Source organism: Mobula hypostoma, chromosome 4 (assembly GCF_963921235.1).
Source record: "Mobula hypostoma chromosome 4, sMobHyp1.1, whole genome shotgun sequence".
Lineage (NCBI taxonomy): Eukaryota > Metazoa > Chordata > Chondrichthyes > Myliobatiformes > Myliobatidae > Mobula > Mobula hypostoma.
The window spans coordinates 79,208,590-79,280,678 of NC_086100.1; positions in this window are offsets into that span (position 1 = coordinate 79,208,590).

Genomic DNA, 72,089 nt, shown 5'->3' on the forward strand with positions numbered 1-72,089 from the left:
CCAGCGTGGATAATGTCACTCATTTCAATGCCAAGCTGATTCCATAACCCGTGGATTCACTTTCAAGGACTCTACAGCTCATATTCTAAGTATTATTTATTTACTATTTATTTATTTATTTGTATATTTTGTATTTGCACAATATGTCTTCTTTTGCACATTAGTTGTCTGTTAGTCTTTATGTGTAGTTTGTTTATTGTTTCCATTTTATGTCTTCAACTGTGAATGCCTACAAGAAAATTAATCTTGGGCCAGTGTATGGTGACATGTAATGATTTAGATAATAAATTTACTGTGCACTGTGTACCTTCTCTTCATCTTCATCCTGTATGGTCTAACTGTTATTCTGTGACTGATCCCTTATTTTTTCTTTCTGTATCTCTATTACATCCATCACTTCCCTTCTCCATTTCACTTTTGGAGAATAATCTGGCATTTAATTAGATTAGATTTGTTTATTGTCATGCTCACCAAGGTGCAATGAAATGCCTTGTTCTTATAAAGCTTGCAGAGAAAACAATAAATGCAACAATAAATGTAACAGATTTAAAAGCAAAACAACAGTGGACAATCTGAAGTAGTGGAAGCAAAGACTAAATTGACAATAACAGATTGACCAAAAGATGCGTGAAGACTGGGTGGAGGTTGTTCTTAATGTGTAAATGTCTGGGCTTTCAAGCTCCTGTATCTTCTCCCAGAAGATAGAAGAGAGGACAGGGAAAGGTCAAGGTGGCAGCATCCCTGAAACGAAACATTCTAAACTAGCATGACTCCAGTATATTAAAAATTCTTCTGTCTACTTAAAAGGACTCAGAATTGCTTGAACACTTCCTGCTTCATCCTGTTCCTCTGTTCTATCTGTCAAAAGCAAAATTTCCCAGTGGCCAAATATTTTAATTCCCATTCCCTTTCTGACATGTCAGTCCATGGGCTCCTCTTGTGTCACAATGTGGCCACTCTCAGTGTGGAGGAGCAACACCTTATATTCTGTCTGAGTAGCCTTCAACCTGATGGCATGAATATTGATTTCTCCTTTCAGTTAAGAAAAAGTTTCCCACTCCTTCCCTTTTTCTTCTATTCCCCATTTTGTCCTCTTACCTCTTCTTACCTGTCCATCAGCTTCCCCAGTGCCCCTCCTCCTTCCCTTTCTCCTATGTTCAAATCTCCTTTCCTTCTTCTCCAGCCCGTTACCTTTCCCACCCACTTGGCTTCACCTTCTAGCTATCCTCCTTCCTTCCCTCCCCACCAACTTGTTTTTCTGGGATCTCCCCCCTTATTTTCCAGTTCTGAAGAAGACTCTCAGCCTGAAACATCTGCTTATTAGTCTCCATAGACGCTGCCTGACTTGTTGAGTTCCTCCAGCATTTTGTGTGTGCTGCTTTGGATTTCCAGCATCTGCAGACTTTAGCGTGTTTATCACTTCTTTCAGTTTCTCATTCCCCTGTGGAAGGCACTCTTTTACATTTCTAATCACTGTAATTTCCAGCCCATAAGGCCAAGTGTAAGTATAATTAATGACTTGTGCTATTTGTTTGCAGCAATACTCAGGCTATTGACTCTTGGCACAATCTTCTGTAAAATTTGTTGGCTAATGTGGGTCGATTTTTGAATGAAAGTGTTGGACGAAAACTAGTACATATTCACAGTTCATTAGTTATCTGTCTCTATAAAATGAATGACTAGAGAGTGTGTATGGTTAAGGAACAATGAATGAATAAGAATTGCTAATAATACCTAGGTTTTTCACATTGCTTTTCATTAGTGCCAACAGCTTCCCATTTCTTTCCCACACTTTCCCTAATATGTTTTTTCCATATTATTTAATATTACAAAACTAATCCTTTTCCAATTAATGCTCAAAAACAGTTCTATTTCTATCTTTAATATCTTTATTTTTCCCTTTCAGGGTTCTTTGGAAGGCCCTGACCTGGAGTTACACGCTGACTACGGTTCATTGCGGGAATGAGAACTGCTCTCAGGGTTTCATAACCGGCCATTGCTATTCGGCACACCAAGCACTCAGCCTAAGAGTTCGGCTCGGATTTGGAAGCCTAGGATCTCGGGCCTCTGGAGACGGGTGGATCGAGGGTTGGAGACGTGGCAGGAGACCCGTGTGTCATCGGGGGAGTCGTAATATCTGCTGTGTGCCCGAAGACCCGAGATCTTTGAGATCTTCTGGCACAGAACTCGAAAAAAGCAACTTAACGGACTTGTAACTTCATAAACCCGAGTTTTTTTGTTATATCTCCCTGCTCACTGGGAAAACAGAGACACCTTCTTCTCCCTTATTGGGGAGATGGAGAACCTGTGGTATGTTGTATACCGGGTGAAATGCGAAGTCTGCAAGTCTGTGTCTTTGCTATTGCTTTGCACACGGTTGAGTGCTCGGTGAAGTGTGCTGTGGCTTTTTTTTTGCCAATGGGGAGAGGGGAGTTCTTGCTTGCTGCCACTAACGCGTTGGAGGGAAGGGAGTTGGGGCGAATTTGGGGTTCTAACATTTAACTGTCATTCATTCTTTGGGGCACTTCTCTGTTTTCGTGGAAGGTTGCGAAGAAAAAGGTTGATATTAAATTGGGTTTGAACCTTTGAAAAAAACAGACCGAAGGAACTTCACACCTTTTAAAATTGTTAATATGTATGAAGAAAACAGGTAGTGTCCTCTAAAAATAACTGACTGATTTTTATATCTCATCATGATTATTGCTACATTAAACATAGTATTGCAAAATCAGATGCAACTTTCTCAAAGTTCAAAGTAAATCTATTATCAAAGTGCATGTATGTTACCATATGCTACCTTGAGATGCATTTTCTTGCAAGCATTTGTCAAAGTCGAAGTAAAATTTATTATCTGACTACATACATGTCACCACATACAACCCTGAGATTCTTTTTCTGCGAGCATATTTAGCAAATCTATAGAACAGCAACTAAACAGGGATCAATGGACAACAAACTGTGCAAATAAATAAATAGCAATAAATAACGAGCATGAAATAACAAGATAAAAGAGTCCTTAAATGAGTGTAGTTATCCCCTTTTGTTCAAGAGCCTGACAGTTGAGGAGTAGTAACTGTTCTTGAACTTGGTGGTGCAAATCCTGAGGTATTTGTACCTACTACTGATGGCAGCAGCTAGAAAAGAGCATGACCTGGGTGGTGAGCATCTTTGATAATGTATGCTGCTTACCTATGGCAGTATTTCATGTAGATGTGCTCAATGGTTGGGAGGATTTTACCTGTGATGGACTGAGCCAAATCCACTACCTTTTAAAGGAATTGCCACTCTAAGGAATTGATGTTCCCATACCAGGCCATAATGCAAGCAGTCAGTACACTTTCCACCACACACGTATAGAAGTTTGCCAAGGTTCTTGATGACATGTCGAGTCTCTGCAGGCTCCTGAAGAAGTAAAGGCACTTTACTTTGTGCCCTCTTAGCAATTATATTTCTTTGATGGGTCCAGGACATTTTTTCTGAGATAGTGATAACTAGGAATTTAAAGTTGCTGACCCGCTCCACCTCTGATCCTCCGATGATGAACCTCTGGTTTCCCTCTCCTGAAGACTACAATCAGTTCCTTGGTCAGGAAATGATGAAGAAATACAATAGAATTTTTGTAAAACTGTTCATGAACAAAGACTGTCAGTGTGCAGAAGAAACCAGACTGTGCAAAAATAATAAAAAAATAATACCAAGAACAAATGTTGCTAAGAGTCTTTGTAAGTGAATCTGTAGGTTGTAAAATCTTTTTAGAGTATTGGTGATTGAAGGTATCCATTCTAGTCCAGGCTCATTGTAGGATAACAACTATTCTTGAACCCAGTGCTGTGAAACTTTAGGCTTTAGTACCACCTGCCAGATGGCAGTATTGAAAAGGGAGCATGGCCTGGATGATAAGAAACGTGCACAAAGTGCGGGAGGAACTCAGCAGGCCAGGCAGCATCTGTGGAAAAGAGTACAATCAACTTTTCAGGCACAGACTCTTTGGCAGACCGGAGAAATAATTCTGAGGAGTAGATTTAAAAGGTGGGTGGAGGGGAGAGAGAAACACAAGGTGATAGGTGAAACCTGAAGGGGGAGGGATGAAGTAAAGAGCTGAGAAGTTCATTGGTGAAAGAGATACGGGACTGGAGAAAGGGGAGTCTGATAGAAGAGGGCAAAAGGCCATGGATAAAAGAAAAGGGTGGAGCAGCACCAGAGGGAGGTGATGGGCAGGCAAAGAGATAAAATGAGAGGGGGAGAAGGGGACGAGGAATGGTGAAGGGTGGGTGCGGTAGGCATTACCAGAAGTTAGAGAAGTCAATATTCGTGCCATCAGGTTGGAGGCTACCCAGATGGAATATAAGGTGTTGTTCCTCCAGCCTAAATGTGGCCTCATCACGACAGTGGAGGAGGCCATGGAGAGACATATTGCATTGGGAATGGGAAGTGGGATTAAAATGCGTGGCCACTGGGAGATCCTGTTTTTTCTGGCGATGGAGCATCAAAAATTTCATTTAACTGGTCTTCCTTGTTTGTGTTAGGACTGGCCGGTTCTGATGTATCTCTTGTATTCTTCAGTGTTTCAGCTGATGTGTTCTGATTCGCACAGTGTCAGTAAGTTTTTTCCTTGCAATATTTCCATTCATCTCCTGATATTTATATTCCTCCATCCAGGCATTCTTCACTCCCTTGTAGATGGCATTGATGCACGTGAACAAGCTTGGTTCCTTCCCTATCTTACATGTTCCTTTTATTCCCTTCAACCTCTTTTTCAATGTAACATAAAATCTGCCTTTTTTTAATCACATTTCCAGTTCTGATGAAAAGACAGCAATCTGAAATACTAACCCTGTTTCTCTCCGATACGTATATGCCACCTGACTTCCCTTGTTTTTCTGTTTTTACTACTGTCATTTAACTCTACAAAGGGATACGAATGGAGGAAAATTAAAAACAGAACTGCAGTGGCTTGAAATCCGAAATGAACACAGAAGTTGCTAGAAACACTCAGCAGGTCAAGTAAAGTCCCTAAAAAGAGACAGTTAATATTTCAAGTCTGGACCTCTCAATTATTCCAATGAAGGTCCCAGACTTTAAGCATTAACTTGGTTTCACTTTCTGAAGATGCTGCCTGACTCGTCTTGTGTTTCAAAGAACCCAGAGCAGTACAGCACAAGAACAGGCCATTTGTCTGACAATGTTGTACTGAACTAGCTAAAAAGTAAATCATAAACATACAAACACTAATCCCTACAACCTACATGATGTCCATACCCCTCCACCTTCCTTACATCCTTGTGCCTATCTAAACGTCTCTTAAACGCCTCTAATGTATTTGCCTCTACCACCATGTCAGGCAGCACATTCCAGGCATCCACTACGCTATGAATAAAAACCATCCCCCTTGAACTTGCCACCCCCCGCCCCACCTTCAATGCATACCTCCTGGTATTAGACATTTCGACCCTGGGAAACAGACACTCCCTGTTTACTCTGTCTATGCCCCTCACAAACGTGTAAAACTTTATCGGATCTCCCCTCTCCGTCTCCTGCTCTAGAGAAAATAACCCAAGTTTATCCAACCTTTCATGACAGTACATACCCTCTAAACCGGGCAGCATCCTGGTAAACCTCTTCTGCACCCTCTCAAAGCCTCAACATCCTTCCTATAGTGGGGCAATCAAAACTGTATGCAATGCTCCAGATGTGACCTAACCAGACTTTTATAATGTTTCAACATAACCTCTTGAGTTTTGAAGTCAGTGCCCCGACAAATAAAAGCAAGGATTCCATGAGCTTTTTTAACCACCGTATCGACCTGTGTAGCCACTTTCAATGAGCTATGAGCCGGGATCCCAAGATCACTTTGCTCAGCAACACTGTTAAGGATCTTGCCCTTAACAGTGTACTCGCTCTTCGTATTTTCCCTACCGAGGTGCAACACTCTTATCACGATTAAGCTCTAACTGCTATTTCTCTGCACATATCTGCACTGATCTATATCATGTTGTATTCTTTGCCAGTCACATCTCCATCAATCTTGGTATCATTTGCAAACTTACTAACCCACTCATCTGCATTTTCACACAGGTCATTTATATACATCACAAACATCAGAGTTCCCTGCAGAACACCACTAACTACAGAGCTCCAGCTTGAATAACTCCCTTCAACCACTACCCACTGTCTCTTATGTGCAAACCTGTTCTGCATCCAAACTGCATTACTAAAATCCATGTATACACAACCACCGCCTAACTCTCATCAATCTCTTTCGACACTGTCAAAAAATGCAATCGAATTGTTAAAGCACGATCTGCCAGGCACAAAGCCATGCTGGCTATCCTTAATTAGGCCATGATTTTCCAAATGCTCATATACCCTGTCCAATTTCCCTACAACTGATATGAGACTCATGGTCAATACTTCCCAGGATATTTCTGTGTTCCCATCTGAGGTAGAGATGAAACATTCACCACTCACCAGTCCCCCCAGGACCTCCCCTGTGGCTAAAGAGGACGCAAAGATACTGGTTAAGGACTCAGCAATCTTGTATCCTGCATCCTTCAATAACCTGGTTAAATCCTAACAGGTCCTGGGGACTTATCCACCTTAATACTCATGAGGAGGTCTAACACTTCCTCCTCTTTGACCTCTAAACACCCTAACATACACTCAGCATTGATCTCCTGGTCCTCCATATCCTTGATAAATACTGAAGCAAAGTTCTTATTAAGTACCTCACTCACATTCTCTGCATCCAAGCTAATGTTCCCCCTTTATCCTTGAGTGATCCCACTCTCTCTCTAGTTTTCCTCTTGCTCTTGATTTTTGTATAGAATGCCCTGAGATTCATCTTAATCCTACTTGCCACGGACTTTTCATGGCACCTCCTGTCTTTCCTAATTTCCTTCTTTAGTTATTTTCTGGCTTCTTTATACTCCTCATGTGCTTCATTTGATCCCATCTTCCAAAGCTTTATATACTTTTTCTTTTTCTTCTTGGCTAAATTCATCATCTCTGGACATCCAAGGTTCTCTTATATTTTCATCCCCATCCTTGCTTCTAACAGGAGCATACCTTTCCTGCACTCTGTGAAATTGATCTTTAAGCACCCTCTACAGTATATGTCTGTTGTGGACTTACAGAAAAGGTGTTCCCCCATTAACCCTACTCAGTTGCTGCCTAATTCCCTCATGATTTGCCCTACTCCAATTCAAAACTCTTCCACCGTACCTACCCTATCCTGACAGTTATGGAGTTGTGGTCCCTGCTTCCTAATTGTTCACCCACAGAAATGTCAGTCACCTAGCCAGGCTCATTACCCAACACCAGGTCCAGTATAGACCCTCCTCTTGTTGAGTTGTTCACATATTGATTTAAGAAACTTTCCTGGATACACTTAACAAATTCTTCCCCATCTAAACCTCTTTGCACTAAGATGGTGGTCCCAGTTTATAACAGGGAAATTGAAATACCCCATGATAACAAGCCTATTATTTTTACACATTTCCTCAATCTGATTTACATATCTGTTCCTCAGTGTTCCGGTGACTATTAGGGGGTCTGTAGAATAATCCCATCTGTGTGATTGCACCCTTCCTATTCCTGAGGTCTACCCACACGGACTCAGTGTCTGACCCCTCCATTTTGTCTCCTCAGAGTGCAGCTGTGCTGTTGTTTCTGATTAGTAGTGCAACTTCACCCCTCCCATTTACCTCCTCCTCTTTCTTTTCTAAAACTTCAAAAACCTGGTACATTAATCACCCATTCCTGTCCCTCGCTCAACCAAGTTTCAGTAATGGCTACAACAATGTAGTTCTGTGTACTGATCCATGCTGAAGTTCATCATCTTTGCTCATTATACTCCTCGGATTAAAATATATACACTTTGAACTATCCAACCCATCATACCCATTATTTTGATTTTAGTTTTCAATACATTCCGGTCCAATCCTTAACTTAATGACCTAGTGCTCTGGTTCCCAGCCCCCTGCAGAGTTGGTTTAAACTCTCTGGAGTAACCTCTACAAATCTGGTCAGGATATTGGCTCTCCTCCACTTCAGGTACAACGTGCACAGGTTCCCACTTCCCCAGGAAGGTTTCCAATGATCCAAAAGCTTGCAATCCTGACCCTAGCACAGTCTCCTCAGCCAGTCATTCATCTGTGCTATCACCCCATTCCTACCCGCATTAGCCATGGCATTTTGAGAAATCCAAAAATTACTACCTTGGAGGTTCTTCTGTTCAGTCTCTTTCCTAACTCTATATACTCACTGTGTAGGACCTCTTTCCCTTTTCTGCCGATGTCATTGGTGCTAATGTGCACCATGACCTCTGGCTGTTCACTCTTCACCTTGAGAATATCCTGCAGCTGCTCCAATACATCAAGGACTCTAGCACCCAGGAGGCAACAGAGCATCCTGGTGTCTCTTTTGCGGCCCCAGAATCTCCTTTCTGTCCCCGTAAGTATCGTCCCCTATATTTACCACAATGCCTGACTTTAGCCTTCCCTGTCAAGCCTCAGAGTTGGCCACAGTGCCACCAGCCTGGCTGCCGCTGTTGTGCCCTGATGGGTCATCCCGTCCAGCGGTATCCAAAGATGTGTACTTATTGCTCAGGGGAATGGACACAGGGAAACCCTGCACTGACCTCCTAATCACTTTACCTCTCCTGGTGGTCACTAACTTACTGTTCGAAGCCTGTGCTCTGGGTGTGACTACCTGTTTAAAAGTTTTGTTTATAATATCTTCAGCTACCTGAATAATCCTGAGTACATCCAACCCCAGTTCCAACTCATTGACCCAGTCAGTCAGGCACTGAAGTTGGTGCACTCTCGAAAATGTACTCATCAGGAAAACAGTCAGCTCTCCTGAATTCCCACATCTGGTGGGAAGAACATTGCATCCTGACTACTCAGTATTGAGAAAAAAGACTTATCCCTTCTTAAGTGTGCCTCCGCCTGTTCATGCCAAAGCCTTCCCACTCTATCAATGGCACAAACAATGGCTGCTCCAATGATGGCCACTCTGCTTGAGCCTACCTTCCTTTTACTTGCAGCTGAGTTTAAGGCTCCAACGCCAACACTTACCATGTCTGTGCAACCCAAAAAAGACTCTCCTTGCCCAAATCTGCACCTGTTATACCCTCTCTCCCAAATTCCGTGGGGCTCTGACACTGACACTCACATGCCCCATGCCTGAGCGCTGAAAAAAAAACGGATTTATCTGAGTCTGCTCTTTTTATAGTCGCACTCCAAACTTCAGTAAGCCTCTGAAGCCTACACTTATTACGCCTGCGTAGCCAAAACAGAAACGCACACACGTGGAAAATGGGAGAAATGGGAGACAATGAAGACTGGCCAACCTTGGGTGACTTCAACAAACATACTTACACCTGCATGAAGACGTGGGTTTCTTTCATCCTGATAAAAGTACTTAAGAAAATATTCAGTGTTACACCATTCTGTTATTCTAACTACCATGCATTTTTATTTCTTGCTCAGTTCCTTCAGATGACTGGGTGTGTGATGAGAGGGAAGTGAACAGATAACAAATCATGAAGGGCTTTTCAGGGCTGAACTGTTGGTCAATTCTGTTCCTTCAATTATCTGATTCCTTCTGCCATTCTACAAATGTAGAAGAGCAAGCATCTTTAATTATAAAGATAATCACAATTATTTACTTCACACATGTTGGTGATATAACATATTTAAAGTTTAGAAACTACCTTTAATTACTATTCCTTACATATCTGTGGATGACAACATAAGCTAATAAAAACATTGTTTTATACAGAGACAGATGCTTGAATGTATTGTCATGTGACCAGCAACAATGAATATAGAATTGAGTCAAGTTTTAAAAAACAAACATAAACATTTATTAAACTCTGCTCAACAATAGCGAAAAGTATTCAGATGACTAACTTAACCGGAAGTTAACTCCTATATGGCAACTCTGGAACAGTTCTTAAACTGGTAAATTCGAAAGCAGTCTTAAAGGGGTAAATTTGAAAACAGTCTTAAACTGGTAATTTCGAAAGTCCAAGTGATTTACACAGTCAATAAGGAGAGACTTCTCTGGAAACAGATTTCTTTGAAGATGAGACGTTACTGTGGATTCTGTCCAAAGGATTCACGACGAAGGAAATAAAACAGCTTACAGGAACTGACCTTTTCTTGGCGAAGGATCACTGCAAAAACCTTCCTGATCTTACAGGGGTTACCTCAGATGCAGGTCATTATTTCTGAATGAAGATTCAATCAGGTCGATCCTTTATGAAACCGCCGAACGACACCAACTTTACTCGATCCTTCGGGTTCCGTACTTTAGTAAGGTCTTCACTCTCCAATACTAGACTGTAATGATAAATCAAAAATACCACAAACAAACTGGCAGGGATTGGTGAAACAGCTGGCACAATGACTTTACCTTACAATAGAAAGTAAAACTCCACTTTAAAACGAAACTGCGTCATGAGACGAATACACAGCATAACAGAGTAACTGATGAATTAAACAACAAACTAACCTGCGTAGCAACAGGGGTTTCCCATTATATCCCTGTTGAGAACTTGTCATCATGTGACCTCACACTGGCGGGACAATCACATTACCCCACTATCACAAGATCATTACATCATGCTCACAAGATACTCAATAACATCATGGTCATAAGACAGTCACAAGTTACCCACAAGGTATGTAACACCTCCCTCCAAAAAGGAAAATTTTGGTCTTTTATGAGTATAATTTTAACAGCCAACTATTTACAAAAAAAATACAAATGTATAAAATCTACAACATACACAATATACACAGTATTATCATACAGGACCTTGCAAACTAATACACAGTAGGAGTGTTACAAATGTTAAAAACCACTCCAAAACAAAAATTACATTGTACATTCAACATCTAGATAGACAAACAGCAATCACATTATCTTTACCTTTAATATGAGTTATCAACATATTATACTCCTGTAGCATCAAACTTTGTTGCTGAATTGGAGTTTTACATATTTCCTTAACCAAGCTTGGACCTACAACATAACCAAGGTAAGTCACAGTGGCATGACCAATTTCACTTTTAGCTAAGTTAATAGTTAAGTTAGCTTTTGAAAGCCTTTCAAATAGTTTCTCCACCGCAGTAATATGTGCTTCCCAAGTATCATTTCCTGTAACTAAATCATCAATATAGGCATCTGTGTCTTTTAACCCATGAATCACAGAATTAATCATCTGCTAGAAAGAACCTGGTGCATTCTTCATCCCAAAGGGAAGAACATTATATTCATATAACCCAGATGGGGTTACAAATGCAGAGATCTCTCTACCTCTATTCATCAATGGAACACACCAATAACCTTTTAACAAATCAATCCTTATAAGGAACTTCGCTTTTCCCACTTTATCCACACAATCATTCACTCAAGGGATTGGATACCCATCAGTTTTTGTCACAGCATTCACCTTCCTGAAATCAGTACAAAATGGGATACTACTGTTTGGCTTAGGCACCATACGCATGGTGAACTCCAATTCGAATTACAAGATCTAATAATATTATTCCCTAACATATACTTAATTTCTTGTTCAACAAGTTTACATTTTTCCATGTTCATCTGATATGGATGTTGCTTTATGGGTTTGGCATCTCCAACAGCTACATCATGTGAAGCTACTGTGGTTCATTTAGGAACATCTAGAAATAAAGTCTCTATATTTAAAAATTAACTGATTCATCTGTTGCCTCTGCTCTGGCTGTAAATGAGATAATTTCTCATCAATATTTTCCAGAATTGTTGAGTTTGGTAACCTGGCAGAAATAATGTTGGGTTTAAAATAAGTTTCAGATGAATCATCCATTAAGTTCCTAGTGGGATCAGACTCATTATTATTGACGACAACAGTCATAGTAGCAGACTGTTTCTCATAATATAGTTTTATTATATCTACATGACAAAGCTATGCTGGCCTTCTTCGATCTGGTGTTTTTATCACATAATCCACATCATTAATTTTAGATATATCCTCATAAGGACCATAAAGTTTAGCTTGTAAAGGGTTTGTTTGCACTGGGAAAAGAACCAACACCTTATCTCCATGCTTAAATGACCTCATTCTGGCTTCCTTATCATACCAAGTTTTCGTTTTCTCCTGAGCCAATTTTAAATTTTCCCTACCTAAGCTACAAGATTTATGTAATCTTTCTTTAAAATTTAAAACATAATCCAGCAAATTAGTATGTACCTCTTTATTAATCCACTGTTCTTTTAACGAGGCCAAAGGTCCTGTAACTCTATGCCCAAACACAAGTTCAAAAGGACTAAAACCTAGGGATTCCAGCACTGACTCCCGTATTGCAAATAGAAGTAAATGTATGCCCTCATTCCAATCATTTTCATTTTCCACACAATATGTCCTAATCATAGTTTTGAGGGTAGACTGGAACCTCTCCAAGGCTCCTTGTGATTCTGGATGGTATGCAGATGAGGTAATCTGTTTTGCTCCCAGTTTATAAACTATCTGCTGGAACAATCCAGACATAAAATTACTACCTTGATCAGATTGTATTTCTTTAGGGAACCTAAAGTAAGTAAAGAACTTTATAAGAGCCTTTATTACAGTTTTAGCCATTGTATTCCTAAGTTGTATTGCCTCTGGAAACCTAGAAGCTGTGCACATGTTGGTCAGCAAATATTGATGGCCAGTTTTAGTTTTTAGCAATGGGCCTACATAATCTGTAATAATTTTGGAAAACAGTTCACCAAATGCGGGAATAGGTTGCAGTGGGGCCACTGGAGTAACTTGATTAGGTTTATCCACAATTTGGCAAGTAGGACACATTCTGCAAAATGTTGCCACATCTTTTCTTAAACTAGGCCAGTTAAAATGTTTTAAAATCTTCACACCTTGCTGGCCACCCAAGGGCATACTATGAGCCATAGTTAAAATCTCATTCTGATAAACTTTACTGGCTTTGTTGTAACCTTCATAATTCCTTTAAGGTTCAACCTTCTAGCAATCTCGGATTCATCACCCTTTTCCACCTTCGCTAATAACTCCGGGTCAGGTGATGCCACAAACTCATCAATATTCATTGCGGCCGAATATCACCCACAGACCAATTAAACAAAAGAATGGGGTATTTTCCTTTTCCAAATCAGGTTGGTAATTAAACAAGCACTTAAGCTCAAAATCGGAACGATCCCGGACGAGCCCCTAATTTTGTCACGTGACCAGCAACAATGAATATAGAATTGAATCAAGTTTTAAAAAAACAAACAGGAACATTTATTAAACTCTGCTTAACAATAGCAAAAAGTATTCACACAACTAACTTAACCAGAAGTTAACTGCTACACGGCAACTCTGGAACAGTTCCTAAAGTGGTAAATTCGAAAACAGTCTTAAGTGGGTAAATTTGAACACGGTCCTAAAACGGTAAATTTGAAAGTCCAAGTGATTTACACAATCAATAAGGAGAGACTTCGCTGGAAACAAATTTCTTCAAAGACGTGGCGTTACTGTGGATTTTGTCCAAAGGATTCACGGTGAAGGAAATAAAACAGCTTAAAGGAACTGACCTTTTCTTGGCGAATGATCACTGCAAAAACCTTCCTGATCTTACAGGGGTTACCTCAGATGCAGGTCACTATTTCTGAATGAAGATTCAATAAGGTCGATCCTGTATTAAACTGCCAAACGACACCAACTTTACTCGATCCTTTGGGTTCCCGTACTTTAGTAAGGTCTTCACTTTCCAATACTAGACTGTAAAGATAAATCAAAAATACCCCAAACAAACTGGCAGCGATTGGTGAAATTGCCAGCGCAATGACTTTACCTTACAATAGAAAGTAAAACTCCACTTTAAAATGAAACTGCATCATGAGATGAATACGCAGCATAACAGAGTAACTGACAAATTAAACAATGAACTAAACTGCGTAACAACAGGGGTTTTCCCGTTATGTACCTGTTGAGAACATGTCATCATGTGACCTCACACTGGCGGGAAAATCACATCACCCCACCATCACAAGATCATTACATCATGCTCACAAGATACTCAAAAACATCATAGTCATAAGACAGTCACAAGATACCCATGAGGTATGGAACAGTATACAAGCTCTAAGCATTCAATATACTTGACTGTGTTTTATTTGCTGACCTCTCTTCAGGGAATTAATTTTAAAAAGTAGCCTCAGGATTTCCAACTTTGAGCATGGTCAGGCATTTCACGTATTATCACCCTATACAATCTGTATGCAGATGTTGTGTGAATGCATGACAAAAGATGCCTTTTGCACTCATGCAATGTAGCCAACCACTGAAGCTCAGGCAAGTGTAATGAGTACACAGAGTAACTTGCAGTATGCCAGAGGTCTGTGAATGTCAGCGAGTGAGCGCCATTGCTATTACAAAGGAAAAAGTGCTGGACGGATTCAAAGGTGGATAAGTCACTTAGACCGGATGGCCCAAATCCCAGAGTCCTGAGAGAGGTGGCTGAAGAGATAGCAAATGCATTGGTCATGATCTTTCAAGAATCACTTGATTCTGGCATGGTCCCAGAGGACTGGAAAATTGCAAGTGTCACTCCACTCTTTAAAAAGGAGGAAAGCAAAAGAAATGAAATTATTGGTTTGTTATCCTGACCTCAGTGGTTGGGAAAGTGTTGGAGTGTATTATTAAGGATGAGGTTTCAGGGTACTTGGAGACTAATGATAAAATAAGTCAAAATCAGCATGGTTTCTGAAAAGGGAAATCTTGCTTCACAAATCTGTTGAAGAAGTAACAAGCAAGGTGAACAAAGGAGATGTAATGGATGTCATTTACTTAGATTTTCGGAAACCATTTGATAAGGTGCCACACATGAGGCTGCTTTACAAGATAAACTCCAATGACATTACAGGACAGATACTGGCACTGGTAGAGGAATGACTGACAGGCAAGAGGCAGTGAAGGGGAATGAAGGGGGCCTTTTCTGGTTAGCTGCCAGTGACTAATGGTGTTCCTCAGGGGTCATTATTAGGACCGTTACTTTTCCCATTGTTTGTCAGTGATTTAGATAATGGAGTTGATGCCTTTGCAGCAAAGTTTGCAGATGATTTAGAGATAGGTGGAAAAGTAGGTAGCGCTGAGGAAGCAATGCGAATGCAGCAGGACTTAGACAGATTGGGAGAATGGGCAAAGAAGTGGCAGATGGAATATAGTGTTGGAAAATGTATGATAATGCATTTTGGTAAAAAGAACAATAGTGCAGACTATTATCTAAATAGGGAGAAGGTTGAAACATCAGAGGTGCAGAGGGACTTAGGAGTCCTCATGCAAGACTCCCAGAAGATTAATTTACTGCTTGACTCTGTGGTAAAGAAGGCAAATGCAATGTTGGCATTTATTTCAAGGGAATAGAATACAAAAGCACAGAGATAATTCTGAAGCTTTATAAGACACAAGTGAGGCCACACTTGGAGTACTGTGAACAGATTTGGGCCCAATATCTCAGAAAGGATGCGTTCTCATTAGGAAGAGTCCAGAGGAAGTTCCGGAGGATGATTCCAGGAATGAAGAGGTTAACATATAAGGCGTGTTTGGCAGCTTTGGGTCTGTACTCACTGGAATTTGGAAGAATCCGGGGCATTTCATTGAAACCTACCGAATGTTGAAAGGACTAGATGAGGTGGATGTTGAGAGTATGTTTCCTGTAACCATATAACAATTACAGCACGGAAACAGGCCATCTCAGCCCTTCTAGTCCATGCTGAACACTTACTCTCACCTAGTCCCACCAACCTGCACTCAACTCATAACCCTCCATTCCTTTCCTGTCCATATAGCTATCAAATTTAACCTTAAATGACAACATCGAACCTACCTCAACCACTTCTGCTGGAAGCTCGTTCCACACAGCTACCACTCTCTGAGTAAAGAAGTTCCCCCTCATGTTACCCCTAAACTTTTGCCCTTTAACTCTCAACTCATGTCCTCTTATTTGAATCTCCCCCAATCTCAATGGAAAATGCCTATCCACGTCAACTCTATCTATCCCCCTGATAATTTTAAATACCTTTATCAAGTCCCCCCTCAACCTTCTACGCTCCAAAGACTAAAGACCCAACTTGTTCAACCTTTCTCTATAGCTAAGGAGATGAAACCCAGGTAACATTCTAGTAAATCTTCTCCGTACTCTCTCAATTTTGTTGACATCTTTCCTATAATTCGGTGACCAGAACTGTACACAATACTCCAAATTTGGCCTTACCAATGCCTTGTACAATTTCAACATTACATCCCAACTCCTATACTCAATGCTCTGATTTATAAAGGCCAGCATACCAAAAGCTTTCTTCACCACCCTATCCACATGAGATTCCATCTCCAGGAAACTATGCACCATTATTCCTAGATCCCACTGTTCTACTGCATTCTTCAATGTCCTACCATTTACCATGTATGTCCTATTTTGATTAGTCTTACCAAAATGTAGCGTCTCATATATCAGCATTAAACTCCATCTGCCATCTTTCAGCCCACTCTTCTAACTGGCCTAAATCTCTCTAAAAGCTTTGAAAACCTATTTCATTATCTACAACACCACCTATCTTAGTATTATCTGCATACTTACTAATCCAATTTACCACCCCATCATCCAGATCAGTAATATATATGACAAACAACATTGGACCCAGTACAGATCCCTGTGGCACACTACTAATCACCGGCCTCCAATGTGACAAGCAGTTATCCACCACTACTCTCTGGCATCTCCCATCCAGCCGCTGCTGAATCCATTTTACTACTTCAATATTAATACCTAACGATTGAACCTTCCTAACTAACCTTCCATGTGGAACCTTGTCAAAGGCCTTACTGAAGTCCATATAGACAACATCCACCGCTTTACCCTCGTCAACGTTCCTAGTAACCTCTTCCAAAAATTCAACAAGATTTGTCGAACATGACTTTCCACGCACAAATCCATGTTGACTGTTCCTAATCAGACCCTGTCTGTCCAGATAATTATATATACCATCTCTAAGAATACTTTCCATCAATTTACCCACCACTGACTTCAAACTCACAGGCCGATAATTGTTAGGTTTACTGTTAGAACCCTTTTTAAACAATGGAACCACATGAGTAATACACCAGTCCTCTGGCACCATCCCCGTTTCCAATGACATTTGAAATATTTCTGTCAGAGCCCCTGTTTTTTCTACACTAACTTCCTTCAAGGTCCTAGGGAATATCCTGTCAGGACCCGGAGACTTATCCATGGTGGGGGTATCCAGAACTAGAGTGCACAGCCTCAAAATTGAGGGGTGACCTTTTAAAACAGAGGTAAGGAGGATATTTTTGCCAGAGTGTAGTGAATCTGTGGAATGCTCTTCCACACACTGCGTTGGAGGTTGAGTCCATAGTTAGATTTAAAACTGAAAATGATAGTTTCTTGATCAATCAGGGCATCAAAGGATATGGTGAGAAGACAGGTGTATGAGGTTGACTGGGATCCTGGAACAGTCATGATGGAATGGCGGAGCAAACTCAATGGGATGAATGGTTTAATTCTGCTCCTATGTCTTATGGTCTTATGGTCTAACTACTGGAACACTGTCAGAAGACTGAAAACTATTCGGCTGGTGATGTTCAGAATGTCCAGTGCTAATGGGATAGTGCAGCCACTTCAAAGGAATGCCTCTCAGTTTGGTAGCAGATATAACAATGAAATCTCTGATATGAATATATACATATAAAATCTGCCACTGGTTGTTGCATTTAAATCCAAATTCACAACTAATTAATTATTCAGAAGAAATCCCTCAGTAGAGTAGAAATGAACTCCCTTTTACAGTGCTTGTATGTTTTTCCAAATTATAGTTTGATTGAATAAGCCACTTCTATTGTTAATCTTGCAACTGCAATGAGCTAAGTCCTAAGGATATACCCCCAAGACAATCTTGTAATTATTTGATTGGAAATGGATGCTCTTGGATTGGGCGTGTAGGATGAAGATAAAGGTTTGTCCAGGAATGCTGTGCAGGACTCACTGTTTCACTCTTAATACTAATGCTCCCTTTGAAAGACTTTTCAGTATGTTAAAAAAAATAGAACACATAGTGCATTGGTAATTGTATGTTCCTCGTCTGATTGTTTTTGTATAAAGTGGATGTTTTGTAGCCTTCAAATGCAAATTTAGCTACAGTACAAATTCTGGTTGATCTTCTGTCCCCCACCCTCTGCATGCTGTCAGCTCCCATTATGTTATGCAGGACTTAAACAGTTCCTTAACCCCGTTTCTGTTGGTTGACAGATATATGAAAGACCTTGCAAAGAATCTGGAATCAATAACAGTTAAAAACTGAAGTTTGGCAATAAAGAGTCATAACAATAGTTGTGACTTGAATTTTTTTGGACAGCTGTCCTTAAATTAGTGGTTCAATTGTCTTTAAAAATGAAGAATGCATTGTGCATACTAAAACTTCAGCCAATTCAGCATGTTCTCTGGGTCTTTTATTAGGTATGACATATGGTCAAGCTAGTGTAAATGCCAGAGGGAGAAACAAAAAGGCCAGTTTTATTTTTAGGAACATCAGATCAATTTTGCTTAAGAGAACATCAAACTTAGAGCATTAAAGCACATTACAGGCCTTTCAGCCTTTGATATTGTGCAGCCTTTTAACCTACTCTTAAGAACAATCTAACACTTCCCTCCATGATTGCCCTCCATTCTTCTGTCATGCATGTGCTTGTCTGAGCGTCCGTTAAACAACTCTAATATATCTAGCTCTGCCAACATCCCCTGCCCGGGCAACCTATTCCATATTCTCTGTGTGCTTAAAAAAAAACTACATCTGACATCCCCCTAAACTAGGGGTGGCCAACCTTTTACATTCAATGCATCAATTTTTTCACACACGAGTTCAGATGCGCCATACAACTCTTGTACCCTCATTCAATTCTTGTAAAAATATGTTAATACAGACATATTTAGCATCTTTACATGATATATTGATTTACTATAAAAACAAAATAAACATTACTTACCTTAATGAGACTTTTAACAAAAATATATTTTGTCTTCTTTTGATTTCTTCCTTTTTCTTAATCACATATTATTTCTGTAACTCAGACCCAAGCACTCGCTTCAGTTTTCCTTCTATTTCGGTCTGATGTTCTGTTTTATAGTGTCTATTAAGATCATGTCTTCTATTGTGTGAGAAAGTGCTTTCACAAACAATGCACAATGGTTTTCCTGACAGACCCACTATAAATAAGAACCAATTTTCCCACTGTTCATTGAATTCATGATTACTATCACTTTCTACTTTTCTTTTGCTCATTTTCTTTTGCACTGTGATGGGAAACTGAATATAAAAACAAGGCTTAATTTTCGAAAAAGTACAAGACTGCAAATGTTCACAAAGGACGATCAAAGCGCAACTCCATAGCGCACGAGTGTCAATTGTAAACTGACTGGCAAAAACCTGAGACGCACCGCTGGTGCAGACGCCTGGCGCCTCAGGATCAAACAAGTATCAAACGTGTATTGAACAGCTATGGAACGACTGTAGAACAGAGGTTCTTCTTTCCTACAACACACATAAAAATGTTGCTGGTGAATGCAGTGGGCCAGGCAGCATCTCTAGGAAGAGGTACAGTCGATGTTTCGGGCCGAAATCCTTCATCAGGACTAACTGAAAGAAGAGCTAGTAAGAGATTTGGAAGTTGGAGGGGGAGGGGGAGATCCGAAATGATAGGAGAAGACAGGAGGGGGAGGGATGGAGCCAAGAGCTGGACAGGTGATTGGCAAAAGGGATATGAGAGAATCATGGGACAGGAGGCCCAGGGAGAAAGAAAAAGGGGAGGGGGGAAGCCCAGACGATGGCAAGGGGTATAGCGAGAGGGACAGAGGGAGAAAAAGGAAAGAGAGAAAAAGAATGTGTGTATATAAATAAATCAATAACGGATGGGGTACGAGGGGGAGGTGGGGCATTAGCGAAAGTCTGAGAAGTCAATGTTCATGCCATCAGGTTGTAGGCTACCCAGACGGAATATAAGGTGTTGTTTCTCCAACCTGAGTGTGGCTTCATCTTTACAGTGGAGGAGGCCATGGATAGACATATCAGAATGGGAATGGGACGTGGAATTAAAATGTGTGGCCACTGGGAGATCCTGCTTTCTCTGGCGGACAGAGCGTAGGTGTTCAGCGAAATGGTCTCCCAGTCTGCATTGGGTCTGGCCAATATATAGAAGGCTGCATTGGGAGCACTGGACGCAGTATATCACTCCAGCCGACTCACAGGTGAAGTGTCGCCTCACCTGGAAGGGGCCCTGAATGGTAGTGAGGAAGGAAGTGTAAGGGCATGTGTAGCACTTGTTCCGCTTACCAGGATAAGTGCCAGGAGGGAGATCGGTGGGAAGGGACGGGGGGACGAATGGACAAGGGAGTCGCGTAGGGAGCAATCCCTGCGGAAAGCAGAGAGAGTGGGGGAAGGGAAAGATATGCTTAGTGGTGGGATCCCATTAGAGGCGGCGGAAGTTACGGAGAATTATATGTTGAACCCTATTCCTAGTGGGGTGGCGGGAGGATGGAGTGAGAGCAGATGTGCGTGAATTGGGGGAGATGTGTTTGCATGCAGAGTTGATGGTGGAGGAAGGGAAGCCATTTTTTTTTAAAAGAGGACATTTCCTTCGTCCTGGAATGGAAAGCCTCATCCTGAGAGCAAATGAGGCGGAGACGGAGGAATTGCGAGAAGGGGATGGCATTTTTGCAAGAGACAGGGTGAGAAGAGGAATAGTCCAGATAGCTGTGACAGTCAGTAGGCTTATAGTAGACATCAGTAGATAAGTTGTCTCCAGAGACAGAGACAGAAAGATCTAGAAAGGGGAGGGAGGTGTTGGAAATGGACCAGGTAAACTTGAGGGCAGGGTGAAAGTTGGAGGCAAAGTTAATGAAGTCAATGAGCTCACCATACGTGCAGAAAGCAGCGCTAATGCAGTCATCGATGTAGCGAAAGAAAAGTGGGGGACAGATACCAGAATAAGTTTGGAACATAGATTGTTCCACAAAGCCAACAAAAAGGCAGGCATAGCTGGGACCCATACAGGTGCCCATAGCTACACCTTTAGTTTGGAGGAGGTGAGAGGAGCCAAAGGAGAAATTATCGAGAGTAAGGACTAATTCAGCTAGACAGAGCAGAGTGGTGGTAGAGGGGAACTGGTGGTAGAGGAGAGCTTTGAGACCTTCCTGATAGGGGATGGAAGTATATAGGGACTGGACATCTATTGTGAAAGTAAAGCAGTAGAGGCCAGGGAACTTAAAATCATTGAAAAGTTTCAGAACGTGAGAAGTGTTACGAACATAGGTAGGAAGGGATTGAACAAGGTGGGATAAAACAGTGTCGAGGTATGCAGAAATGGGTTCCATGGGCAGGAGCAAGTTGAGACAATGGGTCTACCATTCTTTCCTAGTTTGACCCATTGAACATTTTTTTAAAATTGAGAACAGATTAATTTGAAAGAAGATAACATTTGCCAAAAGATGTGCATGAAATAATAAAATCGCTAAAATTAATTGCTAAGTTTTAGATTTATTCTCAGTAAAACCCATTTCTGGCTCTAAGCTACTTGAATTCCTGTTATAGATTTTTTTTTCTACAAATTGGTTTTTGGTTAATACTTTTTGCATGAGTAGGCTTACTTTTTTATTATTATCACTGGAGTGCAATGCGCCACTTCTAATCATCCAATACACCACTTTTGGCGCATATGCCATAGGTTGGCCATCCCTGCCTTAAACTTTCCCCTTCTTACAAGATGGATGCAGCTGTTTACCTTAAAACAGAAGCCAACCCATTCTAGACTATTACTTAAAAGGGTAAGTTAAATGAGAATTCAAGCCAATAGTGTCAAATGATATTGTAAGCAATTTTGTTTGAAGTGTACGCTAATTAAATTTGTTGAAGTGTACATAATCAGGAATATTAATTCAATTCAGAAACCTGTTTGTGCACTCAACTAAATAGTTTAATTGTACATAAAAATGAACAAATTAATTTAAGATATTTATATTTCAAATGTTTGCACTTCTGCCACACTCTTCACATAAAGGAAGTCTTATTAGCCCTAGAAAATAATAGGCAGGAGGAGCAGATGGCAGCGCGCCGTGCGTGTGCAGCTCTCTGATGAAAATGATATCGTATCCGTTAAATAGGGGCCGTGGACAATTCTGATTTGATGGAGACAGATGTGAAAGCACAGAGGAACATCTGGAGAAATTTCTGAAACGCTCGTTCGCTGCTGCTGTTACTGAGCGATTGAGAATCTTCCGGAGGGAAGGCCTCAAAATCCCCGGCTTTGCCTGATGCTGGCGACCGAGGCTGAGGTCGAATCGCTCGGATAGAGATGGTGCTCGGTACTCAGTGTCAGAGGACTGATCAGAGGCTCGAAGCTTTCGGACGAATCAGAGTTGGACTGTGGTCGGGCATGGCAGGGAGGGTTTTCTTCCTTCTCCCGTCTGCGTGAGATGTGGGACTTTCAAGAAACTTTGAACTGTTTTATTGTGCCATGGACTGTTCTTCATCAAGTTATGGTATTTTTGCACTGTTGTAACTATATGTTATAATTCTTGGGTTTTGTTAGTTTTTCAGTCTTGGTCTGTCCTGTGTTTTGTGATATCACACCGGAGGAATATTGTATCATTTCTTAATGCATGCATTACTAAATGACAATAAAAGAGGACTGCCTGTCCTCATAATCTAATCTAAAAGCCAAGCAAGATCAAGGAATTGATCATGGATTTTAGGAAATGGAAGTTGAGAGAAAGTCCACCAGTCCTCATTGAAATCTCAGTTGTGGAAAGGGTGAGGAGCTTCAAATTCCTGGGTGTTAACAACTCCATAGATCTGTATTTGGCCAAACTCATTACAATCATGAAGAAGAAACATCAGTGGTTCTACTTCATTAGGAGTTTGAAGAGATTTGGTATGTCACCAAAGTCTCTTGCAAATTTCTAGAGATGTACAGTGGAGAGCATTCTGACTCTTCATATCACAGTATGTTACCTCTTTCTAAAGATTTGATTTAATTTTTTTTACCACCAAAGCCACTCCTCCTCCTCTTTGTACCTGCCCGTCCTTTCAATTGATTGTGTATTAATTCTATTAATCTCCCAACTACAATCATCTTTTTACCCACAATGTCATACCTACCAATATCTACTGCACTGCAAGATCATCTAACTTATTTTGTCTACTGTGTGTGTGCAAATATAACACCTCGAGTTTTATATTTGTCATCTTTTTCAATTTTGTCCCCCTTTTATACTGCAAACTATGCCATTAGCTGCAATTTTGCCCTATCATCTGCCTGTCCCTCTTGATAATCTCACTATTGTTACGTACCCCGTAACTGGGTTGCCAAACCAGCAGAAATGGACCACTCAGTTGGAGTCTGGATTACTGGAACTAAGAAAGTTTTATTGAAGAAATAAACAACACAGTACTCTAATAGTAAGGATATAAATGCAACAGGTTAGCAATGAATAAACACACATGTACACAGAACTAGGATAATAGGGTCAATCAAGTTCTATCACAGTCTAGGGGTAAGATGATCAATCACAAGTGACAGAGTTCAGCTTAGTTCAGTTCGCAGTAATCTGCCGTTGGAGACAGAGAGAGAACGAATGAATATGCAAATCGGATTCCAAACAGACCTTTGATATTCCTCGCAGTTAGCTTTCGGGTGAGCCCTTTGTAATGTCTTCTGAGGTCACCGACCGTGACCCCTCCATTCCAGACACGATGGTTCTTCAGCGGTGAACCCGGCACCCAGGCAAGGGCGGACACACACCAGGTTCCCACCGACCATATCTTTCCACCCTGTGCGTCTATGGCTGGTCCCGCGACCAGACCTCCAAAACTCCCACCGACTTGTGGAAGCGCACCGCTTCCAGGGTCTCGTTACCACATGGTGTCGTGTGTGGTGTCTCAGCGAACCTGCCCCTTTTCATCCTCCTGCTGGGGTATCGCCTGTCCATCACACTTCAAACAGTTCAGGGTTCAAAAGGAGCCGGTCTTGACAATACTCAGACCGGTGTCTCCTTCCGTTAAACTCTCTCATCTCTTCATTAACATTTCCAAATGCTGCTCCATTGTCTTACTTATCTCTCTATCCTGAAGATAGGTGGCAGATCAACTGTTGATCCCACTGGTGCTAGCACAGGACAGTTAACATCTTCGTCTATGTGTACTTTTGTAACCCTCTTTCGTCACACTATACACTACCTCTGCTTGTAAACCAACATCCCTATCGTCAGCTCTATCATTTCAGTTCTCATCCCCCTGTCAAATTAGTCTAATCCCTGCAAAGATATTGAGCCCCCTTGGATTCAGGTGTAGCCCATCCCTTTTGTGCAGATCATATCTTCCTCAGAGGACATCCCAATGATCTGGACATCTGAAACTCTCACTGCACCAGTTCCTCAGCCATTAATTCATCTGCCAAGTCATCCTATTCTTGCTTTCACTGGTTTGTAGCAGCAGCAGCATCCAGAGATTGTTACCCTGGATGTCTTGCATTTTAGGTTTCTACCTAGCTATCTAAATTCTCTCTTTAAGACCTCCTCTCTTTTCTTTTCAATGCCTTTTATGCCAATATGTACGATGATGTGCGGCTGCTCAACCTCTCCCTGTAAATTTCATGGACACAATTTGACATGTCCCTGATGCTGGCACCTGGGAGGCAACATACCATCTGGGTTTCTCTATCACATTCACAGTCCCTCCTATCTACTCTTCTAACTATGGAAATTCCTATCACTATTGCACTCCTCCTCTGCTCCTTTTACTTCTGAGCCACAGTGCCAGAAACCCGGTCGCTGAGGTTCTTCCCCCTACACTGCCCCACCCCTGGGTAGTTCGCTCCCCCCCCCCCCATCACCAGCAGTATCCATACCGGTATACGTGTTATTGAGAGGAACAGCTATAGGATTACTCTGTACCAATGCCTATTTCTCTTCCCTTTCTTGACAGACACATATTCACCTATCTCCTGCAACCTAGGAGTGACTACCTCCCTGAAGCTTGAATCTATCATCTTGCCAGATTCCCTTCCTGGCCAATTATGGATTGTCCTATCTGTAATGGTGGATCTGTCATAATATTCTTCATACTTAAGTGCCTCACTTGATCCTAACTGCTTATAACTGATATACAGTAAGCCTCCTCCTTCTTAACTAGGGCCTCAATGTCCCTTCCTTGTAAACCAAGGTTTCATAAACTTGTTAGCCTTGCCTTTTATTCTAATAAGATCATACAAATTCTGTATTCTCAATATTTCACTTTTGAAAGCCTCCCACTTACCAAGCATCCCTTTGTTGGAAAACAGCTTGCCTCAACCTAAGGACCATTCCTATCCTTTTCCCTAATTATCTTTAAATTATTGAATTTATGATCATGAGATCCAAAGTGATCCCCTACATGCATTTCTGTCATCTGTCTTGTCTCATTCCCTAAAACAGGTCCAGGATCGCACACCCTCTAATTGCAACCTCTACACTTTGATTAAGGAAACTTTCTTGAACAGACTTTATTTGACAAACTCTATACCGTCAAGTCCTTTCACAGTATTGGAGTCCCAGTCAATATGCAGAAATTTAAATTCACCTGTCACAACCTTACTTTACTGTCTGCTATCTCTGTACAAATTTTCACTTCTAAGTCCTACTAACTTTTAGGATGTCTATAATATAAACCCCATAATGTAGACCTCCCTTTCTTATTCCATATGCCTCAGTAGATGAGCCCTCCAATAAGTTCTCACTGAGCATAACTGTGACATTTTCCCCAACTAATAATGTCAACCCTCCCTCTTTAATGTCTCCCCCCTCGCTATCGTGTCTAAAACAACAAAACCCCAGGATACTGAGCTGCCAGTCCTGCCCCTCCCACAACTAAGTCTCACTAATCTCTACATCATTGTGTCTCTCCACGCTTTAAGTTCATTGGCCTTACCTACAATACTCCTTGCATTCAAATATAAGCATCTCAATGCCAGAAACATGAATGCTGTGGCTTTCCACTGCTGGGATATTAGCCAACCCCCCGCCCTGCCCCCAACAACAGTATCCAAAATCATATACTTGTTATTCAAGGAAATGCCACAGGGGTGCACAGCTCTGCTGACTGCCTACTCCCTTTCCCTCTCCTGATGGTCACCTGTTTACCTGCATCCTACAACTTAGGAGAAACTGCCTCTCTATAATTCCTGTCAATCAACCCCTTTGTCTCTTGAATGGTCCATAGTGTTTCAGCTCCAGCTCTATCTCTCTAACACAAGTGACCCTCATCATCTGGGACATACCCTCTTTTCGCTACTACCATCAGGAAGAAGTGCACAGAAGCCTGAAGAACCACGTTCAATCGGTTAGGAACAGCGTCTTGCCCCCATCATCAGATTTCTGAATGGCCCATGCACACTACCTTATTGGTCTTTTTTAGCATATTTATTTATTTGGTAATTTAAAATAATTTTATGCCTTTGCACCGAACTGCCGCTACAAAACAACAAATTTCATGTCATACAAGACAGTGATTATAGTCCTGCCAAAGATGTTGCCTGGCCTGCTGAGCTCATCCAGCATTTTGTGTGTGTTACTCAGATTTCCAGCATCTGCAGACTTTCTCTTGTTTGTGATTGGAACATGATTCTGGTCTTTTCAGAGCATGGAAGATGAAATATCAGAAAGGTAAAAAATAACAAACTTGAGGAAAGTTCTGCTGAAAGGAAAATAAAAACTACTGCAAATTCTCAGCACATTAGGCTCGATCTGAAGAAGGAGAAGCAGATAACATTTCAGACCCAAGACCATTTGTAAAACTGAAAAAGAAAAGTTTTCAGAATGTATTGGAAATCATACAGTGACACAACAATTAGACAAAGGTCCAAAACACAAAGGATTTGCCATTGGTAGAACACTGTCACGGATATTGGAATATATGAAAGTCAAAGCTTGAAATAGGTGAGGATGAAGGATATAAAAGCAAGGGACATCTTGAGTTTAATTTATGGGACAGCGTTGAGCATGATCTTGTTGAGATTGTGATGTCAGTATATGACATCATGGCGCATAATAACAAAATGAATTACGACTTGCATGGAGAGGAATCAGGAAAATAGTTTGGGATTTGATCTTGTGTTTTGTGCTAAAGATTGTGGACAAATTTCAATTGTCATAGAGGCAAAGTAGAAAAATAACCAACATACAGATGTGGTATAGAAGTAAAAATACATTAAACTCCATGGTTCAATGAATAGATAAATAACAGGAGTAAAATTACAGCTGTAAATGTTGAAGGTAATGAAGAGTATAGAGTGCAATGAAGAAGAGAAAGATCAATGAATATAAACAGAACCTGTAGATAAACCTAGAGAAAATAGTGAGGATTTCGTAAGCTTACTTAACATTAAAAAAATTAAGAGGAGATATTGCCATTAGGAATTGAAGTAAAATATCTGATGTAGAAGATGTTCATATTAGCATAGGAAAACTTCATCTGTAATAGCTTTTTTATGTTTTAATTCTGAAATGTGATTGAATTGTGGTCTATGTAACCAAACTCCAAGGTTGACCCACTAAAGGTTAGCTAGTATTGCCACTGCGTGTACTCCATACTGTAGGAAAAAGATATACCAGTTGCAGCACACAATGTATTTGTCTGGTATCACAGCCAAGGTTAAATACCCAGCAGTAGGTTCAAGTTTTGAGAAATGAGTGTGAGATCTATGTAAGGTTGAGCTGAAGGTTGTATTTGATTGCTGATTTTGATAGCTGAGTAATGGGCATCCCTAACATCAAGCCTCAGATCGCACAACCATTTCAGATCACCAGGCCACATTATCTGTCTGCCTGTTGTCAGATTCTGAAAATAAATGCTTTATTCACAGCTCCAGGAGGTCAGAGAAAATGCTTCAAGAGCATTCAGAAAGTATTCTTTGAAGAAAATAATCATCTATTCAAGTCTCCTTAAACCATCAGAGGAAGAGTCAGAAAGGCATCAAGCACTTGGAGGCTCTCCGATGAAGATGCTGTGCAAATTCAGCATTTCCCCTATAACTCTCATTAATCTTTACAGCGGCACCTTAGATTCTGTCCAGATGCATCACAGCTTGTTATAGCAACCACACTACCCAAGACTTCAAGAAATTGCAGAGCATTGTGAACACAGCAAAGTCAATTGCAAATCTCAGTTTCTCCTCCATTGACTCTGTCTAGACTTCTCCCTGCCTCGGGAAAACATCAACATAGTCAGAAATCACTCTGGCCCTCATTATTCTCATCATTCTCTCTCCTACAACAGCCACCCCATCCCATCCTTCCATTAGGCAAACAGTACAAAAACTTGAGAGAAAGAATCACCAGGCTTAAGAACAGTGTCTATTCTGCTGTTATAAGACTTTTGAATGAACTTATTATAGAATAAACTCTTGGTCTCTCAGTATACCTCATCATGAGCCTTGCACTTTATTTGTCTCCATGCACTGCATTTTGAAACTGTAGCATTATATTCTGCATTATTTTAAAGGTTTTCCTTTGTACTATCTTGATGTATGGAATAATCTGTCTAGATGTCACGTAAACAAGTTGTCAACAGTATCTCGGTACATGTGCCAACAACAAATAAATTACCTGCTATTTATCTATCCTCCTCCCCCTGTGCAGCTCCACTTATGGCAGAGTCTTGGACTCTGCTTATCTGTGAACTCTGGAACAGAAGCAAGTCATCCTCACTCTTGAGGGACAGTCTAAAATGAACCGATGATGCTCAGAGTCATGTGGTGGTGCCCAGATCAGCACCTGGGCTGGAAGCATAGTTGGTGGAAAACAAGGTCAAACTCAAAGTAAATTTTATTATCTAAGTATGTATATACAGTGTGTGTCCATATGCAATAATGAGATTTATTTTCCTATTTCTTCCCACTTTTCCATTCTCTAGGGCAGGGGTCCCCAAACTTCTTTGCACTGCGGACCGGTTTAATATTGACAATATTCTTGCAGGTCAGCCAACCTGGGGAGTGGTGGGGGGGCGGAATAAGGTTGCCAATGGACAAGAGTAGCAGTCAAATACATTGAGCTTACCCCGAGAAAGACTACCATGACCATGAAGCCTTGCACGGGCACCAGTGCGCTACACATCGTTTTTGGCGATTCTTTCCGGGGAGGGGTCTTAATCACAACCAGAATATAGGTGATAAATGGCTAATACACTCAATTTCTCAATTTCGTTTCTAAAAGAGTTTATCTAATGAATTTAATATTAAACACACAGAACATATTTTCCTCACATGAATACATATAAGTCAATTATCAGGGGAGGACAGGGGAGCTTGAAGTAAGCGTTGAATGGACTTCCAGTAGAAGTGGTAGAGGCAGGTTCGATATTATCATTTAAAGAAAAATTGAAGAGGTATATGGACAGGAAAGGAATGGAGGGTTATGGGCTGAGTGCAGGTCGGTGGGACTAGATGAGAGCAGTGTTCGGCACGGATTAGAAGGACCAACATGGCCTGTTTCCATGCTGTAATTGTTATATGGTTATACAAGTCACTTATAAGTCAATAGCATCATAACATTTTAAGTAACGTATGGATATTAAACACACAGCACATATTTTTCCCGTATGAACTTATAAAACCATTGCAATACACCAATATCGCTGAATCAGTGGGAGCCCTGGGCTTGTTTTCCTGCAACAAGATGGTCCTATCGAGGGGTGATGGGAGACAGCGATACTCGAAGGGGGTTCCTTATGTCCAGTCTATCCCACAGTTTAGTTTTCATTGCATTCATTGCAGAGATATGTTGGAAATGGAAGCAACGTTTTCAGTGCTTACTTGACTATCTCAGGATATTCAGCCTTGACTTTGATCCAGAATGCCAGCAGAGATGTTATGTCAAACATACTTTTCAGCCCGCCGTCATTTGCAAGCTCGAGGAGTTGATCTCCTTCCCGCGCTGACATGGATGATGCGCGGGTAATGACCTCGCGTACGTTCAAGCTCAAAAGTGCGTGACAGGGAATGAGGAAAGGTGCATATCGCCAAATCATATCATTTACTTGCGACCTGGTAGCACATACTTTGCAGCCCGGTACCAGTCCACGGCCCGGTAGTTGGGGACCGCTGTTCTAGGGTCTGCCAGCTCAGAAAAAGAAATCCCTTGCAAAATGCAGGGATGTTCAGTTACTGTGAGCTAACTATAACTGATGTCAATCTCTTATGATACTATCTCCTTGCCAAGGGATGTAGTTACTCAATATAGTGTTTGCCATTGGAAATGCATATTATTTACCAGTCAGCACAAAAGTGGCATTGTGGCCTGTATCTGGTTCAACAGGCGAGGATTAATCATTCATCATAATCATCCCTGTGTGTCACATTATGGGAAGAATGTGGAGGCTTTGGAGAGGGTGCAAAAGATGTTTATCAGGGTGCTGCCTGGTTTAGAGGGTATAAGTTGTTCATACATGGTCTACTTTCCCTGGAGGATCAAAAACTGAGGGGAGACATGAAAGAAGTTTAAAAGAGTATGAGAGCCATAGCTAGGTAGACCAACAGAATATTTTTATCCCCAAGGGTGGAAATGTCAAATACAATAGCACACACATTTAAAATGAGGAAGGAAATTTAAAAGAGATGTATAGATCAGGGTTTGTTTTTAGCAGCATGGTGTGTGGCTGGAACAGGCTGCCATTGGAAGCAAATATAGTAATGTTGTTTAAGAGGCTTTTGGAGAGGCAGAAAATAGAGGGGTGAGGCTCATACACAGGAGGGACAAAATTAAGTTCAATTTAGCATCATGGTCAGCATGGACCTAGTGGGACGAAGGGTCTGTTCCTGTTTTATTGTTTTAATGTTCTAATCTATGCACACACTTCTGGGGACTGATCTCCAGTAACAGAACCTTTTGATATCTTTGGATTCTTTTTATTTGACTGAAATGAGATGGTAGGCTATTTCTATTTTCTACGGGATTATTCTTGAGGGATTAACATAAACTTGTTTAATACGCTAATCTTTAAATTAGTTACTTACATCACCTGCAGTTCAAGACTATTCCAGTGATTCACCCCATGGGCATGTATGCTTTTTATTTTTAATCACCTTGGATTAGTGCCCTTTCAGATAGTTGAACTGCTACATACTGAGCAGAAATGTTTTTTCTGTTAATCGCAAAGGAATTTTTAAATCCATGGGCCATGGGCAGTCAGGGGAAGAGGCAACAAGGAGATATGTTTCCTCATTCAAAAAAAATTATATTTCTTAGAATTTTTCCAGTCCACGAGTCACATTGGTGGGATTAGGTGTACAACGCATCACTGGAATAATTCTTCAGAAGAAATTATGTTTGCAATAATTCATGTAACAGCATGTCAACATTTGCAGTCATACGAGGGAAAAGTGAAGTCCTACATGGAATTGAGCAAGTTGATCCAACACTCCAATTCTGCAAGGTGAGCATATTTATTTGAATAGTAGAGAATCAGAATAATGCATTTCCATATAAATGGAAGCCATCTTAACTCAGAGCCACCTGCCATGAGACTTGATAGAGCTACCTGAGAAGCTGATGTTTATTTTGCAATTATTATTCTGTTATCTAAAAGCTCTAAATCTCTTCAATCATACTGTGGAACTGTAAAGCACTGCAGACCGATTCAAGTAATATCACAATACTTTTAATTATGAAGCAAGTGTTTGCATGAATGTGCTTTCTCTCCTTAGATTCCCAGTAATTTAATGGGAAGATCAACTACAAACCCATCAATAAAAGACTTCATTTACTTTGCAGTTTGACTTTGCCCATCAGTGTAAATTTCTTCCTCTGTTCAGTTTCTCAATATATTCTGATCATGATCATAAATCCCCATATCTTCTGCTAAATTAACTTAACTCTACTGGCTGTAATTTGCTGTTGCTACAAGAGGGAAATTTCAACCACTCCATTTGGATAAATCCAGATAAAGAAGGTTAAATCTGACAATTTAATTCTTTCAAACTGGACTCCTGTGGTATCAAGCCAGAACTCAGTCTGTGGATAAAGGTTAAGGCACTTAGGACTGAAAAGAAAAATATCGCCAATCGGACAGTGGTGAACCTTAAAAATTCTCTTCCCCAGAGGCAGTGAAGATCAAATTGCTCAATATATTTAAGGGGATAAGTCAACCTCTAGACACAAAAGGAATCAAAGTGTATGGCACTGGACAAGAATATGGTATTGTGATGGAAGGCAGGATTGAAGGAACTTCTCCCCATTCCTATTTTTCTATATTTCCAAGTATAGTTTTCAAATTCCGGGATAAAATGGGACTAAAACCAGACCAATTTTTAGATTGTTCCTTATTTATAGTGGCTATGGTCCCACTATTCTTGATGTCCCATTATGTGTGAATAATTTCATGCTAACCCTATTTCAGGATTTCTGAAAACTTGTGAGAAAAGACCTTCACTTTGCTAGCTTCAGCTGTTTCATTCTATCATACAGTATCTCAGGTAGTGGATCTTAGAAAAACAGCTAGAATCTGCTGCATAGATATTAGTGGAAGATTAAAAAAACACCTCCTCTGGTTCTATTGCTGTTGTTTGCTTTCAATTCTGATTTATTCTGACCCCCTGTAATGATTCATCCAGACCTCAGGTAAAGTCGGCTGCTGAAAAGATTGTGGACCTAATTTTGATCTCCATGTGCAAGCAAGGTTAATCCTGGAAACACAATGCATACATTTAGAACAGAACAGTCCAGTCCAGGAAAAGGTGTTTCGACCCATTGTAACAATGTCCGACACTATGCTAAATTAAACTAAATCTCTTCTATCTGGTCATGATGCATATTCCTCAATTCCCTGAATATTTATGTATCCATCTAAAAGCTTTCTAAACTCCACGATCTTCTTCTACCACTAGCCTTGCCAACCGATTCCAGCCACCTATCATTCTCTGTGTTTTTTTAAAAAAAAACTTTCTCTGTGAATTTCTTTAAAATTTTAGCTCATTTAACTTAATTGTATATCTTCTAGACAACGGGGAAGGGAAAGATTCTATCTGCCCTATATTTGCCTGTCATAATTTTATGAACTACAAGATAGTCTCCCCTCAGATCCTTTTGTTCCCAGAAAAGTAGTACAAGTTTGTCTAACTTCAATTTATAACTCCTACTTTCTAATACAGACAACATCTTGGAATATCTCTTCTGTACTCTTTCCAAAGTCTCCACACTCGTCCTGTAATACCAACATTGTACACAATGGTCCGTTGCAGCCGAAGCAAAGAGTTTGCTGCAACATCACTTCCTAACTCTCATAAACATGGCCCACATCAATGAAGGCAAGCATGCCATACAGAACCTTTAATACTCTATCTACATATATGGCCATTTTCCAGTTCCCAAGGACTTGGAACCCAAGATCCTTCTGTACAGCAGTTCTGTTAGGGGTACTTCCATTAACTGTATACTTTTCCATAACATTGCACTTCCCAAAGCGCAACACCTCACACTCGCACAGATTAAACTCCATCTGCCATTTGTCTGCCCATATTTAGAACTAATCTATATTGCTATATCGTTTTTACTGTCCACAATTATACAATTTTCTGTGTTGTCTTCTGCAGAACACCACTCCAACCAGAATAACACCAGAATCATTATTCCCTGTGTTCTATGGACAAGCCAGTTCAGGATCAGAATCAGGGTTAATACCACTCTCCGGTGAAAATGATATCGTATCCGTTAAATAGAGGCTGTGGACAATTCTGATTTGATGGAGACAGATGTGAAAGCACAGAGGAACATCTGGAGAAATTTCTGAAACACCGGTTCACTGCTGCTGTTACTGCGCAATCGAGAATCTTCCAGAGGGAAGACCTCAAAATCTCCAGCTTTGCCTGCTGCTGGCGACCGAGATTGATGTCGAATTGTTCGGATAGAAATCGTGCTCGGTACTCGGTGTCGGAGGGCTGATCAGAGGCTTGAAGTTTTCGGACGACTCAGAGTCGGACTGTGGTCGGGCATGGCAGGGAGAGTTTTCTTCTTTCTCCCGTCTGCGTGAGATGTGGGACTTCTGAGAAACTTTGAACTCTTTTACTGTGCCATGGACTGTTCTTCATCAAGTTATGGTATTGTTGCACTGTCGTAACTATATGTTATAATTATGTGGTTTTGTTAGTTTTTTCAGTCTTGGTCTGTCCTGTGTTTTGTGATATCACTCCGGAGGAATATTGTATCATTTCTTAATGCATGCACTACTAAATGACAATAAAAGAGGACTGCATGTCCTCATAATCTAATCTAATATGTCATGAAATTTGTTGTTTTGTGGCAGCAATACAGTGCAATACTAAATGATAAAAAACTATAAATTACAATAAGTATATATAAAAAAGCAAATTAAATTAAATAAGTAGGGCAAAAAGAGAGGGAAAAACACTGAAGTTGTGTACATGTGTTCATTGTCCATTCAGAAATCTGATGGCAGAGGAGAAGAATCTGTTCCTGAAGCATTGAGTGTATTTTCAGACTCCTGTAACTCCTTCTTGATGGTGGCAATGAGGAGAGGGCATGTCTTGGATGCTGAGGGTCTTTAATGATGGATACCACCTTTCTGAGACATTGCCTTTTGAAGGAGAACCGGATGCTGGGGAGGCTTGTGCCAATGATGGAACAACTTCCTGCAGCTTTTTCTGACCCTGTGCAGTGGCCTTTCCATGCCAGATGGTGACACAATCAGTTAGAATGCTCTCCACAGTACATGTGTAGAAATTTGTGGGTGTCTTAGGAGACGTACCAATGGACCACAAACTGCGAATGAACTGTAGCTGCAGTCATGCATTTTTTGTAATTGCATTAATCTGTAAGGTCCAAGATAGGTCTTCAGAGATGTTAACACCCAGGAACTTGAAACTACCCACCCTTTCCACTTCCTGAAGTCCATAAACAATTCCTTGGTCTTGCTGACGTTGAGTGCAAGGTAGTTGCTGTGACACCACTGGACCAGCTGATCCATCTCACTCATGTAGGCCTTCTCATCACCATTTGAAATTCTGCCAGTGATAGTTGTATCATCAGAAAAATTATAAATAGTGTTTGAGCTATGCCTAGCCACACAATCGTGGGTGTAGAGGGAGAATAGAGCAGTGAATTAAGCCTGCATCCTCAAGGTGCTCCACTGCTTGTCAGTGACAAGGAACTGTTATTTACAATTCGTACAGACCGTGGTCTTCCAGTGAGGAACTCAAGGATCCAGTTTCAGAGGGAGGTACAGAGGCCCAGGTTTTGCACTTGTTGATTAGAACTGAGGGTATAATTGTGCTGAACTCTGAGCTGTAATCAATAAACAGCAGCCTGGTGTATTGTCCAGGTGACCCAAGGCCCAGTGCAGAGCCAATGAGATTGCACCTACTCTGGACCTATTGTGGAAAAAGGCAAATTGCAGCAAGTTTAGTTTCTTGCTTAGGCAGAAGTTTATTCTCTCCATGACAAACCTCTCAGAACACTTTATCAAATACAGTCTCTCTCAATCAGAATTGTTATTTTCTCCTTAAAACAGCCTTCTGTAGGTCATACCTGGACTTCAGCAGTCTTGAGTGCCACAGATCTAGCCCTCAAAGACCATGAATCTCCTGATTCATCGATGGTTTCTGGTTTGGGCAAGTCTGGTACATTCTCGAAGACATGCACTTATCCACATTGGTCTTGATGAAGTCAGTGGCAACTATGGCATATAGTATTCATTCAGACTCGAAAATAAATCTTTGAATATTGTCCAGTGCACTGACTCAAAGCTTTCCTGTAAGTGTTCCTCCCCCTCCCTTGAACATACCTTCTTGGTCCTCGCCACTGGTGCTGCAGACTTAGTCTCTGCCTATACATCGACTCAGACCATGAGGCCCGCATTGGGCATTTTCATGTCTTACAAGGCACTATACGCTGGGAGTAAAAGTACAGACATTCCAAGTGCGTGTGGGGGATAGCCGGTAAGCATTCTTGATGGTGATATTACAGTTGTCAATTGTGTTGGTTCCTCTAGATCCACAGCTGATGTATTGGTGGTAGTTAGTCAGAGACTTCTTCAACCTGGCCTGGTTGAAATCTCCTGCAGTGATAGGTAAGGTATCATGGTTTGCAGTTTCATGCCAGCTGATTACATTGTTCAGCTCCAGCGCCTTCATGACGTTGGCCTGATGTGGAATGTATGCCACTAACAGGATGATAGCAGAAAACTCCCCTGGCAGACAAAATGGACAAATGACCAAGTCACGATGGATCCCATATATCTTAGCCTTTTCATCGCCCTACCATGAGGGACGACAAGTTATACTATGGTACATTTAGAAAGTGTCCACTGCCCCTAATCTTATCAGTCATATTCTTCACTTTGTCAAAAACTCAATCAAGTTTGGAAGGCATAACCTTGCCCTCTGTCCCGAATCAGGCTATGCTTTTCCAAAATGCACATAAATCCTCTTTTTTGAATGAAATAAAATCATTGGAAGCAGGTGACATAGGATTAGAATGTGTAGAATCATTGTAGGTAAAACTATGAAACTGCAAGGGTAAGTTATATACAGACCTCCAAACGACAGCAAAGATACTATAAATTGAAACAGAGATAGAAAATGCGTGTCAAAAAGGGAATGTTATGATAGTCATGGGGGTTTTCAAAATGCAGGCAGATTGGGAAATCAAGTTGATGCTGGATTCTAAGAGCAGGAATTTGTAGATTGACTATGAGACGTTTTTTTTGGAGGGCACATAGTTGAGCCTGCTAGGGGATCAGCAATTCTAGACGAGGTGTTGTGCAATGAACCAGAATTGATTAATGAGCTTAGGGAAAAAAAAATGCTAAGGAGGCAGGGAGCAAAAAATAATAGAATTTACCCTGCAATTTGAGAGGAAGAATTTAAAGTCAGATGTAGTTGTATTACAGTGGAGTAAAGAGTAATTAAGAAGGCATGAGAAAGGAGTGAGCCAAAATTAATTGGAAGTGATCACTAGTAGGGATGATGGCAAAGTAGCAATGGCTGGAGTTTCTGACAGCATTCGGAAGGTGTAAGATAGAGACATCCCAAGGAAGAAGTATTCTAAAGGCAGGATGATGCAACCGTGGCTGACAAGAGAACACAAAGCCAACATAAAAGACAAAGAGAGGGCATATAATAAAGCAAAAAAATAATGGGGGATTAGTGCATTGGGAAGCTTTTAAAAAACAACAGAAGACAACTAAAAAAGTCATAAAGAAGGTGAAGATGGAATACGAAGGTAAGCTAGCCAATAATATTAAAGAGGATACCAGAAATATCTTCAGATATATAAAGTGTAAAAGGCAGGAAGATATTGGACCACTGGAAAATGATGCTGGAGAGGTAATAATGGTGGATAAGGAAATGGCAGATGAACGGAATAGGTATTTTGCATTAGTCTTCACTGCAGAAGACACTAGCCGTATGCCACAAGTTCTAAAGTGTCAGGGGGCAGAAGTGAGTGAAGTTACCATTACTAGGGAGAAAGTGCTTGTGAAACTGAAAGGTCTGAAGTTAGATAAGTCACCTGGATTAGAGGGTCTACACCCCAGGCTTCTGAAAGATTTGGTTGAGGACACCGTGGTGGTGACCCTAATGATTTTTCAAGAATCACTGGATTTTGGTATGGTTCTGGAGGAATGGAGAACTGTAAATGTCACTCCACTCTTCAAAAAAGAGAAGAGGCAGAAGAAAGGAAATGATAAGCCAATTAGCCTGATCTCAGCGGTTAGGAAGATGTTGGAGTCAATTATTAAGGATGTGGTTTGGGAGTACTTTGAGGTACATGATAAAATAGGCTGAAGTCAGCATGGTTTTCTTAAGGGAAAATCTTGCCTGACAAATCTGTTGAAATTGTTTAAAGAAATAAGAAGCAGGATAGACAAAGGGGAATCTGTGGATGTTGTGTACTTGGATTTTCAGAAGGCTTTTCGTAAGGTGCCACATGTGCAGCTGCTTATCAAGATAAGAGCCCATGATATTACAGGAAAGATTCTAGCATGGATAGAGCATTGGCTCATTGGCAGGAGGCAAGGAGTAGGGAGCCTTTTCTAGCTGGCTGCTGGTGTCTAGTGGTGTTCCATAGGAGTCTATGCTGGGACCACTTCTTGTTATGTTACATGTCAATGATTTGGATGATGGAATTGATGACTTTGTAAACAAGTTTGTGGACAATACAGAGGAGATAAGTGGAGGGTGGAGTAGTGTTGAGGAAGCAGACAGGCTACAGAAGAACTTAGGTAGATTAGGAGAATGGGTAAAGAAGTAGCAGATGGAATACAGTGCCAGTATGTGTATGCTTATGCACCTTAGTAAAAGAAATAAAAATGTAGACTACCTTCTAATTGGAGAGAAAATTTAAGAATCATATGTGCAGAAGAACTTGGGAGTCCTCATGCAGGACTCCATAACAGTTAATTTGCAGCTTGAGTCAGTGATGGGGAAGGCATTCATTTTGGGAGGACTAGAATATAAAAGCAAGGATGTACTGTTGAGGCTTTATAAGGCACTGGTGAGGCCTACTTCTGCTCCTCTATCTTATTGTTTTAAGAGTTCTATCCAATAACTACTCTAACACTAATGTGAGTTTCATCAACCCATAATTTTTTTGATATCTTTATTTGCCTTCTTGAACAATTGAGCAGAATTGGCCAGTCTTCAGTCCTCTGGGGCCTTGTCTACTGCTAGAGAAAATAGAAAGGTCTTTGTCAATGTCCCAGCAATCTCGACATTTGCCTTTCATAAACTGGGACATATACAGTGCTTTGTACAATTATTCAACCCCCAACTCTTTGTTCACATAAATGAGTGTTACAATCAGGGAATTTGATCAACTTAACATTGGATAAGTCTCTACTAACTTTGAACAATGTGATGGATCAAGATTTGCCCATTTCTCCTTGCAAGATTGTTCAAGCTGTGCCAGGTTCGTTGGGGAACAGTGGAAGACAGCAATCTTGAGGTCTTGCCAGGGTGTTCAATTAGGTTAAGGTCAGGACTCTTACTGGGCTACTGAAGGACATCGATTTTCTTAACTTGAAGCCATTCCATGGATGTGTGCTTTGGGTTGTTGTCCTGCTGAAAGATGATGTTCTCCACTGTTTAAATTTTCCGGCAGAGGTTGGCAGTTTTTTACCCAGGATCCCTCTGCATTTAGCAGCATTCACCCCCCCCATCAATCCGCACCAGATTTCTAGTCCCCACTACTGAAAAGCATCCCCACAGCATGTTGCTCTCTCCACCACACTTTATGGGAGTGATAGTATTTCCTGGCTGATCAGCAGTAATAGATTTACATGTCATGGTCCAGTCTGTAAAGTCCGCATTCCAGTTCACGGTCCGGTCCGTGGATTCAGGATTCTGGGTCTTCCAGCTGTCCCTTGTTTGAGTTAATCATAGGCACCTGATTCCCAACTTTGGGCTTGCGATATAAGTAGCCTTGGGATTGAGTATGGGCTGCTGGTTTGTCTCGTCAGTCCCCCTTGGAGCAACCTGCTGATGGAAGGCTAGTGAAACCATTTGTGATCTCTAGGCCTGGTTGGAGGACCACTGCTTCATGGAGCCTTGTTGCCACTCATTGGAGTGGTCTTTGCGGTATGGATTCGGCTGTTTCCCGGGCCAGCTGAGTGGCTGCCAGCCACTCCAAGCTAGGTAGGGATCAGGCTGTTTCCGTAGCCAGCTGAGGTTGCTGGCCGAACTGAGACTCGGAGCTTCCCCGGAGCAGAGATGGAACTGTCTGTTGTTCTTTGGTGTTTGTCTCTTCTTCTCCTTGCCTCCGTGGGGTAAGTCAGGCTGTTTTTCCGTTGTCCTGCAGGGGGCTCTGTCTTGTCTTGTCCTTGCCTCTGTAGGGTAAGCCAGGCCGTTTTGCCGTTGCCCTGCGTGGGAGGGGATCTGTCTTGTCTTGTCCTCGCCTCTGTGGGGTAAGTCCGGCCGTTCTGCTGTTACCTGATGGAGAGACCTGTCCCACCTTGGTATGGAGATGAAGTCGAGTCCCGGCTTGTCATAAGATAAGTCCTGGCTCTATGTCTATGTTCTGTCCTGTCTCATGTTTGTGTTGTGTTAAAGATGAGTCCTGGCTTATTGAAGGATAAGTCCCGGCTTTATGTTGATGTTCAGTTCGCAGTCTGTCTCTCAGCTCCAGTCTCCGAGTTATCAGACTCTGGATTTCAAGACGAAGACCTCAAGCCTCAAGGATCCCAAATCAAGCTCAAACTCCAAGAACCCAAGCCTTGAGGATCCCTAGCCAAGCTCAAGACCCAAGACTCCAGCCTGCAGCCAAGCTCAAGACCCAAGACCCCAAGCTTCAAGAATCCCAAGCCAAGCACAAGACCCAAAACCCCAAGCCTTGAGGATCGCAAGCCAAGCTCAAAACCCAAGACCCCAGCCTCAAGCCATGTCATGTCCTTGCCTGGTTCTGGGGTCCGAGCCTGAGGCAAGACCCAGGTTCTGGGTCCTTGTCCATTCTCGGGCTCGGAGTCCGAGCCTTGTCTTGTCTCCAAGTTCAGGCCTCTAGACCCCAGTCATATCCTGTCCTGAAGCCATGTCATGTCCTTGCCTGGTTCCAGGGTCCAAGCCCGAAGCAAGACCCAGGTTCTGGGTCCTTATCCAGTCTGGGGCTCGGAGTCCAAGCCTTGTTTCCTGGTTCATGGGTTCTAGTCCTGGTCCCACTTTCCCTAGCCCAACTCTGCGTTCTTGTCCCTGCACCTTGCCTGAATACTGTCACGTCCCTACTCTCGTCGTCCTGTTCCTTGTACTTCAGTGTCTGTGTCTCGAATTTGGGTCCGTTCCCAGCACCCACGTGTGACATTACATCAACGTACCCTTAGAGTTGAGGCCAAAATGTTCCACTTTAGTCTCATCTGACCACAAGATCTTCTTCCACATCTTTATAGTATCTTCTAAGTGACACTTGTCAAAGTCTTTATGGTAAGGATATGTTTTTTTTCAGCCAGGGATTATTTAATAAATAACCTTTCTGTACAAGGCCTTACAGATTGTGGAACCATGAACTTCATCTCTAGTTGCAGACACTGACATCTGCAGTGGACTCAGAGTGGTTCTTGGTATCACAGTAGCCTCTCTCACAAGTACCATTCTTGTTGGGCGACTAAGTTTGGAGGGGCAGCCTGACCTAGGAAGAGTGGCTGTGGTTTAATATTTTTTTCAATTTTTCACGATGGACTGCACTGAGCTCTGAGATATGTTCAGTACCTTTGAGATGGTTTCGTACCCTTCCCGAGATTTGTGCTTCTCTATTATCATTTCCATGACTTGCCTTGACTGCTCTTTTGTCTTCATTTTGGTTTAATCTGTTGAAAATCTACCATACTGTTGGAATTTACAGAGAGAGGTGGTATTTATTCAGGTGATCCCCCAGTTTTCTACAGAACAAATTGTATGAGGTGGTAAAGTAGTATATAGTATTGCACTTAATAAAAGTTAGCATAGTAATTGCAAAGAGCATAATTACTTTTTCAACCTTGCAATTTAGTTTTTTTATTTTTGGTTTATTGATGACAGGTTTTGGAATTTTTCTTTTGATTTGTCATGGTGTGCAGTATTTTGTAGATTAGCTTAAAAATCCTACTTCAATATATTTTAAATTTGGAAAATGAGACAGTAAATTTTGAAAGTAGTTGTGGGGTTAAATACTTTTTCAAGGCACTGTACCATCAAGCCCTGGGGACTGAATCATTTCAATGTTGTTCAAGACCGTCTATACCACCACTAACTTGATTTCAAATTGCCCTCGTTCATTAACATGCCCCAAACTAATTTTGCAGTCTTCCATGTCTTTCTCCTTGGCAAAATACAATACCTATACAGAGTACTCTAATAGTATTTCAGTACCTCTCCAAGCAAACTAATTCCACCATAACTTTTCTCCTTCATCCTTGATTGGTCCGACCTTCTCCTAAATTATCTTCTTGTTTTCTATACAAATATAAAATTCCTTGAGATTCTCTTTAATCCAACATGTCAAAGACAGTTCATTGCAACTTTTAGCCATCCTAAGCTTCTGATTGAATTCTTTCCTGTTTTCTTTATATTTAACAAAGCTTGTGTCTGTTTCTTCAAAAACTTTCATATGCTTCCTTTCTCTTTTTGAGTAAACCCACAGCCTCCCTCCTTCATAGCAAGGTTCTCTTACCTTGCTATCATTTTCCTTCCTCCTTTCTGAAGCATATCAATCCTGAACTTTGATTAGCTGGTCTTTAAAAATTCCCATGTCAGATGTCAACTTGTCCATTTACACTGGCTCCTAATTAACTCCTCATCTCTTGTCTAATCATGTCATAATTTGCCTTCCCTCAATTAAGTAGTCTTCCCCAATGTCCAGTGTGGTTCTTTCTCAAGACAGAATATCCATGTACTGTTTCAAGAAACCCTACTGAATGCACCTAAGAATTTCTACCCAATCTAATCCTCTTGCACCGAAGTCTCAGTCAATATTGATGAAGTTAAAGTCACCCATTATGAAAACTTCGACTTTTACATCTTTCCATAATCTGTTTATATATCCATTTCCTTTGTAATACCCAAAGTATAATCCCATCAGAGTAGTTGCACCTTTCTTATTTTTGAATACTTTTCATATTGCCGAAGTGGCTGGGCCCTCCACTTGGTACTCTCAGAGCAGCTATAACATTCTTCCCGATCAGTAATGCAAGTTCTTCCCTTCTTTTACATCCCTTTCTATAACATCTAAAACATCTAAACTCAGAAATCCTGAGCTGACCATTCTGTTCCCGATGGAGTACCTGGTAGGGCTCTGAAAACGTGTGCCAACTAACTGGCAGGTGTGTTCAAAGACATTTTCAATCACTCATTACTACAGTTGGAAGTTCTGACCTGTTTCAAGAGGGCAACAATCGTACTCAGTGCCCAAGAAGAGCAGGGTGACTAGTCTTAACCACTATAGTCCAGTAGCACTTACATCTATGGTGATGATGTGCTTTGGGAGCATGTTCACAGCTAGAATCAACTCTTGTCTGAGCAACTGCAATTTGCCTATTGCCACAGTAGGTCTACTGTGGATGCAAACTCATTGGCTCTTCACACAGCCCTGGAAGACCTGGACACAACTAATTCTTGTGTCAGTATGCTGTTTATTAACTACCACTCAGTACTTAACGCAATTATTCCTATAGTTCTGATTGGAAAAACTCCAAAACTTGGGCTTTTATACCTTCCTCTGCAACTGGATCTTTGACTTCCTCACCGGAAGATCACAGTCTGTGTGGATTGAAAATAACGTTTCCACCTTGCTGACAATCAACATTGGCACACCTCAGCGATATGTGCTTAGCCCCTGCTCTACTCTCTCTGCAGCAATGACTATGTGACTAGGCAAAGCTCAAATGCCATCTATAAATTTGCTGATGACACAACTATTGTTAGTAAAACTTCAGATGGTGACAAGAAGGCGTGTAGGAGCAAGATATATCAGCTGGTTGAATGGTGTCACAACAACAACCTTGCACTCAGCACCAGTAAGACCAAAGAAGCGATTGTGGACTTCAGAAGGGGTAAGACAAGGAAACACACACCAGTGCTTATAGGGGGATCATAAATGGAAAGAACGAGCAATTTCAAATTCCTGGGTGTCAATATCTCTGAGGATCTACCCTGGGCCCAACATATTGATACAGTTACAAGGAAAGCATGACAGTGGCTATGTTTCATTAACAGTTTTAAAGGATTTAGTATGTTATTAAAGACACTTGCAAATTTCAACAGATGAACTTTTGAAAGCATTTTTACTGGCTGCATCATTGTCTGGTATTGGGAGAGGGGTGGTATTACTGCACAGGATCGAAATAAGCTGCAGAAAGTTGTGAACTCAGTCCATCATGGGCAAAGGCCTCCATAGTATCCAAGATATCTATAAGCAGTAATACCTCAAAAAAGTGGCATCCACCATTAAAGACCCACATCACCCTGGTCATGCCTTGTTCTCATTGCTACCATAAGGAAGGAGGTACAGGAGCCTGAAGGCACACACTCAATAATTCAGGGTCTAAATATATAAAGTAATTCACAGTTTTCATTATCGTATCTTCCAATGCACTGCTGTCATGAAAACAACAAATTTCACAACATAGGCATGTGATACTTAACCTGATTATAATTCTAAATTTCTGTTGATAGCCACAACATTATATTTCCACGTATTTCCAAGTTAATCTGCTTTACTGATAAGATTCCTTTCATTGAAATAAACACTTCAGCTAAATAGTGCCACTATATCCATTTGACTTGTCCCAGCTTGTACTTCCTCTCAGGCTTACTGGCAATAACATTGACCTTCTCCTCAATCATTCCATTTGTTGACCTGCTATTTCGTTCCCTTCACCTGCCATTCCAGTTTAAACCTCCACAAGTAGCACATGAGAACTACTTGTGAGGATTTTGGTTCTCTTCTTGTCCAGGTCACACCTGCTCTGAAAGAGAGCCAGATACCCACATGCCAAAAGTCCTTCACCCTGCGCCAGTTCTTCAGCCATGTATTGAGCAGCTCCATCTTCCCACTTCTTGCTATGGCAGCATGTGGCATTGGTAGTAATCCCAAGAATACAGCGTTGGAAATCCTCTTTCTGATTTACTACCTCACTCCCTAAAATCACTTTGCAGGACCTCATCTTCCTTCCTGCTTATATCATTGAATATTCATTAGAATGACTTGGCAACACTACAAGGAGAGTTTTGGATACAAAATGCTGGAGGAACTCAGTGGGTCAGGCAGTATCTATGGAAAGGAATAAATATTTGACATTTCAGGCTGAGACCCTTCCTCAGAACTGGAAAGGGCAGGGGAAGCATTCAGATTAAGGAGGTGGGAGGAGGAGAAGGAATACAAGCGAGAAGCTGATAGGTGAAGTTAGGTCGGGGGGGGGTGAGGATGAAGTGAAAATCTGGGAGGTGATAGGTGAAAAAGGTAAAAGGCTGAAGAAGAAGGAATCAGATAGGAGAAGAGTTGGACCATGGAAGAAAGGGAAGGTGAAGGGGCACCAGAAGCTGGTGATAGACAGGCGAGGAGAAGAGATCTTTCGATGTATGCTGCCTGACCTATAGAATTCCTCCAGCATTTTGTATGCTTCACCCTGGATTTTCAGCTTCTGCACAATCTCTTTGTACTGAGGAGAGTTTTGGTTCTTCAGCCTATGGCGTCTCCATTTGCACATTCCACCAGTTTTTTTTTTAACTCCATGACCACAATCTATAATGTTTAACAAGGAGGAAAACCTCTTAAGCACTGCTTACGAGTATAGAAATGAAAGCTATTATCCACACTTTAATCTTCCTGTTAAGACAGGCACATTATTGCGAACCCCAAAAATGGTGACAAATACTCACTTCCTTTTCAATATTTTTATTGGTTTCTACATAGAAGAATACAGAGTACAAGAAAGTGTATATAAAAGGTCAAAAAAGGATTTTTTAATAACTACCAATTACATTATATCTATTCATAGTAACAATCTCATTACCCTGTATTCATGTAAGTTAATCAATAGTTATATTGAAATATACTAATTTATTACATTAAAAAATCTAACCCCTACCAACCGAAACTGTTTATTAAGGAGAAAAAGGTAAAGTACCTTCTCGTATAATAAAATATTAATAATAGCCAACATCTGAATTTAAACAATGAATTGAGGGTTTTGAAAGTTTTAAAAATAATTCAGAAAAGGTCCCCACAATGTTTGAAAGTCTTGACGAGATTCAGAAATTGAACAACGAATCTTCTCTAAATCTAAGCATGACATAACATCGCATAACCATTGAGCATGAGTAGGAGGAAAAACATTTTTCCATTGAAATAAAAGCGCCCTCCTAGCTATAAGAGAGCTGAAGGACAAAATATGTAAATCAGATGTCTTCAACTTGATATCTTGTCCTGCGACAATACCGAACAGGGCCATCAGAGGATTAGGCTTAAAATTGACTTTGAAAAGTAAAGAAAAAGTATGAAAAACTTCCTTCCAATATTTTTGAAGACACAGACAAGTCCAAAACATATTAATTAATGAAGCTTCTCGGTTATTACATCTGTCACAGTAGGGAGATATATCCAAATAAAAACGAGATAGCTTATCTTTAATCATATGGACTCTATGTACTACCTTAAATTGTATGAGGGAATGGCGAGCACATAGCGATGAAGTATTAACCAGTTTAAAAATTTCATTCCAAGTTTCCTCAGATATTGATGTCTGTAAATCTTGTTCCCAGAGATTCTTAATTTTGTCTAAAGGAACATTACTCATCTCCAGTAACATACCATAAATATTAGATATTGAACAATTATGAAAAGGTGAAAAAAAATTATATTTTTTTAATTTGACAAATACTCACTTTCAATTGTGTCATTCTGCTGTACCAATCTGCTTGTTAAAGATGAATTGCTCCTATGCTGCTAGATATCCAGAACAAAGGATTCACCACATAATCTGCTTATAGGTGCAGCAGAAATAATGAATGCAATTAAAATAATGTCAAACAGCAACCTGCCACCACCTCTGCTTCTTGTAGTGCCTCATGGGAGACAATTGATGAATTGAAGGCAGACAAAATCTCGCTGCTATTCCTGCAGAAACAAGGAGGCTGTCAGGGAGCATTTGCCTGTATTCTTTGAGGATTCACACCATCTCCACAGAGAAGTAAGATTTATTTTGCTGCTGCCTCTGCTGAAGCCTCTTTAAATCGTGACTGTAAATTTAGACCTCCTATATCACTTAAAACAGCAAAAAAAGAAAGAGAAGAGGTTGAAACTGACAGTAGCTATTGGCAAAGGTACTGCCGTATTTTTACTGTAGCTCCTTGGAATTGCTGTCAAGTACATCTCTGTGGCCCAATTGTCTCTGAACATCTTTCATTAGTCAAAGGAATCCGTACACTAATGGAACATTCATCCCTACTATTTTTATATGCGTGAAACAATGCTTCCCAAATAACCCCACTGAATCCTTGGATAATAGCCAACTATCCACTCATGCCTGATGATGTATGGCGAGCCTGTCTGCTTTGTCAGCTCTGCCACTCAGTGGGTTTCAAATTGGGCAAACAAGCCTGTGGCAACTAAGATTACTTCTCCATCCCCACTAATTTGATCATATCTAATAGATCTTGCATTTTCATAATGATGAATTTTGCCTATCAAATTTTAGCTTTTGTCATTTATTTTAGAAAAGTTAATGGGAGGAAGTCTGAAGGATGCGGTAGAAAGTAAAATAAATGACATATATTTTGCTAATTCTGAGCCAATTATTGATTTCCATTAAATGTTTGTATATGTTTGTCAAATAAGCTGTTTATTCTGAAATTGATTTCCTGAAATTTAGATTTCCAGGATTAGAAACTTACAATAGAGAATTGAACTGTCATTACGCCTGGCTTTCACTGCACGAGATGAAGATTAGTCATTGCATTAGTTCTCACAAGAACAATCCAAGTGTTAATATCAAGTTACTTTTAATGTTCAAGCTAATACTACTTATGCTTTGCAGAAAAATGACTCCTTAAAATGATTGCTTTTGCTCACATCAACATACATTCAGAGCACAAACTGAGTTTAGCTCCATAAATTCTTGTTAAAAGCTGAACTGCAGGAAAAGGAAAGGCTAAATTTGCACTTATCTTGAAAGATCTGTGATTTTAAAAAATGAATCTTGTACCTGTTTCATTCATTTTCTGCAATTTATGTGTCCCCTCAAGGTTTCCAAAAATGTGAAAATGTTCTACCATCAGGACAGCTGAATGAATTCTCCATGCCTGATTTTATTTTATGTTAGTTTATGAGTTAGTAGTGGATTGCTGACAGAGGTCACATTTATTGTCCTTCCCTCGTTGCTCTTGAGGAGGGGGTGATGAGCTGCTTTCTTGAATTACTGTGCAAAGGTATGTCTACAATGCAGCTCAGAAGGGCTGGATAATATGAAGCTAGCGAAAGAGAGATGTTACATTTCCAAATTAGAAGAGTGCATAACTAGGAAGGAAACTTGAAGGTGGCAGCACTCCCAGGAACTGCAGCCCTAGGTGGTAGAGATCATGTAGTTTGGCAAATCCTGTCAAAAAAGTCTTAGATATTAAGTGGATCACATTGCAGCTATGATGCAATTAAAGTGGAGAATATCCATCTTCATGATGAAAGATTAGTGCCAATTATCCTGTGGTGTGTTAAAATTTTTGAGTGCTTTTGGAATTGAATTTCATCAGACAAGAGGAGAGCTTGCCATAACACCTCTGATGTTTATGCAAGAGGAAGATGGACTGCCAATTTTAAAAATATACAGTATTCTTACTCTATTTTTCAAAGTGATACTCAACAAGTAACTAGTCGTTTCTCGGATGAGGTGGTAGGTGTAAATCAGCACAGCTCAGAATGCATGGCAAGATGAAATGTTATACTGGGAAAAGAGTCATCTCATAGATTCACTTAATTGAAAATTGGAGTTTATGACTTTTGGATCATGTTTCCTGAAACAACTCTCGCTGCAGCCATTTTGTTTCAGAATTTATTATGATGTGTAAAATGTACAAGAAACAGACATATGATATATATTTGCAAGATATTTCAAAAATAATAGCGAAGTAAACTTATAGAAGGCAGAATAATAACTGACATTCATAGAATGAAGCATGAAGCAAAAGGGAAGAAAATTAGGCTCATTGGTGACTATCCAAGTTAGTCCCAAAATATTTGCCTTATCACCATTCACCAGCTCATTTATTTTCTCTTTCAAGTATTTATTGAGTTCCATTTTGAACATTATTATATTGAATCTGCAGATGGAAACAACTGGCTTTTTCAAAGCAAAAACCCTGTACCATATTCTTTTATCAACTACGGGTATATTAAAACTGGAGGAAGTTACACTTTTCAGAAGTCTAGTCATTAGCATCAATTTAGAAATAGGAGGACTTTCTCATTGGCAGTTATTCAGTGCACAGAGCCAGATGTCAGATAACTCTATCAACCTCACTTAATTCAGCCATTATTTTTGTAATTACAGTGCATTTAAAAAGTATTCACCACCCTTGGAAGTGTTCATGTTTCATTATTTTACAACATTGAATCACAGTAAAGTTAATTTGGATTTTTTGATACTGATAAACAGAAAAAGACTTTCATGTCAAAGTAAAAATAGATCTCTACAAAGTAATCTAAATTAATTACAAATACATAAAACATAAAATAATTGACTGCATAATTACTCACATCCTTCAAGTCAGTATTCAGTAGATGCACCTTTGGCAACAATTACAGCCTTGTGTCTCTGTGGATAGGTCTATATCAGCTTTGCACATCTGGACACTGCAATTTTTCCCCATTTTTCTTTACAAAACAGCTCAAGCTTGTCAGATTGCAAGAGGATCATCAATGAACAGAAATTTCAAGTCCAACCACAAACTCTCTCTTGGATTGAAGTCTGGACTCTGACTTGGCCACTCCAGGACATTAACATTGTTGTTTTTAAGCCATTCCTGTATAGCTTTGACTTTATGCTTGGGGTCATTGTCTTGCTGGAAAACAAATCTTCTCCAAAGTCAGTTGTCTTGCATATTGCATTAAGTCTTCTTCCAGGATTTTCCTGCATTTTGCTGCATTCATTTTACCTTCTACCTTCACAAGCCTTCCAGGGCCTGCTGCAGTGAAGCATCCGCAAAGCTTGATGCAGTCACCACCATACTTCATGGTAGGAATGGGGTGTTTTGATTACGTGTGGTGTTTGGCTTATGCCAAACATATTATTTAGTCTGATGGCCAAAAAGCTCAATTTTGCATTAATCAGATCATAGAACCTTCTTCTAGCCGACTTCAGAGTCTCCCACATGCCTTCTGGCAAACTCTGGCTGAGATTTCATGTGAGTCTTTTTCAACAGTAGACTTCTCTTTGCCACTCTCCCATAAAGCTACAACTAGTGAAGCACCTGGGCAACAGTTATCGTATATGTCATCTCAACCATCTCAGCCACTGAAGCTTGTCGCTCCTCGAGAGTTGTCATTGGTCTCTTGGTGGCCCCACTCTGCCTCTTGCATGGTTACTGAGGTTTTGAGGACAACCTGCTCTAGGCAGATTTACAGCTGTGCCATATTCTTTCCATTTCTTGATGATTGACTTAACTGTACTCCAAGGGATAATCAGTGACTTGGAAATATTCTTGTATCCATCTCCTGGCTTGTGCTTTTTATTAGCTTTTTTGCAGATTTGCTTGGAGTATTCTGTTGTCTTCGTGGTGTAGTTTTTTGCTAGTATACTGACTCAGCAGCAGTTGGACCTTCCAGATACAGATGTATGTTTACTGCAATCAATTGACTGCATACAAGTCTCTAAAAACAGATCTCCATTTAACTAATTACATGACTTCTAAAACCAATTGGCTGCACCAGTGATGATTTGTTATGTTAAATCACTTGCACAGGGTAAAAGAAAGACATGTTCCTGTTAAAAGGAAGGACCGGAATGGAAAGATAAGAGAACCTTTGATATCCAGAGAGGTGACGGATTTAGTCAAGAAGAAAAAGAAAAAATACGTAAAGCTTTGGAAGTTAGGATCAAATGAAGCACATGAGGAGTATAAAGCAGCCAGAAAAGAACTAAAGAAATGAATTGGGAAAGACAGGAGGGACCATGAAAAGCCCTTGGCAAGTAAAATTAAGGTTAATCCCAAAGTATTCTATACATATATCAAGAACAACAGGATAACTAGGGAGAGTGTGGGACCACTGAAGAATAACTGGGGGAATATTTGCTTGGATGCAGAAACATGAGTGAGGCACTTAATGAATATTTTGCTTCAGTATTTACCGAGAGAAAGGATATGGAGGATCAGGAGATCAGTGCTGAGTGTATAAATAGTTTAGGGCATTTAGAGGTCGTGGAGAAGAAAGTGCTATCCTCCTAATGTGTATTAAAGTGGATAAGTCCCCAGGGCCTGATAGGATTTACCCCAGGTTATTGAAGGAGGCCAGAGATGTGATTGCTGGGCCCTTAACCAGTATCTCTGCGTCCTCTCTAGCCACAGGCGAGGTCACAGAGTACTGGTGAGCACCTAATGTTGTACCTCTATTTAAGAAGGGAACAAGGGAAAATCCTGGGAGCTATAGACTGGTGAGTCTCACGTCAATTGCAGGGAAATTTCTGGAGAATATTCTTAGGGATATGATATACGAGCATTTGGAAAACCCATGGCCTAATTAGGGAGCGCCAGAATGGCTTTGTGCATGGTAGGTTGTGCTTTACTAATTTGATTGAGTTTTTTGAAAAGGTGACATGAAAGATTGATGAGGGTAGGACAGCGGATGTTACCTACCTGGATTTTAGTAAGGCGCTTGACAAACTCCCTCAAGAGAGACTAATCCAGAAGATTAAGATGCATAGGGTCCATGGTGAATTGGCTGTTTGGATTTAAAATTGGCTTGTGCGTAAAAGACAGGGGGTAGTGGTTGAAGGGTCTTAGTCGAGCTGAAGGTCTATAATTAGTAGTGGTTGGAGGGTCTTGTTTGAGCCGGAATTCCAGAACAGGAATCTGGGATGGGACCTCTGCTGTTTGAGATATATATAAATGACCCGGATGAAAATATTGATGGGTGAGTTAGTAACTTCGTGGTTGATATCAAGATTGGTGGAGCTGTACATAGTGTAGAAGACTGGCAAAGAACACAACACAATATTGATCAGTTGCAGATATGGACAGAGAAATGGCAGATGGAGTTCAACCAAGATAAATGTGAGGTATTGCATCTTGGTCAGGCAAATACAAGGAGACAGTGCATTGTTAAGGGCAAGATCCTCAACAGTGTTGCTGAGCAGAGAGATCTTGAGATCCAGGTTCATAGCTCCTCAAATGTGGCTACACAGTTTGATAAGGTGGTTAAGAAGGCTGACAGAATGCTTGATTTTATTAGTTGATTTCAAAGTTAAGAGGTTATCTTGCAACTTTATGAAACACAGGTTCGGCCACATCTGGAGTATTGCATACAATTCTGGTTGCTTCACTATAGGAAGGATATGGAGGCTTTGGAGAGTGCAGAAGAGGTTTACCAGGATGCTGCCTGGTTTACAAGGCGTGTGCTGTCACAAGAGTCTGGATAAACTTGGGCTGTCTCTGGAATGCCAGAGGCTAAGGGGAGACCTGATAGAGGCTTATAAGATTATGAGAGGTATAGGTAGAGTGGACAGAAAATATCTGTTTCCCAGGGTTGAAATATCTAATACCAGAGAGCATGCATTAAAGGTGAGAGGGGGTAGGTTCAAGGGGGATGTGAGGGGTAAGTTTTTTACCCCAGAGCATAGTGGATGTCTGGAATGCAATGCCTGGTACGGTGGTAGAGGAAAATACATAAGAGGTGTTTAAGGTACATTTGGATGTAAGGAAGATGGAGAGATGTGGACATGATGTAGGTAGGAGGGATTAGTATTTGAGTTTTCTGGTTTGCTTTTTAGCTGGTTTAGCACATCGGTGTGGCCTGAGTTGTCTGTTTCTGTGCTGTACTCTTCTAAGAAGCTGAGTAGTGAATATTGTTTAGAAGTTTCACTTACATAAAAAACAACTTTTTGATCCATGGTAATGTCAGCAACTGTGTTAGAAAGCTGAGGTTGGCAAAAAGGCCCCTTAACCCTGGACAGTAAATATTCATCATAACCTATTTTGCACTTTCCTTGAGTTGTAGACTTGATTTGTTTTTGAGGGAGATGATACATTCAGTTCTGTACTTAATAAAGTAGCCACTAAGTGTATGCTCATGTACTTTTGCTGCTGTTATCCATCCACTTCAAGGTTTGGTGCGTTGTTCATTCAGAGATGCTCTTCTGCACACCACTGTAGTAACACATGATTATTTGTATTATTGTTGCCTTTCTGTCAACTTCAGGTAAGTGGTGGCGTACTCGTACACAGCGGCCTCTATGGGACCAACCAAAGGAGTTATTGTCCTTTTTGTAATCGCAGGACCCTCTTGGACATGAAGAAATTCAGGTCCTGCAGGTCTACCCTATCGATGAGTTGCTCGTTGGCCAAGGAGCTGGACTTCATGTGGACTGTGTTGCTATCTGCTACAGAATGGCTTTGGAGTTGGTGCACGAAGGTGGTGTGCAGTCTAACAGTGATTGGTTACCGTAGTTGTTTTTTCTTGTGATTGAAAGGCACAGTTAGACATTGATAATGTAGAATGCTGCAAATCCAGTTCACCGGTTTCTTAGTGGGAATGATGACGGGAAGCTGCAATGTTGTCGTAACGCAACCACGTATGGTTGAATGTCCAACTTGAAATTGATCTTGAAAGTGAACCATTCTGGTCATTATCCTCTAACCTCTCTCATCAACAAGAGATTTTCACCCACAGAACTGATGGCCACTGGATATTTTCGTTTACCGCACCATTCTCTGTAAACTCTCGAGACTGCTGTATGTGAAAATCCCAGGAGATGGCGTTTGTTGAGATGCTCAAACCACTCCACCTTGCACCAACAATTTTTCTACAGTCAACGTCATGCCGATCACATTTCTTGCTCGGATTGTTCTGAACAACAACTGGACCTCTTGACCAAGTCTGCGTGATTTTATGTATTGAGGCCAATTAGAAATTTGGATTTAACAAGCAGATGTATTGGTGCACCTAATAAAGTAGCCACTGAGTGTATAATGAGGCACAGTTGTAGATGCAGAGTCATAGAATATTCCGTGTGGAAACAGACTCTTCAATTCAACCAAGACCACACTGACTATCAACCTCTCATCAACACTAATCCATTTTTTCAGGCTCCCCACATTCTCACCAACTCTCCCAATGTTGTGCTGCTCACCTACCCACCTGAGACATTTCAAGGTGACTAATTAGCCTATGAACCTGTACATCTTTGGTATTTGGGAGGAAACTAGAACACCGGGGAGGGGGAGGAAACGCATGTGCTCACCAAGAAAATGTGTAGACTCCTTGTTGACGGAGCTGAGTTTATGTTCAAACCTGGGTTTCTGGCACTGCGAGGCAGCAACTCTGCTGGCAAACCTATTGTAGCTCAGACAGGCAGAGTAAGGAAATTGGCATTTTGGACAACCATACCTCTATTGAATTCATTTTCCACAAAGTCACAGCTCGATGTATTCATTGCAATGGAATTTCTAAATATTTCTTATATGTTGTGTAAGAATTTTCCTTCACCACAATCAAAGGCAGCCGTTTCCATATTTCAACCTCTTTCTAGCTGAGAAAGAATATTCCTCTAATCTCTGCTAAATATCCTTTCCCTTACTTTAAGTCTGCTCCCTTTGGTTAGAAACACCGCTGATAGGGAAGAAGTTTCTTTCTAACCTCTGTATATCCCTCCCAATATTAAATACCACAGTCAGCTCCCTACTTGCCATTCTTTGCTCCAATGAAAAGAAATCTAGCCCTTTAAAAATCTCCTCAAAGCTGAAATGCTCCAATCCTGGAACATCCTCGTGACTCTCTGCAATTCATCCAGTGCACTCACTGTCCACTGTCCACTGTCCCTGCAGGCTGCAAGGCAGCCCGAGAGAGTAATGGTAAGTGGCCTAAGCAATTCGTACTCAGTGGCACTGACTTCAACAATCACAAAATGCTTCAAGTGGCAACTAATGGATCATATAAAATGCTATCTTCCAGCTACACCTGACCCTTTCCTATTTGCCTGCCGCTCAAACCAATGCACTGGTGATACCACGGCCTTCGTCCGCCACTCAATCCTGTTCCTTCTAGAAAACGATACCAGGATGCTGTTCCTTGACTTCAGCTTGGCATTTAGCATAATCATCCCTCAGAGACTGGTGGATAAGCTGTTCTTTTTGGTACCGAAAACCACTCTTTGTAACTGGATCTTGGCCTTCTTTACTTTACTTTATTGTCGCCAAACAATTCATACCAGAGCGTACAATCATCACCGAGATATTTGATTCTGCGCTTTGTGCTACCTGGATTACAAATTGACAGTAAATATTAAAAATTTAAATTATAAATCATAAATAGAAAATAGAAAAATGGAAAGTAAGGTAGTGCAAAAAAAAACTGAGAGGTAGGTCTGGATATTTGGCGGGTACGGCCCAGATCCAGTTCAGGATCTGTTCAGCAGTCTTATCACAGTTGGAAAGAAGCTGTTCCCAGATTTGGCCATACGAGTCTTCAAGCTCCTGAGCCTTCTCCCTCAGGGAAGAGGGACGAAAAGTGTGTTGGCTGGGTGGGTCATGTCCTTGATTATCCTGGTAACATTGCTCCGACAGTGTGCAATGTAAAGTGAGATAAAGGATGGAAGATTGGTTTGTGTGATGTTCTGGGCTGTGTTCACGATCTTCTGCAGCTTCTTTCGGTCTTGGACAGGACAACTTCCATACTAGGTTGTGATGTACCCTAGAAGAATGCTTTCTACGGTGCAACTATAAAAATTAGTGAGGGTTTCAGGGGACAGGCCAAATTTCTTTAGCTTTCTCAGGAAGTAAAGGCGCTGGGGGCCCTTCTTGGCAGTGGACTCTGCTTGGTTGGACCAAGTCAGGTCATTTGTGATATTGACCTCGAGGAACTTAAAGCTTTTGACCTGTTCCACTTGCGCACCACTAATGTAAATTGGGTCGTGCGGTCCGCTACACCTTCTGAAGTCAACAACCAATTCTTTCATCTTGCTGATGTTGAGGGATAGGTTATTATCTTTGCACCATGCCACCAGGTTCTTAATTTCCTCACTGTACTCAAACTCATCATTACCCGAGACACGGCCTACAATTGTTGTGTCATCAGCAAACTTACTAATTGAGTTTGATGGAAATTTAGCTACACAATCATGAGTGTACAGTGAGTACAGCAGGGGACTGAGTACACAGCCTTGTGAGGCACCGGTGCTCAGAGTGATTGTAGAGGAGAGCTTGTCCCCTATTTTTACAGCGTGGGTCCTGTCTGTGAGGAAGTCTTTCTTAACTGAAAGACCACAGTCACTTCAAGTTGGCAGCAACATCTCACGCTCCATCACGCTGAGAAGTGATGCCCTCATAGTGTTGTATGATCAGCCCACTGCTATTCACGATGTTGACTCAGCACTACACTGCCAGATTCAGTTCAAACCGCATCATTAAGTTTGCTGATGATACAACAGTGGTTGGCCGCATCAGCAACAGAGAAGAGTTGGCATACAGAGAAGAGGATGAGAGGCTTGTCTAATGGTGTGAGAACAACAATCAGAGTCTCAAGGTGGACAAGACAAAAAAGATGATTGTGGACTTCAGGAAGGCACAGGTCAACCACTTTCCATGCACATCAGTGGCTCTGCCTTGGAGAGGGAGCAAAGAGCACAAAGTTCCTTGGTGTCCACATGACAGATGATCTAACCTGTACCCACCACACTTCCTCACTAGTCAAGAAGGCACAGCAGTATCTACATGTTCTGAGGACATTGATGCATATAGGACACCCGGCTCCCTTTCTAACAACTTTCCACAGGAGCACCATTAAGAGTATCCTGCATGGCTGCATCATTGTATGGTACAGAGAATGCATGACCCTACAGAGGGTAGTTAAAACTGTCAAATGTCTTCCCTCCCCCCTATTTGTGACATTACTGGGAGTGTTGCAGACGAAGGGCCCAGAGCATTTTGAGAATCCCCACCACCCATTCCACAATTTCCTTGACTTACTTCCAATAGAAAGAGGGTACAGAAGTATCAGGATTAGGACTGCCATACTGGGTAACTGCATCTTCCCTTTGGCTGTAAGGTGAATGAATACCCTGCCAACATAGAAGTCTCGATACCAGGTCAGAGTGCTGTTTACCCTATACTCTACTGTTTACTGTTTACCTGTGCTGCATGAATTTTGAATTATATTTAATTAACTTATTTCTGGTAATATTTTGGTTTATGTGCTGTGTGTGTTATATGTTTCGTGGGTGCACCATGATCCGGAGGAACGTTGTTACATTTGGTTGTATATATGTAGTCAGGTGACAATAAAAGTAAACTTGAAGTTGAATGTGACCGTGACCTTTGAACCTGTGCAACCACTACTTATGCAAAATCAAAATACTGCAGATAATGGAAATCCAGAATAAAACAGAAAATGTTGAAAGTACTCAGCATGTCAGGCAACATTTCAAAAGAGGGATAAAGCAGACTTTTCTGCAAATGACCTTCTATCACAAACTTGAACGGTCTAACCTGAAACACTAATCCTGTTTCCCTCTCTCCATAGTGACTGTGATGTATGCTGTTTCCAACAATTTCTATTTTGTAAATGTCCCTCTTTCTGCACCATTATCAAACTTATTTCCAAGAGTGCCACTGTCTTACTGTACTTATAAAAATAAACCCGCTCTCAGTCCTACTCATTGGATTATAGTTCTGTAAGCATTGTATATTTTATTGCTATCATGTTTATTCTCTTCAATCTCATGTCAATACATTTTGAAAACTATTTTCTGATGCCTGAGTCCAATCACTTATAAAAATCAGTAATTTTGCTTTCCACTATGATCCCTAAGAAACTTCTTATCTTACCAGATGTATCCAAGTAATTAGCTATACCCCTTCCTCTTTTCTATTATGTTGCCATTCCTTGACTTGCCCTTTATATGCCCTTTCCCCCTCAAACTTTATCACATATCCTCCTTAGTAACATCTATGGAAAATTTTAATGCATTAACAGCAGCCACAGTAGCCCACGTGAGAAGGACTCTGCAGAGAGTATACGGTGGCTGTCTGAGACAACTTCCAAGCAAGCTACTCAGGGAATATGCACACTAGCTCACTTACATCTCCATAAACATCATCAGCACCTCACTCATCCAAATTGCTTTCCCCTCATGTTTCACATGAAGAGCTCTACACCTTCGGAACTAAATGACTACTGCCAGGTGGCACTGAAGCCAATCATCATGAAGAGCTTTGAACAGCTGTTAATGGAACATGTCAAAAACTCGACTCCTGCCACACTCATCAATATGCTTACCTTCAGAACTGCTCTATGACAGATGACATGACATCTATCATGCACCTGGCACTGACATATCTAGAAAACAAGAACACTTATGTCAGAAGGCTGTTTCTGGATTTCAGTTTGGCATTCCACCCCCCCCCCCACCCCCCGCCCAGTCCTTGGTGGAAAAAACTCAGTCTAAACAAACAACTGTGCATCTGGGTGTTGGACTTCCTAACCAACTCTCCTCCCACCCCATCATCCTCAATACGGGTGTCCCCTAAGGCTGTGTGCTGAGCCCATTACTGTACAGTTTGCTCCACGTGACTGCACAGCTAAACACCAGAGCAATCACATTGCCAAGTTTACTGATGACATGATTGCAATTGAGTTCATCACCAACAAAAATGAGGTGGCCTACACGAGCAGATGCAAGAGCTCAAGGTCTGGTGCCAGGCAAACTACTTCTTACCTAATGTCGTCAAGACAAAGGAGATAGTTACAGACTTCAAGAGGACTTGTAACTCTCACATCACCCCACCCCCCACACCTTTATATCAACGGCATATCAGTAGAAACTGAAAGCAGTTTCAGTCTCCTGGGAATGCACATCACACGACCTCTGTTGGTCCCAGAACACATCCTACACAGATAGGAAAGCTCACCAACACCTCTGCTTTCTGAGTAGGCTGAAGAGAGCTGGGTTTTCCACATCCATACTTACGTCATTCTACAGGTGAGCAGTAGAGAACATCCTGACAAGCTGCATCACTACTTGGAACAAAAAGGACTCTACAACAGGTAGTCAAAACTGTCCATCACCTCACCAGCCTACCTACTCTCAAGGACATATATACAGAAAGGTGCCAGAAAAGAGCCAGTAACATCATGAAGGATCCCACGCACCCTGCTCACAGACTGTTTGTCCCACTCCCATCAGAAAGGAGGCTCTGTTGCAACCACACCAGGACCACCAGACTCAAAACATATACTTTCCCCAAGCAATAATACTGATCAATACCACTAACTCCACTACGACTTTATTATTTCCTGTCAGTCATCCTAGTGTCACTTTATGGACATATAATAAATGTATGCATATAAACTATCTTATGTATTTATGTATATTTATTGGCTTTTTCATTATTATTATTGTGTTCTTTGTCATTCATGTTTCTGGTGGTGCATTAGATCTGAAGTACCAAATATTTTGTTCTCCTTTACACTTTTGTACAGGAAATGACATTAAACAATCTTAAATCTTGAATCTACAACTTTACCTTACAATATCCTTTACTCTTCCTTTAAAAATTTAAATAAGTTTGATCAATCAAGTCTTTAAATGTCAATTCCAACTTTATCTAATTATATTTTGAGATTCTGTATTTTCTTTGGTACAGTGTTCACCTTTTTCATGATTATCAATCTTCATTAGTCTGTAATTTCTGTAGTTGCTCAGTTACATCTCTTCAATAGTGGATTCAGTCTGAATAGTGATCAGACTTCCGGAATCTTAATAATATTTAACCTTCTCTGGAATCCTCCTAAATTTCTTATTAGAAGTTGTTGTTGATAATTTGTAATTAGATCTACCTCATGAATGGCAACATCTTCCTCTGTAAAAATATTTCAGATTTTAGTCTTCTGTTCAGTTAAAGTTTTTCATGTGCTGTTTGCATGTTCACTGTTTCTACCCCACTTTTATTAAAGCACTATTGATAGAGACAAGTGGCTAGACAGAACCTTCAAGGTAATAAAGCTCTGTAAATTTTCTCTCTCAACTTTGAAGTAATTGAGTGGAAACCCCAGGAGATCAATTGAATAGAACAGTCTATATTATTCAACCTTGACAAGTTTCATTTCACAGATGTCACTCCAATGGTTCCAAAAGGATTAAAATCATATCACTCCACTGAATACTTGGATTATCTATATTTAAATTTAATTTACTAACCTTTAGTAACATCTCCAACCAATAATTAATTCATTTTTTCCTGAAAAACAAAATTATTCAACGTTGCAATCTTTGTGTAGCCTGACCTGGGAAGGCTTAGTTACTAACTCGATTAGATTAGATTACATTAGTTTAGATTAACGTCAGAAATTCCAAAGATCAGTTAGTCCTGGGGTCAGAGGACCAAGGTAAGTGACCACCAGATTTGGAAGTCCAAGATTGGTTGGCAGTTCCTTGAGATTAGACGCTCGTGACTGGAAAATCCTGTGGTTGAAACCCAGAGGCTAGCAAGTCTGGAGGTTGAAGTCAATGTTGGCAGGTACTTAGATCAAGGGCCACAATTGATGAGTGCTAGGTCAAAACCTGGAGGTCAGTAAGCATCTCACATTTTTTGAATGGATTGCGAGAGCACTTTTTCCATTGATGACCTTCAGGAACATAGTACAGGTATGAAGAAAGAGAAAAAAAATGACCTGTTTTCTTTCAAGAAGCATTAACTGAAAATATCTGGCCAGTTATTAATAAGGAAATATCACAAAATGGAATATGAGACTTGAAATTTCTTGAAATTGTTAAGAAGTATGGCAGAGAAAAGTCTCCTTGCCTGTGTTTGGAGACCTTGTCTTAAACAGTCATTTGTTGTTTGCACATTAGTTATTTGTCCATCTGTGTGCAGTTTTTCATTGATTTTATCGCATTTTGTTTTATTTACTGTGAGTCTTGCAGTCTGATGTCCTGCAGTCTCTGTACAATACAATGATACAGCCAGACAGGATACTCTTGAAGGTGCTCCTGCAGAAAGTTGTTAGAATGGGGGCCAGGAATCTTGTATGGTTCAATCTCCTTAGAACAACATCCTGGCATATGAGGTATCGTTTTCTAGATGGGACACGACTGAGTGGAAGGCAAAGGCTGTGGCATCATCAGTGCAGTGGCTTGAGCAGTAGACAATAGGAAAGGGTGCAGTGTAGCTGGAAGATGGTACTTTGTATGATCCATTACCAGACACTTAAAGCACTTTATGTTTGTTGAAGTCAGTGCCACTGAGTGGTAATTGTTTAGGCCATTGACTATTACTCTCTTGGGCACTGGATTGATAGTGGCTGCACTGAAGCCTGCAGGGACGGTAGACAGTGAGTGCACTACATGAGTTACAATGTTCCCAGCATTGGAGTATTTCAGCTTTGAGGAGATTTTTAAAGGGCTAGATTTCTTTTCATTGGAGCAAAGAATGACAAGTAGGGAGCTGACTGTGATATTTAATATCATGAGGTTAGATAGAAACTTCTTCCTTATCAGAGGCATTTCTAACCAAAGGGAGTAGGCTTAAAGTAAGGGAGAGGATATTTAGCAGTGATTAGAGGAAGATTCTTTTTCAGCTAGAAAGAGGTTGAAATATGGAACCTGTTGCCTTTGATTGTGGTGAAGGAAAATTCTTGCACAACATATAAGAAGGATTTCAAAATGCCATTGCACTGAAGACAGTGAGCTGTGTCTTTGTGGAAAATGATTTCAATGAAGCCGTGGTTGTCCTAACTGCCAGTTTCTATACTCTGCCTGTCTGAGCTACAGTAGGTTTGCCAGTAGAGTTGTTGCCTCACAGTGCCAGAAACCCAGGTTTGAACATAAACTCAGCTCTGTCAACAAGGAGTCTACACATTCTCTTGGTTCCCTCCCCCTCTCCCTCCCAAATGCCAAAGATGCACAAGTTGTTAGGCTAATTAGTCACCTTAAAATGCCTCAAGTGGGTAGGTGAGTGGCAGAATATTATGGAGAGTTGATGGGGAGACTAAAAAAACAGATTAGTGTTGATGAGAGGTTGATAGTCAGTGTGGTCTTGGTTGAATTGAAGAGTCTGTTTCCACTCTGAATATTCTATGACTCTGCATCTACAACTGTGCCTCATTATACACTCACTGGCTACTTTATTAGGTACACCAATACGCCTGCTTGTTAATTCCAAATTTCTAATTGGTCTCAATACAAAAGATCATGCAGACCTTGTCAAGAGGTCTAGTTGTTGTTCAGAGCAAACTGAGGAAGAAATGTGATCTGGGAACATTGAGGAATGCACAAAAAAGATTGTAATGAATATTTATTGTCCAGGGCTGCGGGGACTTTTTGCCAAGCTTAGCTTTCTAACACAATATCTGACGCTTCCTGGGATCAAAGAGTTGTTTTTTGTATAAGATAACCTTCCAAACAATATTCATTACTCAGCCTCTCAGAACAATACAGCAGAAATACAGGCCATTTAGCACACAATATGGTGCTAAACCAGCTAATAAGCAAACCAAAAACAGTCAAACACTAATCCCTCCCACCCACACTATGTCCATATGCCTCCATCTTCCTCACATCCATATGCCTATCCGAGCGTATCTTAAAAACCTCTGATGTATTTGGTTCTACCACCATACCAGGCATTGCAGTCCAAGCATCCACCACTCTCTGAGTGAAAAAACCTTCCCCTCACATCTCCCTTGATCCTACCCACCCCCTCACTTTCAATGCATGCCCTCTGGTATTAGACATTTCAACCCTAGAAAACAGATATTTTCTGTCCACTCTATCTATACCTCTCATAATTTTATAAAGCTCTATCAGATCTCCCCTCAACTTCCACTGCTCCAGAGACAACCCAGGTTTATCAGCCTCTTGTGACAGCACATGCCTTGTAAACTAGGCAGCATCCTGGTAAACCTCTTCTGCACACTCTCCAAAGCCTCAACATCCTCCCTATAGTGGGGCGATGAGAATTGAATGCAGTCCTCCAGATGTTGCCGAACCTGTGTTTTATAAAGTTGCAAGATAACCTCTTGACTTTGAACTCAACTAATAAAATCAAGCATTCTGTAAGCCTTCTTAACTACCTTATCGAACTGTGTAGCCACTTTTGAGGAGCTATGAACTTGGATCCCAAGATCTCTCTGCTCAACAACACTGTTAAGGGTTTTGCCCTTAAAAGTGTACTGTCTCCTTGTATTTGCCCTACCAAGATGCAATACCTCACATTTATCTGGGTTAAACTCCATCTGCCATTTCTCTGTCCGTATCTGCAACTCATTAATATTGTGTTGTATTCTTTGCCAGTCTTCTACACTATGCACAACTCCACCAATCTTGATATCAACCACAAACTTACTACCCATCAACATTTTCATCCAGGTCATTTATATGCATTACAAACAACAGAAGTTCCACACAGATCCCTGCAGAACTCCACTAATTACAGACCTCCAGCTTGAATAAGACCCTTCAACCTCTACCCTCTGTCTTTTATGCATAAACCAGTTCTAAATCCAAACAGCTAATTCACTATGGACTCCATGCATCTTAATCTTCTGGATTAACCACCCATGAGGGATTTTGTCAAACGCCTTACTAAAACCCATGCAGACAACATCCACTGTCCTACCTTCATTAACCTTTCATGTCACCTTGTCAAAAAACTTAATCAAGTTGGGAAGGCACTACCTGCCATGCACAAAGCAAAGCCATGTTGGATCTCCCTGATTAGGCCATGGGTTTTCCAAATGCTCATATAGCCTATCCCTAAGAATCTTCTCCAGCAATTTCTCTACAACTGACATGAGACTCACCAGTCTATGGTTCCCAGGAATTTTCCTTGTTCTCTTCTTAAATAGAGGTGCAACGTTAGCTGCTCGCCAGTCCTTTGGGACCTCACTTGTGGCTAGAGAGGACACTAGGTTACTGGTCAGGGGCCGAGCAATCATATCTCTTTCCTCCTTCAGAAACCTGAGGTAATTCCCATCAGGCCCTGGGGATTTATCCACTTTAATACACATTAGAAGGATAGCAATTCCTTCTCCTTGATCTCTAAATGCCCTATCCTATTTATACACTCAGCACTGATCTCCTGGTCCTCCTTATCCTTTCCCTTGGTAAATACTGAAGCAAAATATTCATTAAGTGCCTCACTCGTATTCTCTGCATCCAAACAAATATTACCCTCTTTATCCTTGAGTGGTCCCACACTCTCCCTAATTATCCTTTTGCTCTTGATATATGTATAGAATGCCTTTGGATTCACCTTAATCCTATTTGCCAAGGACTTTCCATGGCCTCTCCTGGCTTTTCTAATTCCTTTATTCAGTTGTTTTCTGTCTGCTTTATACTACTCATGTACTTCATTTGATTCTAACTTCTGAACTTTCACACACTTTCTTCTTGACTAAATTCATCACCTCTCTGGACATCCAAGATTCTCTTATCTTTCCATCCCCATCCTTCCTTTTAACAGGAACATGCCTTTCTAGTACCCTGTGCAATTGATCTTTAAACACCCTCCACATGTCTGATGTGGACATGCCGGAAAAAAAAGGTTCTCCTAATTTACACTTTTTGTCATAAACATGAACCAGTCTTCAGTTCTTAATGCAAATTGCAAATAATAATCAGCTTGAAGTTAAAAGGACGACTTTGCAAACGAACAGCACAGACTATACAGCGTAGACTGCTGGCCCATAGTACAGGGTTGGCTGTTCAAAGCATGCCATGAAAAACAGTGGGTTTAGATTAATTGAGTCTGTATTGTTATGTACCCCGTAACTGGGTTGCCAAACCAGCAGAAATGGATCACTCAGTTGGAGTCTGGATTACTAGAACTAAGAAAGTTTTATTAAAGAAACAAGCAACACAGTAGTCGAAAGGATAATAAATGCAACAGTTCAGCAATGATAAACACACATGTGCACAGAATTAAGATAACAGCATCAATCAAGCTCTATCGTTGTCTAGGGATAAATGACCAATTTCAAAGTGACACAAAGTTCAGTCCAATTTAGTAGTTCAGTTCGCAGTAATCGTTGCCATGGCGATGGACAATGTAGGGGGAGAGAGAGAGAGAGAGAGAACGGGAACGACTGATCATTCAGAAACGGCTTCCACTCACAGACCGGCGATAATTGCTCACAAGCAGCTTTTGGGCAGGTCCTTGGTGATGTAACCTGAGGTCACCGACTGTGACCCCTCCTCCAGATGCGGTCGATCCTCTGCAGTGAACCCGGCACCCAAGCAAGGGCGGACACACACACCGGGTTCCCGCTGATCGTACCTTTCCACCCTGTGCGTTGTCCAGTACTTCCCACTGACTCGTGAGAGGCGCACCACTTCCAGGGTCTCGTTACCTCGGGTGTCGTGTGTCCTGCTTTAGCGAACCGGTCCCTTGTTATCCCCCTGCTGGGGTATCGCCTGTCCATCACTTCAAACAGTTCAGGGTTCAAAGGGGGAGCCGCTCCAGACAGCTCTCTCTCTCCCGTCCCTTCATTACACATCTCCAGATGCTGTTTCATTGTGTTCCTTATCTCTCTCTTGAAGACAGGTGGCAGACCAACTGCTGATCACACAGGACAGCTAACAGCTTATCTATGTGCATTCTCCTCATAGTATCAAACCAAACTCCACTGGCTGTGTTATTTATTTCAGGGAAGCTTGTAGACCGGACTGAATGCTGTTACATAGCACTTCAAATAGCTGATCCATCAATAGTTGGGAGATTTGTGTACTCAGAGTCAGCCCTCACAGCATGTGTTTGGAATCTTTTAAACCATCTGTGTGAAATCATCAAGAAGCAAAAAAAAACAGTATAAAAGTTAGCCAGTAGTCATGCATTTTAGAAATGGTCAAGGAATGACAGGAAATATGACCAAAGAAGGCTTGATTAAAATCCATTTGTTTGCCTTTAATTTCTTTGATGGACAACCCTTTCATCTTCAACTCTTTGGTAGGTCTTTTCGGATTGTAGGAACTGTACTCATGTTTTGGAAATCTAACGTGCTTTAGAAATTACCAGTGACTTTTAAATGTGTTTTAAGAGTTTTATCTAAATTTAAACATGCATTACTAATGTAAGGGGTTTCTTCTTTTATGTTACTGTGTATGCTAATCAAAATGGCTTCTTTGTTATGTTATAATTAACATGGTTTCTCTGTGATGTTAACTGCTGAGACAGTGGTTCTTTTTCTAGCAGCTAGCAGCTTGTTTGGGTTATCAATAATGACAAGGAGAGAATGAACCAATGGGTGTCCAGGTTATTTTTTTCTGGGGTGATATTCTGTCTCATATGGCTGGGAACCGGTGTGTTTGGCAGCCTTTTCAGGAGAGACCGGGAGAAGTCGGACGTGCTGGAAGCGCTCTGGTCAACCACCTTGGATGGTCCCGAGCAGCGAGTCGAGGGGGTCGGAGTGGATCGCAGGGCGAAGGGAGAAGACCCCGGGTATTTGAGCTCCAACTGTTTGCACAAAGAAATTGAACTGTGGTAAGTCTGGCACCTTTTTCTTTTATATTGTGTCTCTATCAATCTCATAGTCCCAGTAAGATTTATAAAGTGTATCTGTAAAGTGTACATTGTGTGCTGTCTGATATTTAATGTTTGAGGTTGTGCCAGCTGGCATTGCACAGAAACTGACGCAACCGGGAAACACGGTTGGGCGGTGGACGAGGTTTCCCCTAGATAAATACGAGCCAACGTAGCTGAGCATTACACTAAAAATAAATGAACTGCGTTTAAACTACTTTGCTCATTGGAAGTATCTCCTCCTTGGTAGGGAGGTGTGACCTGCCACTCAAATAGTGGGTATTGGCAGCTAAACTTGCCATGGAGGATAAACAGATTCAAGATTCATGATTATTTGATGTCACTCAGATCCAATACAGCGCCAAACAAAAAAAAGAACATAATAATAATAATTAAGTAAACACATAATAACTATAAATACATAAGATAGTTTATTTAGATAGATTAGTTGCGTGTCCATAAAGTGATGCTAGGCTGTATGTAAGGTGACTGATGGGAAATAATAAAGTAGTGGTGGAGTTAGTGAGTGGAGGTTTTGATCAGCCTTACTGCTTGCGGAACTGCTTTTGAGTCTGCAGGTTCTGATCTGGATGCTATGTAACCTCCTTCCATATGAGAGTGGGGCAAACAGTCCCTGAGCAGGTGTGTCGGATCCTGCATGATGTTACTGGCCCTTTTTTGGCATCTTTCTGCATATATATCCTAGCTGCTGGGTAGGTTGGTGCCAGTGATGCGTTGGGCAGTTTTGACTACCTGTTCTAGAGCCTTCTGGTCCACTGCAGTGCAATTTCCATACCAAGTTGTGATGGAGCTTGTTAGGATGCTCTCTACTGCATATCTGTAGAAAGTCATGAATATGGATGTGCAAAGCCCAGCTCTCTTCAGCCTCCTCAGAAAGAAGAGGTGTTAGTAAATGACCTAGCCGTTGAAGAGTAGGTGGCTTTAGTATAACCTCCCTTTATTGAGGATAGCCATAGCTATCTATATTGGATAGGGCTTACGATCTTTGTTTGAGTTCTGAAATGCACAGACAGCAAACCCAATACCATCTCAAGGTCTGCTAACATGAAGTTAGAATTGAGAGATTATACCTCTTAGGAAAGATTGAACAGGTTGAAGCACTTCTTTTTAGGAAAAACAAGGGGCTTGATAGGTTATGATAACAGTTCATAACCTGTTTGAATAGAAGATGATGCCATTAGATTTAAGGAGTGTAAATATAAGATACACACTAATACATCCAAAGGAAATTCAAAACAAACTACTTTTGCCAGAGTGCTAGGAAAATTGAACTTGCTTCCACACAAGATCAACACACTTAAGGAAAGTTGGGTAAATGTATGAGTATGAAATAAACAGGAAAAAAAAGTGTTGAGGAGTTTAAGTAAAGAAAGGAGAGCTGTGAGTGGAGCATAAATGTATAAATGAACTCAATGATTTCTGGAATATTGATACTATCAGCTACTAAATAGTAAGTCCTCATTGAAATGAGAATATGTTTGCTGTGGCCTACTTTAACTTGTGGTGAAGAAGAAGTTCAAATTTGTTTCTACAGAGTAAACATACAATTTAGAGATGAATGTTTGCTGAATTTCACTTCTGAAATTTGGTTCCATTATATTAGAAGCAATTTATTGTGCTGTTAGTTCATAAAACAGAGGATAAATTTCTATCTCAGTAACGTTATTTGAAGAAGCTGTGAAGTATAACAAATAGTTGCTTTGATTTTAAGATTTAATTTAAAAATATACAATACCAATTTTACTGCCTGTGTTCTTTTGTCCCACCAAGATCAAAAGTTAGACAACTTGCATAAAATGTCTGTTGCTTTGAAAGAAGAAAGTTACAATTGAAAAAAAACTATTGGTTTTCACTTGACTCCAATCATAAGTGCTGTGGTTTGAGAGGATAAGGTTGCTCATGGGTTCAGTTCATTGTCTGTTGTCAATGAATGCTCGTTTTCTTTTCCCCCATGACAACCTTTCAAGTACAATTTCATTCCAAGCACCTTGGATTTTAGCTTTTGGATGTAAGATTGCATTTTCTTTGAACATAATTTCAGATGGTTACAGTGACCTTGAGGAGTGGAAGCCTTGCTTAGAAAGCTGGCTTTAAAACCAGTCACAATCAGTACAATCTGGAGATCTCATTTGCTAATAAAGACTACTTTAGAGGCAGAACAATACACAATACCAAATGCCTCTGATGAACACCATCCAACTGGGAGAGCCAGCACAATGCTGTAATTGAATCTAATGCCGAAGTCTATGTCGGAACATAAGAACCGGATGAGAAAAGCTTTAGTAGCTCCCTGCATCTGTTATAGCGTACTCCAATGTACAATGTAAGAAATAGAAGTAGGACCTGCTACCCACTCTTCCATTTAATAAAATCATGAATGATATTCTACCTAAACACTACTTGTCCATACTAACCTCATCTCCTCTGATTCTTTTGAAATCTATTTACTTTTATAAGCTCTATGATGTCTCCCATGAAAGTACTTGCTGACCAAGTCTTCTCAGTGCTCTTGGGTAGAGAAGTCTTGTAGACTTCATTAGTCTCTAGGTGAAAAAAAAAATGGTTGGTTCCTTAATCTCAAAATGTGATCCCTGCTTCTGGATGCCCCATTTAGGGGAAACATCATCCCCACATTCAGCCTGCCAAGTCAAATAAAAATTTAGTCCACTTCAATGAAATCACTTCTGTTTCCCCTGAACTCCAAGAACAAGGGGTCAGCCTGCTGCATCTGTCTTTAAAAGCAAACCCATCATCTGTAAAATTGAATCTTGTGACATGCCACTAACCCCCTCTATCACAAGTACTTCCTAACTTGGATGTGGAGACCAGGTTTGTGTATAGTACACCAGATGCTGTACCAGACCACTATTTAATTAAAACGAGATATCTTTACTCTGTACTCAACCTATCAAGGCCAAAATTTATTGCTGTTTTAATTGCTCACTGTACCAGTACATTAACTTTCAGTGTTTCATGTACTGTACAATGACACTCCGTTTGACTTAAATATTTTCTCTGAACTTTCTTCACTGTTCATATTTTCCTGATTCTTGTAATGCTGTGAGTTTTACCAGGGACTGTTTCAATTTCAGAAAGGTAGGCATCATTGTACTTCCAATATCAGCATGCATCCTGCACAAAAATGCTTGTGAACATTTTGTCTTGACTTTTCCTTTTGAGATTTTACATTGATGTACCTGAAACATTTTATACTGAAATGTCTGTATTCCATGTAATCACACTGAATGTCTCTGCTTCAGAGTGACTTAAATACTTTTCCATTTTGTAAGAGAACAGATGAAATAACTGCCCCTCAGATATTCAGTATTGAAAGCAGTACACTTTGTGGAAAACAGAGCAGGGTACACATTAGTTATACTTCAGTTTTAGTCACATCATCAAACTGAAGACTCTAAGGTTCATCTGAAACCAGTCCTCCTGTGTCATTATGTACAATTTTCAGCCAGCTGTGAGCAACTCATGCTCAGTTTACAGACTGAATTATCTCACTGGTAGGATCGATCAAACGCATCAAAGGAGATCTGTGAAAGGTCAGGATAAATTTGCATCTTTCTTGCCATAAGGTGGATTTGTTTCAGGGTATTGTGTCATCCAATGAAACTGTTTTACTTTTTTAAAGAATGTTTCTCTCTTTTTTTTTTACTTCACTACAGAGTGAGCTTGACTATGTTCCCAGAAACTGTGTCAAGGCTAGACCCAAAGCTTTTGAACAGAGATGCAACGTGCATCCCCTTTGTTACCCTGTCAGTAATGGCCACAGTACAGAGAATACTAATACTTAAACAGAATCTATGCGGCAGAAACAATAAGCAGCTGAATAAAAGTAATAGATATACAGTAATCCAGTCATTCATTTATTTTAATATAAAATTCCACTTCTCTTCACGGTTGGAAAACCTGCTTTTTAAAATGCCTCTCACTATATCAGGATGTTCCGAAGTATAAATGCACAAAGGTTGAAATTTACCCTTAGCTTTTAGTGCCAAAAGTGCAATTTAACAGCAGTGATGTCTTCGTACTTCATTTCTGAAATTGCACTCCATAGAACTGAATTTTGGAAGCATAGTTCAAAGGCCACTGTTTCCTGTTTTGAAGCCTACTCATTGCTGCAATTTATTGAAACCCAGCAACCGTAAATGGCATTGAAGTAATTGAGTAGATGATGTATTTTAATGACAAACAAGATAAAATCTGCAGATGCTGTAAATCTGAGCAACACGCACAAACAAAACGCTGGAATGTCGGCTGCACTTTCTTCCATAGATGCTGCCTGGCCTGCTGATTTACTCCAGCATTTTGTGTGTATTGGATCTATTTTAATAATATTGGCCGAGGGATAAATGTTGAAACTGGATGCTACAGAGATCTCCCCTGCGCATTCATGGGTTCCTTTACATCTTCCAAGGGAGGGCTTATGAGGTTAACATTTATTAGCTCAGTGAATAATGACAGAAATTGCAGAGCATGAATGAATATTCTTAACAAAGTGGCTGCTGGGCATTCTTCTCTTCACCTCCCAAAATATAGTTTCAAGTGTTCAGAGTAATCTGAAAACCTCTAACTATGATGGGCAGCAATTAACCCTGAACATGTTCTGTCATTGAAACTTCCCAAAGGTATGCAGGATTAGAAACAGGAGCCTTGAGGTCATTTTATTTCTGCCCTCCTACTCATCCTTTCCCCTGAACTCTGTACATTTGGGAAACAGGGAAATCCAAAAGCTTCCACTGCCGTAGTAACTGAGAGGTGATCCTGCCAGTGCTGGCCCAGTAGCAGTTGAGCTTGAAGCATTTTATGTTATACTCTGTTCCAACATTTTCCACAAAATATCACACTAAAAATACACTAAAAAAGTATTTTTTTCTAGCTTCGCTTTATCAGGAGAAAAAGCTGATGTAAATAGGAGGCAGGTGAGTATTTCATTCTGGTTTACCCGTTGTGATGATGGCATCCCAAAGAAATCCATTCTACAAAAGGCACTGAGACATTTCTGAGGAAGGTGCTATGCAAATACAGCATGTTGAACTATCAGAGCATTGTTTGGTCCACTGCTAAGACTCTCAGCAATGACTAGCCATGGTCATCTGAGCTGTATATGCAAATCTAAACAAGCTGACTGCATTTTATGGAATTTGTCAACAATGGCATCTGTGCTCAGGCAACACTGACACCCTCTCACTGGAGGGAAAACTCTCTCTGATGAACATCACAAAAACTCTTTATTAATAATTATTAAAATGATTCAAATGGGTGTAAATGTAAACATTATTAAAATGATGTAATTAAAATATACTAATGTTAATATTGCTAAACAAAATGGTGAAAAATAAACATTAAATATCAAAATAAGTAAATAAAAACCTACATTTTCCTTCTCACTGCATTTTTGGAATTCACATCAATCAGAGCCCCACACGGTATCTGGCAAGTGATGGCTTGCGATGGGGAATCTCAGTATTAACAGTCTGCATTACTGAACTCAGCAGCAATGACTGACAAAGAGCCATCTACAAACAAGGCAATCTTGTCCTTTATTTCTTTCATGTCTTTTGTCCCAAGATTGAACAAGTCCATTGAATTTACTAATTTAAATGGATGTAAATGTTCCTGTTTTTTTAAATGTGCCTTACTATTTAAATATTAAAGTCCAGTAGTAGAAGGCATACGTGTGCAAAATATTAGAACTCCATGGTGCATGAGTTACAGAATTAATCTGTAGTGTCTTATTGTTCTGTATCAGAGTTACGATCAGTGTAGCCATGGTAATTGCAGTCAGCAG